We start from the raw sequence: 72,089 nt of genomic DNA, 5'->3' as shown, positions 1-72,089 counted from the left end.
AAATATCATTTTCCATTTATCAGACTGACTAAAACGATTGAAGAGGGAAGTGACAAGTATTGGAGAGAATATTGAAAAATCAGGACACAATTTCATTGTTAGTGGAATTGTGAACTGACCCAATCATTTTGCAGAGCAATTTGGAATTATGCCCAAAAAGTTGTTAAACTACCTATTTATCCCCTTTGACCCCACAATACCTTTACTAGGTCACTTTTCAAAGATGATTAGGGCTAAAGGAAAAGAAGCTATATGTTCTAAAATATTTATACAAGCTCTCTTTGTGGTGGCAAAGCAGTGAAAATTGTAGGGATGCTTGTCAATTGCAGAATGGATAAAGAAGTTGTGGTATATGATTGTGAAGGAATACTACTGTCTATAAGAGATGATGAGCTCTTAGAAAACACAGATATACTTGAACAAAATAATAAAGAGTGAAATGAGCAGAACCAAAAGAATATTGTACACAGTAACAATAATATTGTTTTAAGAACAACTTTTAGTGACTAAATAATTTTGACTGTTATAAATACCCAAATTAATTACAAAGGAAATATGAAACAAGATACTATTTGTATCCAGAGAAAGAACTGATAATTATAAGTATGTATAAAATAATTTCGCGTACACACACATATTTGTATCTAGTTTTGGGGAGAGGAAAGAAAACAAAAAGAAATTTACATGATAGCTTTATTATATACTTAAAAGGAATTGGAAGATATACATAATATATCTGCAGTTTCATGTGTGATCATCTTTTTTTAAATTATATTTTGTTACAGAAATGCATTGCATAAATTAAAAATAAAATAAATTTTAAAAAGAAAGGATATTACTTTATTACTTCCTATCATTCCACTAGCTTGGCTCTATATACACAAACCAATTCATAAGAGATAGTAGGATTTAGCTACATGTAGGAGAAGAAAGGATGATTTAGCTGGATAAAATATTATGAGCAAAGTTAGTAAGTGCAATATTGTATTTTCTTGGGATAATGAAGACGCTTCACATAAACTAGAGATTTTTGTCTTAGGAAATATTATATTCACTGTGATTTATGTTTACCTATGTGTGGGCAAATATACATATATATGTATATACATATATACAAATACAAATATAAATATATTATTACACCTATATACACATACGCAGAAACATACAGATGACATTTACAACTATTTTTCTTTGGCTGTACATATATTCATTTATTTAATCATATTAAATCTTTTCTATTACAAACTTAATTATCAACAAGCATAAATATTTCAATACACAAAGAATAAATAAGATAATCTAATAGGATAGTTTTTTTAAAGAAATATCTAGTAAATTTAACCAAGCAGTACAAATTTGTAAGTATCCTTTTATCTACTTTTTGTTTTCTTCTATGTATATTAAAATGTTTCATTTTATAAAGATATTCTTTTTGTATGCATATTTATGAATACCCATTAACCTACTATCACCACCTCAAAATAGAAGCCCTTTTTTATGTAGCATTCCCTTTGAACTCCTTCCCAGTTTTCAGTGGAATAGTAGGCTAAATTGCCAGAGAGCTGCTAATTATTTACCACTTTGTTGTTCTGTGGGTAATCATGAAGGGTTGTTACTTTTAATACTCACAAGCCTACTTGTAACCTACAGAACATCCCTCTGCTATTTGGAACACCCTTCATGACAATGATGAGCACCTTTTGGCACATGTACCTATCCCTGTCTTAAACCTTGATAATTGTGATGGAAGGAAAATTGAATAGTTATTTCCACGGTTTCATTTATCAAGGAATCTCGAGTGATCTTAATATATACATGAAAGACTTCTTGTTGGAGGAAAGCTTTTATGAGTGCAACTTTTCCATTCCAAACCAGATGCTTTAAAAAAAAAAGCAAAGAACAAACATATAAAAATCATATATTTTAGCACCTTTCTATCAATTGTGCAACTATAATGATGGAATTTGCTGAGGAAAATCCTGTGTGAAAGCCTCTTATCAATTTCCTTTTTAAATATAAATTTATTTATTTTTAGTTTTCATATTCACTTCCACAAGTTTTTCAGTTTCAAATTTCTCACCCTTCCTCCCACCCCAAGATGGCATGCATTCTGAATACCCCTTCCCCTGGTCTGCCTTCTCTTCTATCTCTCCCCTCTCCCTTCTCTTATCCCCTTCCCCTTCTATTTTCCTGTAGAGCAGGATAGACTTCTGTACCCCCATTTCCTGTATTTCTTATTTCCCAGTTGCATGTGAAAACATTTTTTTAAAACATGTGTTTTTAAACGTTGAGTTCCTAATTTTCTCCCTTCCTCCCTCCCCACCCACCCTCATTGAAAAAGCAAGCAACTCAATATAGGTTGTACACGTGCAGTTATTCAAAACACTTCCTTAGTAGACATGTGAAAAACTAACTCTATTTCCCTTAATCCTGTCCTGCCCTCCCATTTATTCTATTCTTTCTTTTGACCCTGTCCCTCCTCAGAAGCATTTGCATCTGATTACCCTCTTTCCCAATCTGCCCTCCTCTCTATCACCCCCTGCTCTCTTGTCCCTTCTCCCCCTATTTTCCTGTAGGGTAAGACAGATTTCCATACCCAATTGAATGTGTATGTTATTCTCTCCTTAACCCAAATCCTATGAGAATAAGATTCCTTCATTCCCTCTTACCTTCCCCTGTTTCCCCTCCACTGTGAGAGACTTTTCTTTTCCGTTTTTTTTTGTGAGATAATTTACCCCATTCTACCTCTCCCTTTCTTCTCCAAGTATCATCCTATCTCATCCCTTAATTTTATTCTCCAGATATGACCCCTTAATCTTCAACTCACCCTGTGCCTCTATCTATCTATCTATATATACATACATATAATTTTTTTCCTTCAACTACCCTAATACTGACAAAGGTGTTATGAGTTATAAATATCATCTTTCCATGCAGGAATGTAAACAGTTCAATCTTAGTAAGTCTCTTATGATTTCTCTTTCCTGTTTACCTCTTCATGTTCCACTGGAGTCGTGTATTTGAAAGTCAAATTTTCTATTCAGCTCTGGTCTTTTCATCAAGAATGCTTGAAAGCCCTCTATTTCACTGAGTGACCATTTTTTCCCCTGAAGGATTATACTCAGTTTTGCTGAGTAGGTGATTCTTGGTTGTAATCCTATGTCCTTTGCCCTCTGGAATATTATATTCCATGCCCTGCGGTCCTTTAATGTAGAAGCTGCTAAATCTTGTGTTATCCTGATTGTGTTTCCACAGTACTTGAATTGTTTCCTTCTGGTAGCTTGTAATATTTTCTCCTTGACCTGTGAACTCTGGAATTTGACTATAATATTCCTAGGAGTTTTCCTTTGAGGATCTCTTTCAGGAGGAGATCTGTGGATTCTTTCAATTTCTATTTTGCCCTCTGGTTCTACTTTATCAGGGCAGTTTTCTTGATAATTTCTTGAAAGATAATGTCTAGGCTCTTTTTTTATCATGGCTTTCAGATAGTTCAATAATTTTTAAATTCTCTCTCTTGGATCTATTTTCCAGGTCAGTTGTTTTTCCAATGAGATATTTCACATTGTTTTCTAATTTTTCATTCTTTTGGATTTGTTTTACAATGTCTTGATTTCTCATAAAGTCACTGTCTTCCAATTGCTCTATTCTAATTTTTAAGGAAGTATTTTCTTCAGTAATCTTTTGGACTTCCTTTTCCATTTGGCCAATTTTTCTTTTTAGGGCATTTTTCTCCTCATTGGCTTTTTGGACCTCTTTTGCCATTTGGTTAGGCTATTTTTTAAGGTGTTTTTTCTTCAGTATTTTTTTGGGTCTCCTTTAGCAAGCTGTTGACTTGTTTTTCATGATTTTCTTGCATCACTCTCATTTCTCTTCCCAGTTTTTCCTCTACTTCTCTTACTTGCTTCTCAACATCCCTTTTGAGCTCTTCCAAGGCCTGGGACTGATTCATATTTTTCTTGGAGTCTTTGGATGTAGGAGCTTTGATTTTGTTGTCTTCTGGTTGTATGTTTTGATCTTCTTTGTCACCAAAGTAAGATAATATAGTCTGACTATGCACTGCTTGCTCATGATCCTGGCTAATTAGTTTTAAACTCTTTGTTAAGGTAAAAGTCTGCTTCCAATGTGGAGAGTGTACTGTCTCAAGCTTCAGGGGTTTGTGTAGCTGTTTTCAGAGATACTTGTAGGGACCTGTAAATTTTCAGTTCTTCCAAGGTGGTATGATAAAGGGGCGAGGTGTTTACTCCTTTCCTGGCCTGTGACCACAAGTATTCCTTTCTGTCCCATAACTGTGAGAAGGGTTCCTCTTCACAGCCACTACAAGCTCCACTGTGCCAGCACTCCTCCTCACCCCAGCACCACCGCCCAGAACTGTGACCCAGATCCACACACAGGCAAAGCAAGAGATTCCTGCCTCAGCACTGGCAAGGAGATCCCTGCAGTTCCTTTTCTGCTCAGCCACTGGATTCCCCCTCAGTCTGTGGGCCAGAAGGTTGGGAAGCAGCTGCCCCCCCCCCCAGGGCCACACTCCTGGGGAATGGACCTGAAACCCCGCCTTCCTCTCTGACCACCGACAGAAACAGACTTTTCCCACTGACCTTCTAAGTTGTCTTTGGCATTCATGGATTGAGGAGTCTGGAAACCTCCACAGCTGCCCGAGATTCAGTCATCTGAGGCCTGCTCCAGTTTTGCTGAGGCCTGCGGGCCCACGCCGCGCTGCGCTGCGCTCCCAGTCCAGCGCGATACACCTTTCTGATCAATCATCCAGGTTGTCTTGTGCTGGAAATTTGTTTCACTCTGTCTTTTTATGGGTTCTGCTGCTTCAGAATTTGTTTAGAGCCATTTTTAAGAGTGTTTGGAGGGGTTTCGAGGAGAGCTCAAGCAAGTCACTGCTTTCACTCTGCCATCTTGGCTCCACCAGCCTCTCATCAATTAACCAAGAACACTTTCTATACTTATGTAGGTCACATCTACAACATTTTATGCAGTTGAGTAGGCTTACAGGTCAGTAGTTAACGGGTTTTTTCCTATGGGTCCATTGTCAATTGTTTTTCCTGACTTCATTGTCTTAAATATCATATCTACTTGTTCATATAGTACAAAACTAATTTAGATACTGGAGCCCAAATGTGGTGGGTCCGTTATAGTTGGTGATGAGAATAGCTCAATAAGGAAACCCTAACAAATCCATTTCATAGAGTATTACACCTATTCCTGCCTGTTCCATTCATGAATGATCTTGCAATAATTTGTTTTATATGATGTGCAAGTGCAATTTTTCATATACTTATTTTCACCTCAACTATTCAAAAATTTGTTCTTAATAAAAGAGTTCTTCTTGTTATCTTCCTCAACAGAGATTCATAAATGAGTTTTTATTCTAAATACATTAAGCCCTTAAGATGTAATTTGGAGCATGTCTCCGTAGAAAACTAAGAATCATCCTTAGGAGAGATGTTGGATTAGCAAGCCTCTTCAGTTTGTCTCCCAAAAAGTCTCCCAAAAGTTATTTGGCCCCTTAATGTAGAAGGGATCTTCTTATACAAGGGTTATATCAGAGATGAATAAATGTCCCTAGTCCCTAAGTAACATGTTTCTTATCTCTAATATTTTGCCTACCTTTCTGTTTTGAGTTTACAAACTCACTAGTTTGTTTCTGTTAGTTCACTGAGTCACAGAAAATCAGTCAGAAAGGATCTCAGGGGCCATCTAGTCTACCCATCCCTGATCAAGTCACCCATGTATGCAGGCAGCTAGGTGGCACAGTGGACAGAGCACCTGCCCTGAAGTCAGGAGTACCTGAGTTCAAATCCGGTCTCACATCAAAACACCTGACACTAGCTGTGTGACCCTGGGCCAGTCACTTAACCCCAATTCCCTAAAAAAAACAAACATATATGTTATTATGAATAGTCGTTGGGTCTCTGCTTGAAAATCTCCTATGATGGAAGAACTTCTACTTCCCAAGGCAGTCTATTCCATTTTTGGACAGCTCTAATGAATAGGAAGTTCCCTAACTCTTGAAACAATCTATCATTTTGAATCTGCGAGTCATCAAGGTCTCCTCCTCCAATGAAATCAAAGTAAGGAACTTTGGTCTTCCATGTCAATATTGAATTTTATATATAAATTGTGTTATTTCTGTCATTTCAGATAGACTTTTAATATCACTTCTTTTCCATTGTTAAAAAAAACCCCTCATACAAGGCCCAGCAGCAGTCACCAAGTTGTTGCAGGGAATGAAATACAGGTCAAGTGAGTTCTGTTTAGAGGAAAAGAAATTGAATAGCTCAAGTATATGGGACTCTGACCTTGACATGCTTTTGAGGTATTAGAAGATAATGTAAAACATACTACTTCTAGGTGTGTACGGATGGCTCCATCAGAATTCTGCTCAGTGTTGCCCTAATAAAGCCTCTTAGGTAAAATAAACAAAAACTCATGGTCTCACCTGAGACTATGCTACACAAATTCTGAGCAATTAGGTTCTACAGGCATCTTAAATTCAGCATATCCAAAACAAAATTCATTACCGCCTCCCAAACCCTCTTTTCTTTCTAAATTCTATATTATTCTCTATACTCTTGAGCGTATCATCCTTCTCCCAGTGACCCAGGCAACCTAGATATCATTCTCAATCCTCACTCCTTCTCAGCCCCTGTAACCAATCAGTGGCCAACTCTCGTCATTTCTACCTTTGTAACGTCTCTTGTATTTACCGCTTTCTCTCCTCAAACATTGTAACCACTCTAGTACAATGTCACCTTATTCCTGGATTATTAAAAAAGCCTGCTATTTGTTCCCTCTGCCTTAAGACTCTACTCACTCACTATCTATTCTCTACTCAGCTGTCAAATTAATATTCCTTAAAAATTTAGTATGTGACCATATCACACATACCCCAATCAGCCATAGGATCAAATATAAAATCTTCTGTTTATCTTTTAATATCTTTCATGAGGTGTATGTGTTGTTCAGGGAGGACTAGCACCTTTGGTGTGAGGAGTTGCCAAAGCCTTTTCAGGGCTGTTCATCTACTTTTGGTGTCCACCTTTCACCCAACTCTTTCACCTGTGACTCCAAAAAGCTGTGGCGTGCACTGTGGCCACACCCCAGTAAAACCATCTCAGTAGACAGACTAAATCAGATTGAGTATAACTGACAATCCTTAAACTCATCAGTAAGTCTACCCCGAGGATGTGTAGACTTCCCCTGAGAACAATTTGTTCCAACAACCATGAAGGCAGCTGAAGCAAGCTCTGCAGAGCACAGAAAGCCTGGTCAGACACTGAAAACACCTAGATCATCCACTGCATCCAGGGCTATCACCAGTCATCCTGACTTTTGTCTTACCTTGATGACTCTGGTGGAGACTGAGGCTGACAATTTTGTGCAACTTTGCCTCACTTAAATCCACTTCACACACAAGTCTAGACATTACTCATGATGGCATTGTTCTTCTTTGAGCCCCTTCTAGTCCTATTATAACTTACTCTCTTCCATATACATTGTGATACAGTGACATTGGACTCCTTCACAAAGATATTTCATCTCCCAAACCAAAGAGTTTTCAGGGACTATCTTCATCTCTGTTTCCTACCTTTCCTGGCTTCTTTCAACTAAACTCCCAACTAAAGTCCCACCATCTGCAAGAAGCATTTCCTAGTCCTACTTAATCTTAGTGCCTTCCCTTTGAGATCACCCCAGTTTATTCTAAAAATAGCATTTTTTTTCTAGGCAATGGGGTTAAGTAACTTGCTCATGCTCACACAGCTAGTAAGTGTTATATGTCTGAGTCCGAATTTGAACTCAGGTCCTTGTAAATCCAGGGCTGGTGCTCTATCCACTATAAATAGCATTTTTGCACATAGTTGTTGGCATATTGTGTTCCACAGTAGATTCTGAGGAGCTTGATATCAGAGACTAACTTTGTGTGCCCAATGCACAGCATAGTTCTTGGCATGTAGATGCTTAATAAGTACCAACTGACTAACTGACTGGATGGGGGGGGCGGCGGGAAATAGGGCAAAAAACAGCTTAGAAGAGAAGGTAGAAAACTTTAACCAAGTCAATATCAAAATAAAGTGGAGCCAACAGGACTCAGTCCATGAAACAGCTAAAAAATTAGATCATGTGAGCTATCTTTTATAAAAAAAAAATGACCTGGGAGATGATGTGAAGAAAAATAATTTTAAAATCATTGAATTCCAAATTTCTGCAACATGTAAAATTGAGGTCTCTTCACCATGAGGAAAAATTATGTTAAATTGTATCCTAGAAAGTTAGCAAAATTCACTGGCTACCCATATTCCCCATCAGCTTATACTCTGCCAACACCTTTGCTACTGCCTTCTGGGGAAAAGCAGAAAAGAATGTTTGGCTCTTATGTAGCGAAGACTTTGGTAATTTAAGCTCCACAAAAGGATTTAAACCACATTAGTTGCAATGCGTCATTAAGAATCATAATGATGTAATGAACCTGAGATTTCTGAAAGAGGAAAAAGCTATTGCTTTTCCATCAGCAGGATATATAACACTTTTTGTTCATCATTAGAATAATCAGACTCTCTCAGTCAACCAGAAATGGGCAACATTTAGCCCTTCCTAGGAATGTACTATATACATAGGTATTGTTACAATTATCCAGAAATTGTCATTGTAGGAGATATTGGTGGAATAAATCTCTTCAGAGTTGATAACAAGAAAGCTATAAAGACTACAGACAATGCTGACTGAAGCACAATCCATACAGTGGATTTCTGAGATTTTCACAGTAAATTCAATTTGACAGTGAGATTTCAGACAGCGAGGAAACATGCCCCATCAGTCATTGTGAGTGGAAATAGAGGTTCACTTCACTTTTTGAAAGACATCCCAACCAGCAATACATTGTAGCTACTTGGGGTCAGGATGGGATGTTTAGGATTTGGGATACTAGACAAGATAGCATGATAATATTTCTTCTGAAGGCTCATGAATCTGAGAGGACTAAAGTTCACTTCCTTCCATCTGACCCAGATCATCTGTTTGCTTGTTTAGAAGATGAATTCCTTTCATAGTAAGAATTCTCCATAGACCTTTCAGAAAAATTAGTATTTTTTTTACCAAGTAGGAAGAAGCACATTATTGTCTCATATTGAAAGTAACTAGCTTCATGTCAACTAATCCCTATTAAGTTCTTGGCTTAGCAACTACCCTGTGAAAAACCATATTAATATCACTAGCTTACTTCCAAAATAGGACACTGACTATGAATAGTGTGTACATTTTTAGATGTTCCTTTTTTAGTGGAACTGATAAAGAAGCAATTTAAGTTATAAACAACCTTTCTAATGTCCTGAATAAAAATCTTACCTCAGAATTTGATTCACCTCTTTTTAAAACAGCATTGGTCTTTTGAATCCCAATTTGTAAATAAATTTTTCCTTTGGAATGTTTACTTTTACAGCAGAACCAGAAATCAATGAATAATCAGTTTTTAGTTTGGAGAGCTGGGCACACCTATGGCTTAGTTGTAAGACTTAGTTTCTGATATCACAAAAAAGAAAACACGTAAAAAAGTATTAGATTGATAGATATAGATACATACATATGTGTGTATATATATATATGTGTGTGTGTGTGTATACTCACACACATGCACACATATTTATGTATATATGTATATATGCATAAATATCTATATATTCACACACATACAAACATATGGTTCATGACAGGTAAGAGCAGAATGCAACACATTACAAAAGTGTTATTGTTCAGAAGAACAATTAAAAAATTGTGACTAAAGAAAAAATCTGAACTGGTTACAATAGTAAGATACCTGATGGATGGGGATTATTACATCAAGAGATCAGTAGGGAGATATATTGGAAAGTATACATGCTGCAGTGAGTTAACAGGTGGATAACAGGATTTGCAGACATGGATGATATGATCTGCATCATTGGAGAGAGTGTCCATGTTCAATTAGGTCACGGATAAATTGAAATATTGAAGTATCTCCAGATGGAAATTAGAGTGTTATTGTCTAGACAGGAGTGGGGAACCCTGAGGGCCTCGAGACTACATGTGGCTCTCTAGGTCCTCAAGTGCAGCCCTTTGACTAAATTTCAAGTTTGAATTCAGTCAGAAAGCTGCACTTGATGACCTAAAGGTACACATGTGGCCTCGAGGCCCTCAGGATTCCCCATCCCTGGCTGAGGAAGCACATACAGATTTGCTATGCAGTAAGAAGCTATATGGTGACCTAAACATCAATACAAAGTATAGTATGAACAGCATCCTAACTCCTGTTCATATGTAGTTCTTATGTTTTTGTATTTGTTTTCCTTAAAGAGTATTAAGACTGTCACCAAGACTTTGTTGACTGCAAAACAGCCAAACAGAGTCCAGGATATTTCTCTGATGCTTGGCTGATGGATCGCAATGGGCAACTCAGTGAAGTGAGCTTCACACAGCTGAAACAACTCAAGGGGTTCTCGATGCCTATGCTTGTTGAATAAGCTTCTGCTATGGCAAAGGAAATCTTGTTTTCTTAACTGTTTAATGACCTATGATTGTCTCATTTTGTTCCTAACTTTAAAACTAAACCAGCAGAAGACTATGTGAGTCAGGCCCAGCCTAGAAAATCAAGATACCATGTATTTTCTTATGCCAAAGACAAGGCATAAAGGAACATATGACTGGAAAAGCAGCTGGGCTGGCCATATAGTCATGGTAAAAAAATTACTTATTGGCAGGCTGACAGCTGCCCTAAAAATGTAAAAACACAAAGAGCAAGCTAGTGTTTAATACAGTGTGGGCAGATACTTTTTGCAGAATCTATGGGAAAAACATGGACAAGGATAATTGAAGTGTACAATATCATGCACCATTTGCATTTTGAAAATTATGATTAACTAAGCAGGGGAAAATATGGATTGCAACGTTAAATTTTCTAGCAAATAAGCCACCTTATGTTTTTTAGACAATTTAGCCCTGACTACATTCTACAGTTTCCCTGCTTTGTTAGGTTAGTTAAAAAATATTTTCATTTAAAAGTATGTTTTTTTCTTAAAATGTACTGTTGATCCCTCAAAGATTTTGTCAACTGGAGTAATACTAAACATGTTTACTGATTATGTCCTCCTGTAAGTTCTACACAGGGAGTCCACCCAAGTGATGAAGGCCTTTCTCACTTTTTTTTAATAGCAGTAAAATATCTGGCTATCCAGAGGTTACCACAGTGACTGACACATAGTAAATACTTAATAAATGCTAGCTAAATTATTGATAGCAAAGTGTAAATAGCATTTGCACACAACAAATCAGTTTCTTCAAACATTCTTTAATACTTTAGGCAGAGAAACACAATAAGTAGCAATTTACAACATTAGAAATAATTCTCACATTACTCTAGGATAAGGCGGAGGATGATGGACACTTCCATTGATTGTGATCCATTTGAGATTCATTACAATCAAAAGCACAATCAGACTGGATGACAATGAGGATTAAAAATGGGACAATGTTAATTTACTACAGCTTTTATTTAGTACCAACTTACTAGTGACAAAGAGTGAGGAAAAAGTAGATAAAGAGCTGGTTTTCAAGTCAGGCAGTCTTGAGTTCTAGTACTACCTCTGACATATAATTGTTGTGTGGCCCCAGAGAAAGTTATTTAACTTCTCATTGTCCTAAGCTAACTAGTAGAAGGAATTCCCTAAACTAATGAAATGAAACATCTAAGGAACTGTCTCTATTAATTTCCTAACCTCTAGAACTCACTTACTTAGATATTTAATGAGGACTTAAAGGGGTAGAAACATGGCACAGAACTTCTGATGCTGCTTTCCACTTGGAGAAGCCAAGAGACCCTATTTCTGGGAGAGCTGTAATGATGTGTAATGGAAGTGCCTCACAGAGGCTTTTCAGCTTAAGTAGACATTTTATAACTGATACCAGGCTGCAGGCCTTTAATTGGCCTCTTTAATTGGCTACAGTTGTGGAACAGGAACCTGGGGCACCTTAAAAAAGTCTTGGTCAGCCTCCAACCTCTCTTTTTGGTGGATTTCTGCTAATAGTTTGACTCCTTCCCTGAAGGCATCCAACAAGAGATTATGTTGTAACAGGAGGATCTCTCTTTCCAATGCTCACATGTGACTTCGTGAAAAGTCCCGATCCTTTGCCACCAGAGAGCATTTTAAAAAGAGATAAATGAATATTTAAATAATTGAGAAATATCAGTTACACTCCTTCAGTTTTAAATGAAACAAAATATATTGGACACTCCAAACAAGTAAGTTTTTAAAAGGTTAGGAAAGTGAGTATTCTGAATTTCAGGAGCCCAGAAGCCAACAAAGGTAGAGTAATCTGGTAGTCTGAGGATTAATTTTGTAACTAGTCCAGCATCCATACCTCGAAATAACTAAGGGTAGGCTTTGGGACCCACCCAGTGGTAGCTAAGACAAAAACTTATCCAGTAGTGAAATAGTTTTGGAAAGTGAACATAATGGGAATGGTGCTATTTGGAAACTGAAAAAAGTCTGAGCTGACTTTCACCACAGACTAAAGTATTTTAGGGGAGAATGTGTCCCTCAGGTTTTTTGAGGAAAATATGCATATTTTTATCCTTATTATATCTTCAAAGAAAAATATCCATTCCTAAATGCTAATTGACACTGTCATTTAATGGAACTGGGCCATTATTCATTGGTGGTTAATGGTGTGTGTAGAAGAATATAAACAATGGGGGCTCAAGGTAATAGCATTATAGACACCCCAACCTCTCAAGAGCCCTCAAGCTCTAAGATTCTGAAAAAAAAAATGTAGTAGGCCTCATTCTGGAAAACTGAAGCTAGAACATACTAAATACAAATGCATTCAATGCCTCAACAAAACTAAATATGAAATACTGTGCTTGAACCTAGTGAGTATCTAGATAGGAAAAATATACTGAATATTAAATGTTTTATGAAGACTTGTTGCTAGAAAAGGCTGGCTTATTATAGTACCTGAACCAATTGTCTACTTCCATCAAAGACTAATCTTGGTGAAATAAAATTAGAAATACAAGAGTATTTTTGTAAATGCAGAACAGAGATTCAGTTAATTGTTCTTTGTGGACAACTTCCAGAACCCCCAGGAGAAAACCAGATAACGGTACATCGATTAAAAAGACAACAAAGAAATCTTAAGGAAAAGAAACAAGCTGCCATAACATAACTGATCATGTGGCTTTAAACCTGAGGAAACCAATATTACCATCAAAAGTTTGTGATTTCATTAGGATGTCTTTTAGATATTGAAAGAAAAAGAAAAGAAAAGAAATAAACCAAGGGATATATTTTTGTTTTTCTCCACTTTTCTCCAACTCCTCTAGAAAATTGAGAGAAATGGTAGGAGGGTGATGGTGGTGCTTAAAATTAAATAAAAATATGTGTTGCAATGGAAAAAGTGATGAACATAAGGAATCCATAGTGACTTTCATATTTTGAAAGTATTAAATTATAATTAGCTTTTCTTTCTGGATTTATCCATGGAGTTATATTGAGAACTTTCAGGTAAGAACAGTAAAAAAATGTGCAATTTGGAATTATTTACAAAATAAATGATAATATTTCATAGTTTATTTATGACTTGTCAGATTTTGGAACTTGCCATTTCTTGCTATAGACCATAATCTGATTCAGGGGAAATAGCATTGTCTGAAAGTACGGGAATCAAAAGGACCTAAAGGGATCAACTAAAAGCTACCCTGGTCAGCCTCAATCAATCAAAAGGACTTGGAGGGATCTACTAAATGCTACCTAGCACTTTCTAGCACCATATGTCTTCATCATTTCTCAATCTAGAACACTTTTTGTGCCCTTTGTTTGTAGTCTTCAGCCTTCAGGTACCAAGAACTTCAGGTTTTTTTCCCCTTCTCATACTAATCCCTAATTCCCTAATCTCCCAATGTAGTCATGTATTGGAGTGTATGGCTATCCCACTCAATCCTGCAAGCAGTCTCAAGCAAACCTGCATAATTCTATTCTGTTATTCTCAGAAATGCTTGCAGAGCTTTAGATTCAACTATGTAGAAATTGAGATGTTTCAATAAGCTGTTTCACCAGTGGAAAGTTGTAGATTCAGAGAGGAAGTTTATTGGAGAAGGGACTGGGGGTAAGGGGATATTGTCTTGAGGAGTTACCATGTCTCTGCCTGTTGTTGAAGATAGATATAAACTAAAAGATAGTGGTGTGGAAGCATTCTTCATCCCTGGAGAAATGTGTTGAAGGCAGAGGCTGGTAGGAACTGAAAAACATGGGAGAGACCTCAGAATGAAGTCCCTTATCTGATGCATAGACAAGCCAGAGTGCTTTTCTGGTGCCCTCACAAGAACATTAGATTCACCCCCTGGGAGAGATGGATAATGATGCATAATTAGATAGAATATTCACATTTGAAGAGATCAGAGATCCATTTGAGCATTTCAATTAAAGGAACCATGAATCTCTATCTTGGTATCAATAAAGAATAGAAGGGGAAAGAAGTGAGCCAAAAATGTCCTTTTTGCTTGAACTGTCTGGATAGTTCTCTCAATAATTCACTTCATTTTGCATGTGTAGATGTTGCAGGTGGATAATATTTCACAATGTTCTAGAGGGCAAATTACTGGACTTGAAGTAAGAAATACTTGAATTCAAATTCTACCACTCATACTTTTTGGCTGTCTCACCTAGAACAAGTCACTTAACTCCTCTGAAACTCAATTTCCTACGAATCACCAAAAATTATTTGCAGATGAAGTGAGATTTTATATGAAAACATTTCTCAATCTTAAAGCCTTATATAAAAGTTAGCTCTTTGTTATGTAAAATTCTCTTTAATTATGAGGAATTTTTTTTTCGTCTAGCAGAATAATGTCATGTGATTCTTGTCAGGTCATCTAATGAATACATCTTACATATATATGGGTGCATGGGCTGTTCAGAAGGACTAGCATTTCTGGTGTGAGGGCTTGCTGAGCCATATTCAGGACTGTTCATCCACCTTTCATGTCCTCCTGATTCACCAAACTCTCATCTGTGGCTCCAAGAAGCTGTAGCATGTGCATTGGCCATGCATTCCTTGGTAAACCTGTTTGGGAGACAGGCTAAACTAGCTTGAGGGTAACCAACAAACCTCATACCCATTTATAAGTTAGGGAGATGTCTACCCCAAGCATATGAGGACTTCTTCTGGTAGAATGGGTAGATGAGAACAATTTGTTCCAATGGCCAAGAAGGTAGCTGAAGCAGGCTGTATGGAGCACTTATGCTTGGTCAGACATTAAAGACAACAAGTTCATCCACTGTAGCCTGGGCCGTCACCAGTTGTCTTGACTCTTGTCTTGGACTTCAACGACTGTGAGACTGAGGCCAACTACTTTGTGCAACTCTGCCTCACTTAAATCCAATTCACAAGCCAGTCATCAAGACATCATCCAATGATGTCAGTACTCTCCAAAAACAAGGATGAATAACAATAGAAATAAGGCTTACAATATGCTTAATTCTAGATTCAAATTCAAAATAAACTATGTCAGATTCTTCTTCAGAAGAGGTTTTCTTAAAGAGGAGAGAGAGAAAACTTAAGGTCCTTGCTTCCTTGTGATCCCTTGTGATAACAGGGAATTATCACACAGAGGAAGAGAAAGACATTGACAAAAAATCATTCTGCATGGTGGCACTGCTAACCCAGGCCGAAGGAGACATCAGTGTCGACTTGGGCTTTTTGATTCCCCATAATGCTGAATAGTGCCTTTTACACTGCTCAGCTCCAAACTCTAAGGAAGGTAGTATTGATTTCCAACTCTTAACTAGATCATAGAAAAACAGTGAAATACTATCAATTTTGTGTATTGTTATATTGACAATTTTATCTTTATATCAAAAAATTTAAAGTAAGTTATGATACTTTAATGATTTCTACAGCAAGATCTATTTAACTTAGGCACATTCCCTAATAATATTACACATGACCACTTCCTCTTTCAAAAAAATAAAATAAAATAAGGAGCAAAATGAAAGTGGGCAATCAGAGGCATAGGAAAAAAATGTTATGGGGAATGCTGCCGATAGTCCCACTTATCTAATATATTTTGAAATGTATTCTTGGTTTGTTGAGTCTACCAGGAAATGCCATCATAGCTTTAGATCCCCAACCATAAATAGCAAAATCTGCAGCCAGAAAATATCATTCTAATATAATTCTATAATTATATAAGGGCATAGCAATCCACCAATCTGAGCTCGCTAAATTCTTCCTTCATGTTCCCCTCTGCTCCTTCTCTGAATTATTCTTACCTCAAATTATAGACACCAAGGTAGCTTTTCCCAGAAGGGAAATTAGTAGAATTTTTGTGTACCCAAAGGGATTAGTTGCCAAGCCAATTACAGGATTATTTATATATTTCCCTCGTAGTTAACTATCTGCATTAATTTTAATTATTTTAACACCAGTTAATTTTACCATATTAATATGATACAAGCTAATACAATGCAATTATTTTAACAATCAAATGATAGTTTCTCAGCTCCAGAAGGAGAGGTTGACTACAGACATCTCTCAAGCTTCATTTAACTTTTTAAGTATATCTAAGGCCCTTTTAGTGAAAATAAAGCAATTGGTGTATTTCTGATGATGACCTCATCAGATCAATGTGAAAAAGGAATTACTAGTGTGGAAGGCAAATAGAATTTGGGCCTAGAGTTCTTGGGCTTTTCTTTTCTTCAAGTTCCCAAAATGAAGAGCCCTCTTTAGGGTAACCCATTTGGGAATATTCTTCTTACTGACCATTAAGCAGACAAGTTTCTTATAGCTTTAGAAGGCAGGAAGAGTTAAACTGAAAAGTATATTGAACTAATGCACTAATCAAAGCCCTCTTCCTAGGTTGTACACAGAAATTATAACAGTAGTTATTTGGATTTTCTAACCTATTATATTAAAATATTAAATTAAATCACTTAATCTCAATGCAAATCAGTACAAACAAAATCTTTTAGGCATCAATTATATGTACATTTATGTGTATAGACAAACATATACACGACATATGGTATAGATAAAATAACTAAGTTCCAAGTCTGACTTATCACTAAAAGGTGATTGACCTTTGTACTGATGAAAGAAATAAAAAGATTATTCAGGGTCCAGAGACAAAAGCTGTCAGTCCTGCCTGGGTAGATGAAATTAAAAACTGAGCAAGAGGGTATCTTGTCCTTTGGAAAACTATCACCCAAGTTCCATAGAAATGGCAAGTCACTACAGGGCTAAGGTGTCTACCGCTGAATTATTATCAGTTGTTGCTAGACATTTTTTTCTCGAGTCAGTAAAAATCTTTCTAACATAGAATGGATCAAATATAAATTTTTCATGCTATTAAATATGAGTACATAAAATAACATCTAAATGAAAAATTGAATTAAACAACAAAAAAGGTTGTAAATTGATAGGAGCCTTTCAGAAAGATATATGTGTGTCCCTTGTCTTGTCAGTTAATGTTTTCTATCAAAATTAGCTGTCAAGTGGATTTCAGTGAGTTAGGCATTAACTTTCCCCATTAGATCAGAAATACACTTTCATGTTTCCCACAAAGTATGAAAAAAAAACTCTCTTGAAGTTTCTTTTTTTAGCTTTTTTAATTAGTTGGCTTTTTTTTCTTGCCATATGTGCTTCCTCATCCTTTCCTTCCAGTTACCAAGTAGTTTCTTTTTCTCTCTCTAAGAAGAAAGAATTTAGATGGTGGCTGTCTTTGAGGAATGATAGGAATTTAGTACTTCAGTCTTTCTGAAAATCATTGATTTCACTGGTGTGGGCACTACCTCGACCAATATAAATCTTTGTAGAAGTTGCAAATAAAACAATCAACTTGAGGTTTTCCCTGTGGTCATAAACCTTTCTACTCTGAAACAGATTTTACCTGAGAATAAACATTTTCTTCTACTAAACCTGCAGCTAAAGCCTCTTCAGTTTGGTAGGCTCTTCCAGGCCTCATGTTATGCTGGCATAGCTTTAAGAGGTTGCAGATATCTCTATCATGAGTAGGACTTTACTGGAGGATGTTAGTACAGCAACTTTAGGTCTGCTGAGAATAGTAATCTTTCATAAGTTTACTTTTTCTTTCTACAACTTTTAGCCAGCGGCCTACCCTAAAGTATTTCATTTGCAATTGGCCTCACAACAATTTCAAGAATAATAATTTCTCAGAGGAGTGAAGATCTCTAGACTCTAACCTTATAGTTTCCACAAGTTTACTCTTTTATTTCCTCCTTTGCCTGGCAGTTCAACAATTATGAAATCATTTAAAAAATTGAATGCAGTTAGATATTTTTTTAAAGATATAGAATACCATATTTTACTAGAAAATGTTATTAAAATACATGATATACTTTATTATGAATGTTCTAAAAAAAATAAAATTAATTAGTTCCACTCTGCAATTCATTAATTGATTAATTATATGACAAAGTTTTTGTTTTGTTTTGTTTTGTTTTTTTACACTGAGAACTCTCTGTACTCTCCTTAGCACCAGTTTGAAAAATATTGGAGGGAAATTACAAAATTTGATTAATAGCATAGTCTCAGAAACATTCAAAATTTAGAATTATAGAGTGTTGAGAATAGAGGAGACATTAGAAGTCTAGTGTATGGGGATATGTGAAGAATCTATTATTATTTATATCAGGATGAAGGAACTCTCAATGGTGGAATTCTCTCAACTTACACAGCTCCACCCATCTAGGAATTAGTTGATTTGTTCTAGGGAGTAGCTGGAGGCAGATAGAGGTTAAATCAGTTGCTCAAGTTCACTCAGCTAGTAAATGTCAGAAGCAGAATCCAAATCCAGATCTTCTTGCCTCTCTTTGCCTATTTAAATACATCAAAAATCAATACAACGGAATCTAATGCAATGCAATAAACATTGATAAAGCATTTACTATGTATGAGGCACTGTGCTAAGCACTGATGATTCAAATAAGAAAAAAAAAGTCCCTACCCTCATGGAGTATTCAATCCAAAGGGGAAGACAACACACAAAAAGGAAGTTGAAAAGGGAGAAGCTGCAGAAGTTACCCATCACAGGCATGATGAAGCTATGGTGGAAACCAAGCAATGCACCTGGTGGGAAATGAAGAGTTGGCTGGGCTTCTGGACCCTCTTTAAAGGGAGGTTTTAGGGGTAGTTTTTTGCTCTGCCTCCAGTCCTCCTATCAAAAGAACAGAGGTAACAGAGGATACTGATGAGGTATGATTACCAAAGCTGAAGCAATTATGATGAGTTTCCTGGAGATAAGCTTATTCTAGGAGGAAGAGGGAGGTGGATGATAGAAGAGTTGAAGTTCAAAAAATTAGAGGAATCATTCAGTGATTTAGTAGGTTCATTGGATTTAGATTTTTATAAAATAATCTCCTTTCATTTTTTGAATATAAGGGTAAATTACAAAATGAGGAATGGCTTAAGTTTTACAATTTGGTTTCCAGAAAGGAGAGAGAGAGAGGGAGAGAGAGATAGACAGACAGATTAATGGGCAAAGTTTTAAATAAGTGTTTCAGATTAAGATCATTAATATATGTAGTTGGTTAATCTAGACATCAAATTATCTACACTCTTATTGATCTTCAATGAAATGAAAAGTTTAATTTATTACATAAGGTAAGTATCCTCCTATTTGTTCTGTTCTTTGTAATTATATTGATGCCTTTGTTGGCAAGCTTGATGAAAATATTTAATTAAATGAAAACTTGCCAAGAATAAAAACACCATAGGAATGAAATGGAAACCAATGAATTTATTTCCTACATTTGAAGCATCCTAGGTTAAAATAATTTATATTTTATTAATTTTTTTTACATTTATCATTTGAAAATATATTTAAAGTTAAATGCTTGCAGGAGTTTCTGTATGCATATACATATAGATATATACACACACATATACACATACATACATATACATATACATACATATACATATACATACATACATACATACATACATATATACACAGAGAGAGATATTAGAGATGTGAATAGATGTTTAAGATCTCTCTTTGGCCCTGATTGGGGACCTCCTATCCCAGATGACTATTTAAGTGTCCCATCTCCTGTTGAAAATACATACCACTTCTCTCTTGGTAAAACTCTGCACTGGAACCTCCTTCCCATTCTTAAATTGAGGTCCCAACTCAATCCTCCAAATTCAAAACTTCCCTTATATCTGTTTCCAGCTAATCATGTCAGTCCTCTAGTTTGCCTTTCTGTTTTAAAGGCTCTTATTCTCTAATTTGATCCCACAAAATGCATTGATTCACCCCACAATGTATCATCAGGTATATTCCAATGTGCTTTTATTTTTTAAATTAATTATTTCATTTTATTTTTCAGCATTCACTTTCACAAGATTTTGAATTCCAAATTTTCTCCCCTTCTCTCTTCTTCCTCCATGTTAGGATGGTGTGCATTTTGAATACCCCTTCCTCCAATCTGTCCTCCCTTCTATCACTCCTCCACCTTTTTTATCTCCTTCACCTTCTATTTTTCCTATAGGGTAGGAAAGATTTGTAGACACCATTGCCTGTATATCTTATTTCTCAGTTGCATGTAAAACCAATTTTTAACATTTGTTTTTAGAACTTCGGGTTCCAAATTGAATCTTTTGTCATCGGTCATGAGTCTTTTGGAGTTGTCTTAGATTCTTGCATTGCTGTGAAGAGCCAACTCTATCAAAGTCACTCATCAGACAATGTGGCTGTGTACAATGTTTTCTGTTTCTGCCGATTTCACTCTGTATCGGTTCTTGTAAGTCTTTCCAAGTTTTTCTGAATTCTGCCTGCTCATCATCTCTTATAGCACAATATTATTCCATTACATTCATATACCACAACTTGTTCAGCCATTTCCCAATTGATGGACATCCCCTCATTGTCCAATTCTTTGCCACAAAAAAAGAGCTGCTATCAATACTTTTGTACATGTGGGTTCTTTTCCTGTTTTTATGATCTCTTTGGGATACAGACCTAGAAGTGGTATTGCTGGATCAAAGGGTGTGCACAACTTTATAGCCCCTTGGTCATAGTTCCAAATAGCTCTCCAAAATGGTTGGATCATTTCACAACTCCACCAACAATGCATTAGTGTTCCAATTTTCCCACATCTTCTCCAGCCTTTATGATTATCCTGTTTTGTCATGTTAGCCACTCTGATAAGCGTGATGTGGTACCTCAGAGTCATTTTGATTTGCATTTCACTGATCAATAGTGATTTAGAACATTTTTATATGACTATAGATAGCTTTAATTTCCTCCTCTGAAAACTGCCTGTTCATATCCTTTGACAAATTATCAATTAGGGAATGACTTGCATTCTTATAAATTTGACTGAGTTCTCTATATATTTTATAAATGAGACCTTTATCAGAGACACTGGTTGTAAAAATTAATTTTATTTCTTAGATATCATCCCTTCATATTCAATTCACCCTGTGTCTTCTGTATATATGTGTGTGTGTGTGTGTGTGTGTGTGTGTGTGTGTGTGTGTGTGTGTATTCCCTCCAATTACCCTAATACTGAGAAAGGTCTCATGAGTTAAAATATCACCTTTCCATGCAGGAATGTAAACAGTTCAACCTTAATAAGTCTCTTATGATTTCTCTTTCCTGTTTTACCTCTTCATGCTTCTTTTGAGTCTTGTATTTGAAAGTAAAATTTTCTATTCAGCTCTTGTCTTTTCATCAAGAATGCTTGAAAGTCTTCTATTTCATTGCATATCCATTTTTCCCATGAAGAATTACACTGTTTTGCTGAGTGAGTGATCCTTGGTTTTAATTCTAGCTTCTTTGACCTCCAGAATATTATATTCCAAACCCTTCTATCCCTTAAGGTAGAAGCTGCTAAATCTTGTGTTATCCTGATTGTGTTTCCACAATACTTGAATTGTTTCTTTCTGGCTGCTTGCAATATTTTCTCCTTGACCTGGGAACTCTGGAATTTGGTGACAATATTCCTAGCAGTTTTCTTTTTGGGATCTCTTTCAGAAGTTGATCAGTAGATTCTTTGAATTTCTATTTTACAGTATGATTTTAGAATGTCGGGCAGTTTTTCTTGATAATTTCTTAGAGAAAGATGATGTCTAGGCTCTTTTTTTGATCATGGCTTTTTTTTCTATTTCACCTATTTTCCCAGTCAGTTGTTTCTCCAATGAGATTTTTCACATTGCCTTCTATGTTTTCATTCTTTTGGTTTTGTTTTACAATTTCTTATTTTCTAATAGAGTCATCAGCTTCTATTCATGCCATTCTAACTTTTAAGGAATTATTTTCTTAAGTTAGCTTTTGGTCTTTTCCATTTGGCCAATTCTGCTTTTGAAGGCATTCTTCTCCTCATTGGTTTTTTGGACCTCTTTTGCCATTTTGGTTAGGCTATTTTTTAAAGTGTTATTTTCTTCAGTATTTTGGGGTCTCCTTAAGCAAGCTGTTGACTTGTTTTTCATAATTTTCTTGTATCACTTTCATTTCTCTTTCCAATTTTTCCTCTACATCTCTTACTTGCTTTTCAAAATCTTTTTTGAGCCTTTCCATGGCCTAAGACCAATTCGTATTTTTCTTGGAGGTTTTGGATGTAGGAGCTTTGCCTTTGTTGTCTTCTTCTGGTTGTACGTCTTGATCTTCTTCGTCACCAAGAAAAGATTCTACAGTCTGAGATTTTTCAGTTATTTGCTCGTGTTCCCAGCCAATTACTTGACTTTTTAACTCTTTGTTAAAGTAGAGCTCTGCTCCCAGTGCGGAGAATGTACTATCCTAAGCTTCAGGGGTTTTGTGCAGCTGTTTTCAGAGATACTTCTAGGGACCTGTAAATTTTCAGGTCTTCCAAGGTGGTATGATCAAAGGAGAGGTGTTTACTCCTTTTCTGGTTGGAGATCTGATCTATGAATGACCACATGCACTCTTTTCTGCCTTGGAGCTGTGAGGAGGATTCCCTTTCCACCTCTACCACTAGCTCCACCATGCTAGAGCTCCTTCTCACCCCAGGACTGCCACCTAGAACTATGACCCAGATCCAAGCATGGGAAAAGCAAGAGAATCCTGTCTCAGTGCCAGCAAAGACATTCCTGCAATCCCTTTCTGATCAGTTGTTAGGTGGGCCAAGAGCTCCAGAAGCCTCAGCCACCTCTGCTGCCCCAGGTCTGTGCCAGGGCTGTGGCCAGATCTTGCTCCTCTCTCACCCAATTCTGACAGACCTTTCGTACTGACCTTTTCAATTTTCTTTGGCATCTGGCGGTTGAGAAGTCTGGAAACCATCACAGCTGCCAGTTGTTCAGTCCCCTGAGGGCTGTTTTAGGTTCACTGGGGCCCAGTAAAGACTGAACACACTGAATTGCGCTCCTCTCCCAGCCCAGTGCAATAGACTTTTCTCATCAACCATCCAGGTTGTCTTGGGCTGGAACTTTGTTTCACTCTTTCTTTTTGTGTGTTCTGTTGCTCTAGGATTTGTTTAGAGTCATATTTTTACAGGTATTTGAAGGGATTTGTTGCTGAGCTCAAGCAAGTCAATGCTTTTACTCCGCCATATTGGCTCTGCCCACTTCCCAATGTGTTTTCAGTTCTGCATCTCTATCCTCAATTCTCTCTTGTCTCATTTATGCCTTTGTCTTCTTATATGCTTTTTGATTTCTTGACAACTTCCCTCTTTCTCCCTCCCTGTCTCCACTCTTCCCTTCACTTTCTTTTCCTTTTCTCTGTCTCTCTGTTTCTGTGTCTCTGCCTCTTTCTCTGTGTCTCTGTCTCTGTCTCTCTGTCTCTCTCTTTTCTCACAACTTCTAAACATAAAATAATTGATTTCATTATTTGGTCTTCCCTTGAAATTTGTACTTATTTGCCTCCTCTATATATATTTTATGTGGGATATTTGTAAGTCGAATATTCTGCTTCCCGATCTGTGTGTGTTTTTTCTTTTTAGGAATGCCTGAATTAGACCTTACAACAACCATATTCATTTAGTCTTCTGAACAGAGAGAATTAAATCAGAATATATATAGATTCTATTGTAGTGATATGCATCAAGTTAGTCAGTGACAAAACAAAGTAACAAACAAACAAACAAAAACCTACACAGCAAAATATTTAGAGCAGCACTTTCATAGGAGCAAAAAATCTGAAACAGAAGATCTGTCCATTGATTAAGCAATGACTAAACAAATTATGGTACATAAATGAAGTAACAGTGTGCTGAAAGAAATAGAGAATAGATGAATACAGGGAAGAAAGAAAGAAAGAAAGAAAGAAAGAAAGAAAGAAAGAAAGAAAGAAAGAAAGAAAGAAAGAAAGAAAGAAAGAAAGAAAGAAAGAAAGAAGGAAAGGAAGGAAGGAAGAAAGAAAGAAAGGAAGGAATTGCCCTTGCCCATGACAGTTTTCTGTTGATAGCATACGATATGAATATAGGTAAGCATGGCACAGGAAGCAGTGTGGGTGGGTAGGAAGAACTCTAACAAGATACTTCAGTTCAAATTCCAGCTGTACTACTTACTGCCTCTCTATTCATTATCTAGGCTTTGGTTTCCTTAGCTGCAGAAACACGCTAGACTGGCTCATTTCTAAATTCCTTTCCAACTGTGATCCTATAAATATTACATTAATTAAATGATAGGTTTATTTAAATTCAGATCAATTTTTAGCTTGCCATAAGTCAGAATTTTTTCTTATTGCTGTCTCAACAGAATTTTTTTCTTTCTACTTGAGCTAATATTCACAGCTAGGATACATAGATATGTGCTATCAGAGGACTTTGAGTTTATACATCAATGCCTGAATTACATTCATTTATGTATTCAGGTTTAATCTGTGACAAATGCATTATGAATAATTCTCTTCCTTTTAATATTTAATAACTTGTATAATTTTTCATTTAATAATAATTTATGTTACACTCTATGCAAGTTGCTAAATTCTTTTTTTAAAATTCTTCATTTTATTTTCACAAATGATCAAGTGGGAGTAAATGTAAAATGAAAACTACTTATTTAGGATAATTATGGATATCTATCGAACACAGCATTAATTGCTGCTCTGTGAACTGGGATTCTCCTTTTCATACCACACATTTGTCTCTCAATACAAGTCACAGAATAAATACTTTGAAAGGCTTTATTACAGTCTGTTACTTGTAATAGATCCCACTTCCTTTCACAGTATTTAAACATTTTTTAGATCTTTTTATTCATGTTTTTAGAAGGAAGGTGGAAGAAAACCATATATTCTAAGAGCTGGAAGAAACCTTAGAATTAATCTCATTCAACCCATACCTGAGCAATAATAATTACCAACTACATGGTCATTTGGAGCAGCTAGGTGGTACAGTGAAAAGAGAGCCAGGCCTGACTCCAGGAAGACCCATCTTCCTGGGTTCGAATTTGTAGGTGACCCTGGGCAAGTTACTTAACTCCATTTGCCTCAGTTTCCTCATCTGCAGAATGAGCAGCAGAAGAAAATCACAAACCACTCCAGTATCTTTGCCAAGAAAACCCTCAGATAGGATTGAAACAACTGAACAACACATGGTTAGTTAGAATTTGTTTTGAAGACCTCCAGTGGAGAGGAATCCCAAAGTAGCTAAGTGCACTTTTGTGTGATCCCAGTTTCAGGAAATTTTTCCTTACTTCAAGCCTAAATTTGTCTCTGCGTCTTCTATCTGCTATAGCAAGTCCTAAACTAATTAGAAGTCTGAACAATACCCCCTCAAATGCAGGAGATCTCCCTCTACCCTCGTTAAATTACAATCTTCTTCAGCTAAAATATCCCTAATTTCTTCATATGATCTTTATATGATATGATTTGATATCCTTACTGACTTCCTAGTTACCTTTCTTTTGACATTTTCTATCTAATCAATGTCTTTACTGAAGTGTGGTGCCCAAAACATAATAGTTATTCAGATATTATAGATATTACTATAGAATAAGTAGGTAGGAAGAAAAAAATAAATTAAAAATAATCACTCCCTAATTTTGGATTTAATGTAGTCAAATAATTCATTACCTTTTTTTTCACTGCCACATCACTGATGCTGCACTTATAATCCATTTAAAACTGTAGATCCTTTCCTTTTATCTATCTACATGTCTACCATTTTGTATTTATGAAGTTCTGAAATTCTATAGGACTTCATAATTATTTCTATTACATTTTATTTTATTTTATTTGGCCTATAGTATGAAAAGAACATAGAGCTGAAAGGGATCAATCTTATTATTTAATCTTCACTTTAATGATCAGGATAACTGAGGCCCAGAAGGGTAAAATAACTTAACCAATGTTACATGTTAAGTCACAGAGCTGGAATTTGATAATTTAAGTTTAGTACTATGCCTCATGTAATGTTTATATCCCTTCCTTCTCCTCAGTGTTTCCTGCAGTATTCTGTACCAAATAAGGCCTTATTTCAATGACTGGTTGATTTGTTACTTTAACACTTTTTTTCTTTTTTTTTAATTTACTTTTAGTTTTCAACATTCACTTCCACAAGATTTTGAGTTCCAAATTTTCTCCCCATCTTGTCTTACCCTACACCAAGATGTTATACATTCTGAATGTATAACATTCCCCTAATCTGCCCTCCTTTCTATCTCCATTGCCTTCTATTATCCCCTTCCCCTTCTATTTTCCTATAGGGCAGGATAGATTTCTATACCCCATTGCCTATATATCTTATTTCCCAGTTGTATGTGAAAACAATTTTTAACATTTGTTTTTAAAACTTTGGGTTCCAAATTTTCTCCCTTCCTCCCTCCCCACCACCCTCATTGAGAAGGCAAGCAACTCCATACAGGTTGTACATGTGTAGTCATGCAAAACACTTCCATAATAGTCATATTGTGAAAAACCAACTGTATTTCCCTTCATCCTATCCCAACCTCCCATTTATTCTATTCTCTCTTTTCACCCTGTTCCTCCTCAGAAGTGTTTGCTTCTGATTACCCCCTCCCCTAATCTGCCCTTCCCTCTATCATCACCCTGCTCTCTTATCCCCTTCCCCCCTATTTTCCTGTAGGGTAAGATAGATTTTTATACCCTATATGTACAAGCTGAGAGAGTCAGGGCTCATTTATTAGAATTTGTAAGTTAGCCTATTAAATGCTGCTGTTGTAGAGTTGATTATTTTTGAAGGAGGGATAATGAGGGAGCCATGTGAGATGTATTCATGTGTTCATCTATTCGACTGTGTTCTCCCCCACCATAGTCACAGACTTTTCCTACTGATCTTCTAAGTTTTCTTTGGTATTTGGGGGTTGAGAAGTCTGGAAACATCCACAGTTGCTTGTGATTCAGTCCTCTGAGGCCCACTGCAGGTTTGCTGAAACCTGGTCTTTTCCCGTGCACCCATGCTGAATTGTACACCTCTCCCAGCTCTGTGCAACAGCTGGGTTCCAATCAACCATCCAGGTTGTCTTGAAATGGAAATTTGTTTCACTCTGTCTTTTTGTGGGTTTTGCTGCTCTAGAATTTGTTTAGAGCCATTTTTATAGGTGTTTGGAGGGGTTTGGGGGAGAGCTCAAGCAAGGCATTGCTTTTATTCTGCCATCTTGTCTCTGCTTACTTTAACATGTTTGTGTGGCTTTATTTTTTCCTTTCATCATGGGGAAAGATTTTATAATTTCCTTACAAAAATAGTTTATTAAAAGCTTAACATTGTATTACATTTATATACCATAATTTGTTTAGTTATTATTGAACCATTTTCAGATTTGTCTCCAGTGTTATGGTACCACAAAAATAAACAAACAAACAAACAGCTTACAAGAAAACAATATATACGGAATGACCAAAACAATGTAAGCATGCAACAATTGAATCTGAAAAATTATAAAGAACAAGATTGTCTCCAAGGAAGCAACATAAGAAGATGCAGACTCCATTTCTCCCATCACCACTCCTTTATAGATATCAGAGACCACCAATGTAGAAAATTACATGTAATGTCAGAATTTTTTCTTTGTGTTTAATTATATATGATACACACACACACACACACACACACACACGTTTGTGAAAATGTGAGCGGCTCTAGCCATTCCGGAAAACAATTTATCCCCAAAGTTCTCAAAATGTTATTAAATGTCCCCAAAGTAACGCAGCATATTCTTTGCCCCTATGATACAACTACTTGTTCTATATCAAAAGAAAGATCAAAGGAAGAGGAAAAAGGCCCACATGTACAAATATCTATATCTATGTACCTATGTATCTATCTGTCTATGTATGTATGTATGTATGTATGTATGTATGTATGTATCTATCTATCTATCTATCTATATGTAGGTATGTGTGTGTATATATGTGTTTGTCTATGTGTATTTATGTATACATATATATATGTATGTATATATATATATATATATATATATATATATATATATATATATATATATATATATATATATATATATATATATACACACACACAGACACACACATATGGTGGCTCTTTTGTGATAAAGAATTCATAATTAATGGGGATACCCAACAATAAGAAAATGGATAAACAAGTACACGATTTAAAGGAATATTATTTTGCTTTAAAAATGATGAAAGGGTGGTTTCAGAGAAACCTAGAGAGAATTATATGAACTAATGAGGCAAGAAAACAACATGTATCACTTTAAGAATATCAATGGAAAGAACAAAATTAAACTCTGTATAGAGATAACGAGCAAGTTTGGTACTAGAGAGTATTTAGTAAAATGCATCTCCTCCTATTTCTGCAATGTCTTCTATTTTGTCAACCAGTTATTTTTTTTTACTCTGTTAAGATATCCTCAATTTATTTAGTTATAATATGTTTTGTGCTTGCCATGTCTAAAACCTATCTTTGAGGGGGGAAAAATCATAATCTATAGTCATGGGGATTCTGAATAGTTTATAAGATATTGGCCTCTGTCATGTATTGATCTTGAACCATATTTTACAGCCTGGTTTTCACCATTTTCCCTGTATTTTAACCCTCACGTTGTTGTCATAACTCAATCTATCAATTGACAAACATTTATTAAGCACCTACTAAGGACTGGGGATATAAGAGAGAGAAAGGGAGAGAGAGAGTGAGAGAGAGAGAGAGAGAGAGAGAGAGAGAGAGAGAGAGAGAGAGAGAGAGAGAGAAAGAGAGAGAAATCCCTGCACATAAGGAGGTCATAATCTAATGGAGAAAACGGTAAGCAAACAAATTTATACAAAGCAAGTCGTATATAGGATAATTAGGAAATAACTTTAAAAAAGAAACAACTGGGATTAAGAGAGGTTAGAAAAAGTGTCATATGGAAGGTGGGATTTTAGTTAGGACTTAAAGTTAACAAGGGAGTTCAGTAGTCTTAACATAGGAAAGACAGCATTCTCCAAAATATCATGATATGTGCTACCTTAGGTTGGAGAATCTTGTTAAGGTCTTTGATTTTTTTTTTACTTAAGTTACTTAAATAGATCTAAAATGAGTCTTGGATAATACTTAGTTCAATTCTCTCCTTTAATATATAAAGGAATGGCCAGGAGGCTTAAGTGATTTGTCCAAGTCTAGATAGATGTGTCTCAAGTCTTAGATCTAGGATTCAACATCAGGCCTTCTAACTTTCAAAGTCCAATTTTCTTTCTGCCACACTGCACCATCTCAGTCGCAGATTTATTGTAGAAAGACTTTTTTGGTTGTTGTTGTTCAAGAGCTCTTACAGTGTAACAAGTTGTGGTTCAAATACTGCACAAATGTTCATGACAGGGCCTATGAGAAATTAATTGGGATAATTTCTTCATCCTTCCTTATGAAGGTCACAGAAATGCTCCCATGAACAATTTATATACATGGCCATTTGGTAAGTTCATCTTCTGAAAAAAAAAAACTTTAGCACATAAGTTATAATTACTCTCATGGAAACCTGCTTGCTATCATCACTGTGAGCATTACAAAGTTTTCTATTGCCTTTCCAATACATACAATGCACAATGAATTCAATATCATGCATTTCTTTATTCACTTCTGCAAGGTGAATCTCAAACTATGCCTCCTATTTACATTCTTTTTTTAGTATTTTCTCAGTTCTTTAATTGAGAGAACAGCACTGCAGATATGGTTCCATTTTCCAGTCATTTGTTAGCTTATCTTTGTATGACATCATAATTTTGATAATGCCATCACTTGATACTTGTAAAAAAAAAACCTTAAAAATTGACAAAGTGCTTGAAACATCATTTTTTTTTGAGTCTCACAAAAATCTATGTGAGAAACAAGAAAGATTTCAGCTTCACATTCTTATGGAGGAAGAACCCAACAAAGCCAAGAATAAAAATTCTCCAATTAATCATTAAGGCCCTACAATGTGCAAGAATTTTGGAAATATACATTAAAGAATCCTGCACAAAAACATAGAACAGGACAATTATCTGCTGCTGTTCTCTATGAAAGCTAAACCCGTGAGCCCTCCATCCTATTGCCAACAATTATTAATGATGATTGCTAAATTCAATGGCAGTAGTAATTACAATGAATTTCTGAAATTCTCCTAGAACCTCTTTTTTTTCAGTTTGAAGCAGAATTTTCAGCTGAGAGAAATGACATTTCATTTTGCCGAGACACTTGAGAAAGATCCAGACATTTACTATCCAGACATTGGTGTTCTTAAAATCAGTGCCTTTGGAAGCAGATTTATTATTTCTGGGAGATACCTTCCTTTCCTCTTAAATCTAGAAGCTGTCATCTTAGGTAAGTTGAGGTTAGCTTTAAACTTGGGATTGCTAAAACTATTTTTCATTTCTGCTAGAAAACCTGGCTTTTATGTTAATATCTTTTGGACCTAACCAATAGAATACTTTTGGAGTAGTTGTACATTTTTGTATCTGTTTCTTTAAAATCAAGCACTATTTGTTTTGGTTCTCATTTAAGAAGTTTCCATGTTTGGTTCCAATATGAAACTAGATGTTATGAAATTTTAACATGGTAGATGTTGGGCATATATTTCATTCAATTTCTTAGCAACTTCTGTAAGGAAATGTTTCCTCTTTATTATCATTTCCAATAAGGGATGAGTGCAACCTGAATATCACCACTATTTAGAGCGGATGGGGGAAGGTCTCACTGTTTTTTGTTAAGGACCCTGAATTATGATATCCAAGTCAACTTTTAGTATTACCATCTTCTTTCTGGGAGGAAAAGAGACTTCAATTAGCCCTGATGACTTTCAAGTTAAAATTCTAGAAAAGAACAAATATCTTCAGAAAAAAGAGCATTATTTAGGCCTTTACTAAGAATCATAAAAGGACATAAGAATCAAGAATACAAGATGAAAAATGAGACTCAATAGCATCTACAGTCACATGGGTTCCACTAATTTCTTTCTGTACCTAACAGGGTCATCTGAGGTCTGAACAACAGCAGTTCATGTAAATGGTGAGAGTCTCACCAGTTCAAAGGAGCAATGACTCTCTTTCCTGTAACTACTTATATCTCCAAATTCTGGATGCCAAAACAGTACAATGGTAGCTTATGTAATTGTCAAACCAGGGTTATGATTTTGGGAAATTCTCTGAAATTTCTTCCTCCTTTATTTATTTCTCTGAAATTTTCTCACTAACAGTTTCATTTTCCTTCCCCAACGTAATTACATTCTTAATACGTCCACAGCGTAGGAGGCAGAGCCAAGATGATGGAGAAAAGACAGGAAATTGCCTGAGCTCTCCCCAGTTTCCCTCAGAAACAATATTAAATCAAGTCTCTAAATGTATTCCAGAGCAACAGAACCTATCAAAATATAGAGGGGAACAATTTTCCAGCTTAAGATAACTTTGAAGGCCTCAGTAAGGGTTTGTCTCACTTGGGTAAAAGGGGAGTATAGCCTAGCACAGAGAGCATCCAGGCAAGCCAGCAGGAGGCTTTTATCCACAGCACAGATCAGTAACCAAAGCTCAGTGGTCCTGGATCAGCAGGCCAGTGGCACAGCAGGTTAACTGTGATGCCTCCAGCCCCAACACAAAAGGCAAACTGACAGTCCTAGGACCTATGGTATAGAAGGCACAACAAGGTAAGGCCAACCCATCATAATGCAAGAAGCCAGCTTATAAGGCCACAGTGCAGAAACACTTGTGATCAGGCTTCTGGCCCCCAGAGCAAGAAATTTGGTACAGTGGCCCCTATATTCCAGGAGCAGAGATCAACTTTAAAAGTAATGAAATAGGGTAAAAAACAAGCAAAAAACATACAAAAAAAGAAGAAAAGAATCCTGGCCATAGAAAGGTACTCTGGTGACAGGGAAGATCAAAACACAAACTCAGAAAAGAACAACGATGTCAAAATGCCTACATGCCAAGCCCCAAAGGGAAATTAGAATTAATTTCAAGCCCAAAAAGCCTCCTTAGAAGAGCTCAAAAAAGGATTTTTAAAATCAAATAAGAGAGGTAGAAGAATAATTGGGGAAAGAAATGAGAGTTGAGCAAGAGAGAGACAACAACTTGGAAAAAGGAGGACAAAAATTGATTAAAGAAAGCAATTCCATAAAAAATACAATTGCAAGGTTCAGAACATCAAAGGAATTAATGAAAAGAAATGCAAGAGAAGGTGGCCTAGACATACCATATCTTAAGTTGTATTATAAAGCAGCAATCATCAAAACTACTTGGTACTGGTTAAGATATAGAGTGGCCAATCAGTGGAGTAGGTTAGATACACAAAACACAGTAGTCAATGACTATACTAATCTACTGTTTGATAAACCCAAAGACACCAGTTTCCACAATAAGAACTCACTATTTGACAAAAAAACTGCTGGGAAAACTGTCAAATAATATGGTAGAAACTAGACATAGACCAACATCTTACACTGTATGCCAAAATAAAGTCAAAATGGGTACACAATTTAAATATAAAAGATGATACCATAAAACAAACTGGGAGAGCAAGGAATAGTTTACCTGTCAGACATATGGAGAACAGAAGAATTAATGATCAAACAAAAGATAGAGAACATTATGAAATACAAAATGGATCATTTTGATTACATTAATTTGAAAAGATTTTGCACAAATAAAGCCAATGAAACCAGGACTAGGAGGGAACCAGAAAACTGGGAAAGATTTTTTACATTTGTTATTCTTCTTCTTTACAACATGACTAATGTTAAAATAGGTTTAATGTGAATGTATATGTTGAGTGTATATTAATTTACATGCTATCTTGGGGTGGGGATAGATGAAGAGAAAATTTGGAACTCAAAATCTTGTGGAAGTGAATGTCGAAAACTAAAAACAGAAAAAAATGTAAAAATAACACAATTGGCCAAATGAGGGAAAAATCCACTGAAGAAAATAATGCCTTGGGGCAGCTAGGTGGCACAGTGGATGGAACTCTGACCTTGGAGTCAGGAGGACCTGAGTTCAAATCCAGCCTCAGACACTTCATACTTGCTAGCTGCGTGACTGTGGGTGAGTCATTTAACCCCCATTGCCTTGCAAAAAACAAAAACAAAAACAAAAACCAACACCTTAAAAAGTAGGTTTAGCTAAATGGAAAAGGATGTACACAAGCTAACTGAAGAAAATATTTTGTTAAAAATCAGAATTGAGCAAGTGAAAGTTAGTGACTCTATGAGACATCAGAACCAGCCAAACAAAATCAAAAGAATGAAACAAAACAGAAGAAAATGTAAAATATCTCACTGGAATAACAACTGACCTCCAAAATAGATCCAGAAGAGATAATTTAAGAATTATTGAACTACCTGAAAGCCATGATCAATAAAAGATCTTGAAAAGAATCTTTCAAAGAATTATCAAGGAAAACTGTCCTGATATCCTAGAGCCAGAGGGTAAAACAGTCATTGAGAAAATCCACCTAACACCTCCTGAAAGATATCTCCACATTAAATTTAAAGCCAACTTATACCCAAATTTATAGCCAAATTCCATAGCTATCAGATCAAGGAGAAAATATTTCAAGCATCCAGAAAAAAGAAATTCAAATATCAAGGAGCCATAGTCAGGACTACATGGGACTCAGCAACTTCTACATTAAAGGATATGAGGGCTTGCAATATAATATTCTGGTAGGCAAAGGAGCTTGGATTACAAACAAGAATCAACTACCCAACAAAATTGGGCATAATCTTTCAGGGGAAAAGATGGACAGTCAATGAAATAGGGGACTTTGAATCATTCCTGATGAAAAGATCAGAGCTGGACAGAAAATTTGATCTTCAAATACAAGACTCAAGAGAAGCATAAAAAGGTAAACCAGAAAGAAAAATAATAACAACCTGTTATTCAATAAGATTAAGCTGCTTACATAACTACATGGGAAGATGGTACTTGTAACTCTTGAGAACCGCGTCTTTATTAGGGCAGTTAGAAAGAGTATACATAGACAGAGGGTATAAGTTGGCTTTCATGATTTTATATACAATGTGTGTGTGTGTGTGTGTGTGTATGCGTGTGTATTAAAATTAATTAAGGTGTGAGAAAAAAGATTGTACTGGGAGAAGAGGAAAGGAGGCAGAATAGGATAAATTACATCATATGAAAAGTCACAAAGGACCTATTATAGTAGAGGGAAAGAAGAGAGGGAGTTGAGCAGTATTTGAAACTTACTCTCATCAGATTTGCTCAAAGAGGAAATAACACACATTCAGTTGGGAATAGAAATTTGTCTTAATCTATTAAGAAGTAGGAGGGGAAAGGGAAAACAAAAGGGAGGGGAGTTGATAGAAGAGAGGGCAGATTGAAGGAGGTGGTAGTCAGAAGCAAAACACTAGTGAGGAAAGACAGAGTGAAAAGAGAGAGAAAAGTATAAACAAAGGGAAAAATAGGATGCAGGGAAATACACAGTAATCATAACTGTGAATGTGAATGGGAAGAACTCTCCCATAAAATGGAAGCAAATAGCAAAGTGGATTAAAAAACATAATCCTACAAAATATATTTGAAGCAATGAGATATGCACAGAGCAAAGGTAATAGGCTGAAGCAGAATCTGTTCTACTTCAGCTGAAGGGAAAAAAAAAGAAAAGCAGAGATGGCAATCCTGATCTCAGATAAGGCAAAAGCAATCAAATTAAAAGAGATGTGGAAGGAAACTATTTCTTGCTAAAAGGTACTATAGACAATGAAGTAAAATCAATACTAAACATACATGCACCAAATAGTATAGCATCCAAATTCTTAGAGGAGAAGTTAGGTGAGTTACAGGAAGAAATAAACAGCAAAACTATACTAGTGGGGGACCTCAACCTCCTTCTCTCAGAACTAGATCAATCAAACCACAAAATAAACAAAAAAAGAGGTTAAAGAGGTGAATAGAATTTTAGAAAAGTTACATATGATAGATGTCTGGAGAAAATTAAATGAGCACAGAAAGAATATACCTTTTTCTCAATGGTATATGGCACCTGCAAAAACATTTACTATGTATGAGGGCATAACAACCTCATTATCAAATGCAGAAAGGCAAAAGGATTAAATGCATCCTTTTCAAATTACGATACAGTAAAAATTACATATGATAAAGGACCATGGAAAGCTAGATTAAAATTATTTGGAAACTAATCTAATTCTAAAGGAGGAGTGGGTCAAACAACAAATCATAGAAACAATCAATAATTTCATAAAAGACAAAGACAATAATGAGACAACATATCAAAATTTACAGGATGTAGTCAAAGTAGTATTTATGGGAAATTTTATAACTCTAAATCATTATATAAACAAAATAGAGAAAAATCAAATCAGTGAATTGGGCATGCAACTAAAAAAGCTAGAAAAAGAACAAATTAAAAATCTACAATTAAATGCCAAATTAAAAATTCTGAAAACCAAAGGAGAGATTAATAAAATTGAAATTAAGAAAACTATTGAACAAATAAATAAAACCGAGAGCTGGTTCTATGAAAAAGGTAACAAATTATATATAAACCTTTGGCTAATTTGATTAAAAAAAGAAAGAAGAGGCAGAGCCAAGATGGCAGAATGAAAGCAGCAACTTACTTGAGCTCTCCCCCAAATCCCTCCAAATACCTATAAAAATGGCTCTAAAAAAATTCTAAGGCAGCAGAACCCACAAAAAGACAGAGCGAAACAAATTTCCAGCCTAAGACAACTTGGATGATTGATCAGAAAGTTATATCGCGACGGGCGAGGAGCGCAGCGCAGCACAGCGGGGGCGCACAGGATACAGCAAACCTGGAGCAGGCCTCAGAGGACTGTATCATGGGCAGCTGTGGCGGTTTCCAGACTCCTCAATCCAGAAATACCAAAGACAACTTCGAAGGTCAGTGGGAAAAGTCTGTTTCTGCGGTGCTGAGAGAGGAAGGCAGGGTCGCAGTTCCAGTTCACCCAGAATGTGGCCCTGTCGCCAGAATGTGGCAGCTGCTTCCTGAGCTTCCAGCCCACAGACTGAGGGGGAATCCAGTGACTAATCAAAGGGGGATTGCAAGGATCTCTCTGCTGGTGCTGAGGCAGGAATCTCTTGCTTTGTCTGTGCTTGGATCTAAGCCACAGTTCTGGACAGGGGTGCTGGGGTGAGGAGGAGCACTGGCACAGTGGAGCTTGTAATGGCTGTGAACAGGAAACCTTCTTCATACTTCCAGGACAGAGAGGAGTGCTTGTGGTCACTAATAGACCACAGCACAGGACAGGAAAGGAGAAAACACCTCACTCCTTATCATACCACCTTGGAAGAACTGAAAATTTCCAGGTCTCTACAAGTATCTCTGAAAACAGCTATATAATCCCCCAAAGCTTGGGACAGTACATTCTCCACATTGGAAGCAGACTCTTACCTTAACAAAGAGTTTAAAACTCAATTAATTGGCCAGGATCATGAGAAAGCAGCTCAAAAAGAGTCAGACTATATTATCTTACTTTGGCAACAAAGAAGATCAAAATATACATCCAGAAGAAGACAACAAAGTCAGAGCTCCTACATCAAAAGCCTCCAAGAAAAATATGAATCAGTTCCAGGCCTTGGAAGAGCTCAAAAGGGATTTTGAGAAGCAAGTAAGGGAAGTAGAGGAAAAACTGGGAAGAGAAATGAGAGTGATGCAAGAAAATCATGAAAAACAAGTCAACAGCTTGCTAAAGGAGACCCAAAAAAATACTGGAGAAAATAACACCTTAAAAAACAGCCTAACCCAAATGGCAAAAGAGGCCCAAAAAGCCAATGAGGAGAAAAATGCCCTAAAAAGAAAAATTGGCCAAATGGAAAAGGAAGTCCAAAAGATTACTGAAGAAAATACTTCCTTAAAAATTAGAATAGAGCAATTGGAAGACAGTGACTTTATGAGAAATCAAGACACTGTAAAACAAATCCAAAAGAATGAAAAAATAGAAGAAAATGTGAAATCTCTCATTGGAAAAAAAAACTGACTTACAAAATAGATCCAGGAGAGAGAATTTAAAAATTATTGAACTATCTGAAAGTCATGATGAAAAAAAGAGCCTAGACATCATCTTTCGAGAAATTATCAAGGAAAACTGCTGTGATATATTACAACCAGAGGGCAAAATAGAAATTGAAAGAATCCACCAATCTCCTCTTGAAAGAGATCCCCAAAGGAAAACTCCTAGGAATATTGTAGCCAAATTCCAGAGTTCCCAGGTCAAGGAGAAAAATATTACAAGCTGCCAGAAAGAAACAATTCAAGTACTGTGGAAACACAATCAGGATAACACAAGATTTAGCAGCTTCTACATTAAAGGACCACAGGGCATGGAATACAATATTCCAGAGGGCAAAGGAGATAGGATTACAACCAAGAATCACCTACCCAACAAACTGAGTATAATCCTTCTGGGGGGTAGGGGGGAAATGGTCATTCAGTGAGATAGAGGACTTTCAAGCATTCTTGATGAAAAGACCAGAGCAGAATAGAAAATGTGGCTTTCAAATACAAGACTCAAGTGGAACATGAAGAAGTAAACAGGAAAAAGAAATCATAAGAGACTTATTAAGGTTGAACTGTTTATATTCCTGCATGGAAAGATGATATTTATAACTCATGAGACCTTTGTCAGTATTAGTGTAGTTGGAGGGAAAAAAAAATATACGTATGTATAGGTAGATAGACAGACAGACAGATAGATAGATAGATAGATAGATAGATAGATAGATAGATAGGTAGATAAAGGGTACAGGATGAGTTGAAGATTAAGGTGTCGTATCTGGAGAATAAAATTTAGGGATGAAAGAGGATTATATTTGGAGAAGAACAAAAGGAGAGGTAGAATGGGGTAAATTATCTCACAAAAAAAAAAAACAGAAAAGAAAATGCTCTTACAGTAGAGGGGAAATGGAGGAATGTGAGAGAGAATGAGTCAATCTTATTCTCCTAGGATTTGGCTTAAGGAGGGAATAACATACACATTCAATTGGGTAAGGAAATCTGTCTTACCGTATGGGAAAATAGGGAGAGAAGGGGACAAAAGAGCACGGGGATGATAGAAAGGAGGGCAGATTGGGAAAGGGGGTAATCAGAAGCTAATAATTCTGAGGAGGGACAGGGTCAAAAGAAACAATAGAATAAATGGGAGGGCAGGATAGGATTAAAGGAAATAGAGTTAGTTTTTCACAACATGTCTACTAAGGAAGTGTTTTGCCTAACTGCACATGTATAACCTATATTGAGTTGCTTGCCTTTTCAATGAGGGTGGTTGGGGAGGAAGGGAGGGAGAAGAATTGAAACCTAAAGTTTTAAAAACATATGTTTAAAAAAAAACATTTTCACATGCAACTGGGAAATAAGAAATAGAGGAAATGGGGTACAGAAATCTGTCCTGCCCTGCAGGAAAATAGAAGGGGAGGGGGATAAGAGAAGGGGGGGAGAGATAGAAGAGAGGACAGACTGGGGGAAGGGATATTCAGAATGCATGCCATCTTGGGGTGGGGGAGGGGGAGATGGGGTGAAAACAGGAGTTCAAAATCTTGTGGAAGTAAATATTGAAAACTGAAAATAAATAAATTCATATTAAAAAAAAGAAAGAAGAAAACCAGATTACCAGCATCAAAAATGAAAAGAGTGAAGTCACCACCAGTGAAGGGGAAATTAAAGCAATAATTAGGAGCTCTTTTGCCCAACTATTGCAATAAATCTTACAATCTAAGTGAATTGGATGAACATATATACATATATATATATGTGTGTGTATATATCTGTGTGTATATATATACCTCCCAGATTAACAAAAGTAGAAGTAAAATGCTTAAATGACCCCATTTTAGAAAAAGAAATTGAACAAGTCATCAATGAACTCCCTAAGAAAAAATCTCCAGGGGCAGATGGATAAACAAGTGAATTCTATTAAACATTTGAACAACAATTAATTCCAGTACTGTATAAACTATTTAGGGAAATAGGTGAAGAAGGCATCCTACAAAATTCCTTTTATGACACAAATATAGTGCTGATACCTAAACTAGGAAGAGCCAAAAAATAGAAAGAAAATTATAGAGCAATTTCTTTGCAGATAATACAATAGTATACATAGAGAATCCTAAAGAATCAACTAAGAAACTACTTGAAATAGTTAACAACTTTAGAAAAGTTGCAGGATATAAAATAAACCTACACAAATCATCAGCATTTCTATATTACCAACAAAGTCTGCAGCAAGAGATAGAAAGAGAAATTCCATTTAAAATAACTGGAGACAATAAAAAATATTTGGGAGTCTACCTGCCAAGACAAACTCAAAAACTATATGATCACAATTACAAAACACTTCTTACAGAAATAAAGTCATATCTAAACAACTGAAAAGTACTAATTGTTCATGGGTAGACCAACCTGATGTAATAAAAATGACAGTTCTACCTAAATTAATTTACTTATTCAGTGCCATATCAATTCAGTGCCAATCAAACTACCAAAAATCTCTTTATAGAGCTAGAAAAAATAAAAACAAAATTCATCTGGAAAAACAAAAGTTTAAAAGTATCAAGAGAGTTAGTGAAAAAATGGAAAGGAAGATTGTCTAGCCATACCAGATTTAAAACTATATTTTAAAGCATCAATCATCAGAACTATTTGTTATTGGTTAAGAAATAGAGTGATAGATCAGTTGAATACATTAGGTATACAAGACACAACAGTCAATGACTATAGTAATCTACTGTTTGATAAATCCAAAGACCCTAGCTTCTGGTATAAGAATTCACTATTTGACAAAAACTGCAGAGAAAACTGGAAAATAATATGGCAGAGACTAGGCATAGACCAACATCTCACGCCCGATATCAAGATAAGCTTGAAATGGATACATAATTTAGGTTAAGGGTGGTGGTATCATAAGCAAATTAAGAAAGCAAGGAATAGTTTGTCTGTCAGATCAACGGAGAAGGGAAGAATTTATGACCAAACCAAAGATGGAGAACATTATGAAATAAAATATATATGATTTTGATTACATTAAATTGAAAAAGGTTTTGCACAAAGAAAACCAATGCAACCAAGATTAGAAGGAAAACAGAAAGCTGGGAAATAATTTTTACAGCCAGTGTTTCTGATAAAGGCCTCATATTTAAAACATATAGAGAACTCAGTCAAATTTATAATAGTACAAGTCATTCCCCAATTAACAAATGGACAAGGGATATGAACAGGCAGTGTTCACATGAAGAAATTAAAGCTATCTGTAGTCATATGGGAAAATGCTTTAAATCACTGCTGATTAGAGAAATGCACATTAAAACAACCCTGAGGTAGCACATCACACCTATCAGATTAACTAATATGACAAAACAACAAAATGATAAATGTTGGAGAACATGTGGGAAAATTGGAACACTAATGCATTGTTGGTGGCATTAAGAACTGATCCAACAATTCTAGAGAGTGATTTAAAACTATGCCCAAAGGGCAACCAAATTCTGCATACCCTTTGATCCAGCAATACCACTACCAGTTCTGAATCCCAAAGACATAAAGAAAGGAAAAAAGGACCCACATGTACAAAAATATATACATGGTAGCTCCTCTGTGATGGAAAAGAATTGGAAATTGAGGGGATGTCCATCAATTGGGGAGTGGCTGAATAAGCTGTCATGTATGAATGTAATGGAATACTATTTGGCTGTAAGAAATGAACAGGAGAATTTCAGGAAAAAAAGCGAACTGGAAATACTTACATAAAATGTTGCTGAGCGAAGTGAGTAGAACCAAGAGGACATGGTACACAATAGCAGCAACACTGAGATGACCAACTTTGATAAACTTATCTCTTCTCAACAATGCAAGGATCTAAGACAATTCCAAAAGACTCATTATGAAAATTCTATCCACATCAAGAGAGAGAACTATGGAACCTGAATACAGATTGAAGCATATTTTTTCCCTTTTTTTGGGTTTTCTGTTCTTTTCTTTCTCCTGTTTTTTTCTTTTATTCTGATTCTTCTTTCACAACATAACTAATGTGGGAAAAGTGTATAATCTATATCAGATTGCTTGCTGTGTTGTGGATTGGGAGAGGCAAGGGAGAATGGAAGGGAGAAAAATTTGGAACTCAAAATCTTATAAATAATGAATGTTGAAAATTGTGTTTTAATATAATTTTAAAAAATGCTATTGGGGAGGGGGGGATGTCCAAAGCCTTTGGGACATTTCCTCATTTTAATATAGCGAGTTCTGTATATCACATCCAGGAGCTATGATAAGTACTGGGGAGACAAAAAAAGGCTAAAACAACCTCTAACCTCAAGGAATTCACATTCTAATGAAAATATAGCAGTTATATGCAAGATAAAGTGATGGTAATCCTCTTAGCTATATCTATATTTAAATAACAGATAAGAATTTATTGCTGTGGCTTAGACTCAAAGGCTTACCAGCTTCTTGGAAATTGCCCTAGTAGAAGCTCCATTGACATAGTACTCATGATCCTTGCCTTCTTATTACAAGATGAAGCACGAAAATAGTAGTTTTGTGTAGATACTTGTCCATATCAACTTGAATAAAGGATTCCCTGTTCACATCTTTCTTGTTCAGTCATTTCAGCCATAAGCAATTCTCTGTGACCCCATTTGGAGTTTTCTTGGAAAAGATACTTAGAGTGGTTTGCCATTTCTTTGTCCAGCTCATTTCACAGATGAGGAAACTGAGACAGAGTTAAGTGACTTACCCAGAGTCACAAAACTAATGTGTCTGATGCCAGATTTGAACTCCAGTATCCTTGACTCCAGACCCAGCACCCTATCCACTGTGCCAACCCAGCTGCCTGTTAATATCTACCTCTATAATTTTGCTCATTTGATTCTCCCTGGCTATATAGTTAATGACAAGCAAAAGTGAATGGACAGCTAGGTACCACAGTGGGTAGAGTGCAGGGCCTAGAGTCAGGAAGACTCAACTTCATGAGTTCAAATCTAGCCTCAGACACTTACTAGCTGTGCAACCATGGGCAAGTCACTTAACTCTGTTTCCTTCAGTTTCCTCATCTATACAATGAGCTGGACAAGGAAATGTCAAACCCCTCTGGTATCTTTGCCAAGAAAAACTCAAATCTGGTCATGAAGAGTCAGACACAACTTAAGAACAAATGAAACACACACATATACTCAATTCTTATGCATTTGCACCAGCTGTCTATCACTTGCACAACCTTTAAATCTGAAAATCTATAGAAAATACCTATTATTTGGCTCTGGTTTCCAACATGTTTTTAAAAATGGACTCAGGTGTGATTTCCTGAGCTATGAATGCTTGCACAGATCTGTTTGGAGCTAAATGACAAAATCTCTGTATGTGTGCCCAGAACTCTGGAAGCATAAATATCAGTGCCTGTCAGATGTACATAAAGCTATGCAGCTCTTTCTAGTTATTATGAAATCTATTTGCACATGTGTGTGATTGACTTCTTGTCAACAAAGGCAGCTTCACTGGAGCTAATATTCTTAGCAAGATATTCCAGTGTAGCAGAGGGCACAGATAGCATAGCACCAATACTAGAAAGACATCTATGCATTTTAAAGTGCTGGATTGAAGTGAGAAAATATAGTTTCCAGGCATAGTTCTGTCATTCAGTAATCATGTGAGAGTTATTTAGACTATTTGAACCTCAGTGTCTTCATTTGTAAAGATATACTTCACTACCTATCTCACAGGGTTGATGTGAAGTTCAAATGAAATAAGCAAGTTCTTTGTAAATGGCAAAGTGCATTTGTACTTCAAATTAAATTTCTAAATGAAATGTAGGAATCCACATTTTAACACTGCATGCAGCTTCTCTCTGGAGACATTAGAGAATTATCTTGGAGAGAAAAATTGGAAACTGTCCTAGAATTCTTCAGGATCAACATAAAAATTAAAGTGGTCACCACAGCAGCATCTGAAGTCAAGGCTATACACTAAATTCCCTTGTGATAATACCTGCTTTGAACACTTGTAATTTTCCAAAACACATTTTTCATGACTGGACAAGTTTATGTAAGAGCTGTCGCCAAACTCCACATTCTGGAGAGTTTGGAGAAAAACATATTAGATTTTTTCTTCACTGAACCATCGTAGCTCCAATTGAGTAATGACAATTGAGATAAATTTCCTTTACCTGGCATATTTCCAGGTAAATTAGTCATTTAAAGTACCTGGTACAGAGAAAAGAACAATTATGTCAGGTGTCAGTGGACCTGGCTTCAAAGTCTGAATCTGTCACTTTGTGGCATAAAGATTTGCTTAACCTCACTGCTTATTTAACCTCTGCTTTTGGAAAATGAGGAAGTTCTGAATGGTCCAAAAGATGTACTGGAGGTGTGCTGGAACGAGCTCTTAAAGTCTTACAAGAGCCTGCTTTTCAGTGTGAGCATTTACAATTTAGGAATCTGCAAATGCCACAAATCAAGGCTTTATTTATCGCTTCGTTGATTGCCTAAATTTAAGAAGGTGATGGAGAAAATGTCAGTAATGTAGATTAAATTTAAAAGTGTGTCCTAAGCATGTCCTCCCCTAGCTGGTTATTAAACATTTTCTAGCATACCCTTACTCCAGATCTAAATCACTTAAATACACACACACACAAAAATATATATTTATACATATATACATGTATATCCACACACATACATAGATACATATATACACACATATATATTTACCTAATAGATTGTTTTTCCATTATAAAAATCAGAGGTCATTTAAAAATGAAAATGTGAGGTAATCTGGCATAATGGATAGAAAATTGACCTCTGACATATACCAATTATGTAACTGTGGGTAAGTCACTCTCAGTACCTCCAGACAGCTCTTTAAAGCTAAAAAAAAAAAATTTCCAACTGCTTATTTTTATTTGCCATTGTTAAAGATAAGACTATTTAATTTTACAATTTTATTGTAGAAAAGGAAGTTTGTCTATGTAAATTTTTATTTGGTTTTATGTTTTTCATTGAAGAAATTAAAAGAAGGCTTTTAGTGCTAAAAAGAGAAAGAAATTCTACTAAATAATACCATGAAATACTTTCCTTCTTGTGTTGAATCAATGAACCACACTTTTGCTGTATCCTGTCTTATCTTCCTGCCCCAAAACACATCATAACTCTAAAAAACAGATGCAACAAAGTGGCTGAAATCTTCACCTGTAAAGGGGGCCCCTTGAGTCCTCGCATGACAACTAGGAAAGTCAGTTTGATCTTTCATACCAAATGGGAAAGGTAAGCTTTCTACTGAAGGAACTTCAGCCACAAAATGCTCAGTCATCTTCCTCTTCCTCTTCTTCCTTTCTTTCCTCTGCCTCACTTGTTTCATCTTCTTCCTTTGTTTCTTCCTTCTTCTCCTCTCCCTCCTCTGGCACAGGACGTGAGGGAGCAGGTGTTGGGAAATTGTCTTCCATCAAACCCTCAGAGCCCGAGTCCAGGTCTTTTATGATTTTCTCATAATGAAGTCTTCACCATCTGGGCTGGCTGCCATCGCACCAGAATTGTGGTCTGCCTCCAGGGGTGCAGCTTGGGCTGACTCGGACATGGATGGTGAGGCTGCCCTGCAAGGGCTCTGGTGGGACTCTTCTTCAGGCTCTTTGTGACTCAAGCTTGCATTGATCCTATTTGGTTCTTCCTCAGAATCTGTTTGTGGCTGGGGACAATCAAGGGGCCCATTGTTCAGCGGGGACCTCGAGGACTTCAGAGGCTCCCCCTATACATTGTGGCTGTCCTGGGCATCTTTCTCAGCACAGAGCCTGTAAACCATGACATCATCCTGAAAGTCAGATTCTTCAATGTAAGAGCCTTTGAACATCATGATGGCGTTCTTCTTCATCTCCTGGATGTGCTTGGGGGGATCAATGCAGACTGGACAAGCTGGGGTCCCCAAATCCTCACAGGGCCAACAGGCACTGCCTCCTGACTGGGCAGACATTCCCGTATCACAGCTGTTGCCCCATTCCAGCTCAGTCTGGCTCTTCTCCTTCTTGTGCATGAGCTGAGAGTGGGGTGGCCGGGTAACTGCGGGTGCGTCCTCAATACTGGGTAGGACACATTTTTATTGTTCTCCTCCTTCAGACTGTACACCTCCTTCAGAGAAGGTGTCAAGATCAGGGGATTCTCCATCATAAAAAGCAGACCAGACTTGGCAGTCCTTCATGCAGTGGCTGATGTTATTGTGGGCCTCCCAAAGGTACTGAAGGTAACTAATGTCCAAGGCTTTCCCATACTCCACAATGCAGGCCGACAGAGACACTTCCCCAGGAGCAGACTGCGCCCCAGGGCCTGAATCACTGTGCCCGAACTTGGACCAAAGGATATAGTCCCTTTCCTGGTTCCCAAGAGTCAAGGTGATCCCACTGGAGCAGTACACAGGGGTCAGAGCAAGGAGCTTAGCAGCAGAAACAGAATAGCAATCTCTTTCTTTCACAGCCCACCTTTGACTCTTCATCATGTGGTTGCATGGGATTAGGTACCTTAGAACCAGCTTCAGCATCACATCCTCACAATGTAAGTCAATAAGGGTTCTGAAGAGGGCCAGAGACACCACATACAGCTCTATCTTATAAAGGTTCAGCCTTTATCTATATGTACTTTTCAATTTAGAATGATCTGCTTATTTCTGACGTTTTCCTCCTGAGCTCTCTTCATATGCAGACAGTCAGGTTATTGTGAACCGAAACAGAATAAGGCAAGGCTAATATTTTTTTCTGTTTTTTTTGTTTTTTTGTTTGTTTGTATGCTTTCTTCAGCCAGAGGAAAAGTTTATTAGTGATAAATCACATAGGCCAGGTGACACCCGTAAAGATGGGCAGGCATGAGAAGATCTCAGCCTTTTGAGCTTGAGATTCTCAGACTAAAATTTTGTTAAAAATAGGTTTCCAATCTGTACCAGTAGAAAGAACTCATCATATGATAAAAATCATAGATTTAAAATTAAATCAATAAATGAACCTATGTTGAGATGTCACAGTTATGTTTGAATTATGCAATTCTCTCATTTTATATCAGAAAGAAAACCAGAGCCCTACCTGGCAAATCTAACAATAGTTGTCTTATCAAAACATGTCATTGATCCTATTGAATTTTGGGGAAAAAGTATGAATAGCTTAAGGTAAAATTCTTAATTTTGTGGTAAAAATAGGTCGGATGATTCAGGAGCATCATCTTCGTATAAAAATAATACTCAAATGGTGGAATTTAGAGTAATCCCTATGTCTTCCTAAATTTAAACAATTATTAGACGATGTTTGTGGAGGTTTTCCCAGTCTTAAGGGGTCCCGCTTAATCCCATGACTTCTTCTAAAGTGATAACTGCTAATTTACTGGAAGACATCAAACTAATAATAAAAATGCCCCAAGTCATCAAACCATTGGACTCAATTCCTTCTCACTGGAGATGAGAAAAATGCTGCTAATGTATTCTCCCCATTCCCCACATTTATTGAGCTCCCAATACTGCACACTATCCTGGAGTATGCAGTGTTGTGAGCTCAATTATTTTTTAATAAATTGTTTAGAAATGAGAAGAGAGCAAGACATTCTGTCCCCCACAGAATTCTTCCTCCTTTCTATTCATTAAGTTAAAGTAGGATGGAAGGGAAAAAATGGATCAGTTGTTGGTAAGATCATTGAACTTTGAGCAAAGAATTAAGATAACCCATTTCCCAAAAGGTCATATTTAACTCTTACCTTTTGAAGAAACAACAGAATAGAATACTAGTATTGAGAATTTTGCAGTTTCAGTAAAGGTTGGAAGTTACTCTGAGATAATAGGCTTAAAATGCATTCCAAATTCTCATTTAGAGTTAGACCTATATATTTGTATATGACTAATGTAGTTATTGGTTTTACTTGGTTATGCCTATTCATTATGAGGGTTTCCTTTTTCTTTTTCAATGGAGTGGAGAAAAGACAAAAATGCTTCTAATAAGAAAAAAAATTGTGATAAAAAGATTAATTAGCTGTAATTTTTCTTTCAGATGATACATTGGAAATTATTATTTAGGTGTCTGTTTTATTATTTGCTACACTGTCATGAATTGAATAACTAGTAACTGATGTTTATATAAGGCTGAAGGATTAGGGGTTAGTTAGATGTAAAAAGAGTGATGAGGAAAACAGGTTAAAAAGATGATGCTTCAGTTTACTTATTAAATAATAGTTAATAAACCATTGTGGAAATTCAGAGATAATTGATTAACTAATGAAAGTGATGTAATTTTAGTGATTTTTGAGGAAATATCAGAAAAGATCCTTTGATTGTCTCAAAATTTTGAATAAAAATTAATAAGGCTGCAATTAAATAACAAAGAGAGGGATGATGACCTCAACTAGGGAGCCATTAACTCTGAATGCCCTGTATATTTCTTTTTTTGTTGTTGTTCAGCATACATTTATTAAATGCTTTGCACAGAGCACCATGCCAGGTACTTGTTGAACACAAAGTTTAGATAAAACATGGTCACTATCTTCATGGAATGTACACTCTAGTAGGAGGATGATATTGGCAGATATATCTAATGCTAATGTTGGATAGTAAATGCATTGGAGAAGAGAAAAGCAAAGGATTATGGGAGTATTGAAAGGGAAGGCTGCTACTGAAGAAGTGGATGTTTCAAATATTTAAAACTTAGACATCAAATCCTGGCACTCAGTAATATGAGAACCCCCTAAATGTGCCCCCTCCAACAACCAATCTACTTCCCAATACAACATGGACTATTCTTTATGATGTGTTTGTCAACATCATGGGCAATTGCTCCAGGCCTCCTGATCTATCTTACAACTGGACCCAGGTAGCTCTGGAGGAGAGAGAAAGGCTAGTGACTTTACACAGCCCTCCCTCACTTAAGTACAATTCACTTGAAAGTCATGGCACATTTATTTTAAGTAACATGGGGGATCATAATATTTGCAGTGTTTCCTTCAAAGGCTAATTAAAACAATTAAATTAGAATGTATATAAAATACCATATAAATATGAGCTCTCCTTACTAAGTACAGTGTGTGTATGTGTGTGTGTGTGTGTGTGTGTGTGTGTGTGTGTGTGTGTGTGTAATCTCAAAAAATTCATAGTATTACTAGGGAGAGAACAAATAGATTAAAAAAATTATCTCTAATGTTTATTTGATCGATCTCTCTCTCTCTCTCTCTCTCTCTCTCTCTCTCTCTCTCTCTCTCTACCGAGATGTTGACTTCAGACTTCAAACAACCTCAGCAATCACCATCCTATAAAAAAAAAACTTTCAAGGGCCAGAGCCAAGATGACATAGTAAAAGCAGTGGCTTGCTTGAGCTCTGCCCCAAAACCCTCCAAATACCCATAAAAATGCCTCTAAACAAATTCTAAAGTAGCAAAACCCACAAAAAGACAGAGTGAAACAAATTTCCAGTCCAAGAAAATCTGGATGGTTGATTGGAAAGATCTATCACACCAAGCTGGAAGAGGAACACAGTTCAACCTGGCCACTTAGTCAAAACAGGCCTCAGCAAACCTGGAGCAGGCCTCAGAGGACTGTATCATGGGCAGCTGTGGCAGTTTCCAGCCTTCTCAACCCACAAACACCAAAGACAATTTAGTATGTCAGTATTAAAAGTCTATTGAAGTTGGTGAGAGAGGAGCTGGGTCCAACACGAGTCCTGGCTCAGCCCTGGGGTGGCTGCTGCTTCCTGAGCTCAGCCCACAGACAGGTGGAATGTAGTGGCTGATCAGAGGGGGACTACAGAGATCTCTTTGCTGGTTCTGAGTCAGGATTCTATTGCTTTGCCCATGTGTGGATCTGGGTTGCAGTTCTGGGTGGCAGTCCTGGAGTGAATAGGAGCTCTGCTGTGGTGGAGCTTATAGTGGAGATACAAAGAGAATCCTCCTCACAGTTGTAAGGCAGAAAAGAGTGCTTGTGGTCACTCATAGACCAGAGCACAGGCCAGGAAACGAGTAAACACCTCGCCTTTGATCATACCACCTTGGAAGAGCTGAAAATTTACAGGTCCCTAGAAATATCTTTAAAACAGTTGCACAAAAACCCCAAATCTTGAGACAATACATTCTCCACACTGAAAGCAGACTGCCTACCTTAACAAAGAGTTTATAACTCAAGTAATTGGCTGGGATCATGAGCAAACTATGCAAAAGAGGCAGACTAAAATCTTACTTTGGTGACAAAGAAGATCAAAATATAAAACCAGAAGAAGACAGAGAAGTCAAAGCTCCTACATCCAAAGCCTCCAAGAAAAATATTAATTGGTCCCAGGCTCAAAAAGGGCTCAGAAAGAATTTTGAGAAGTAAGAGAAGTAGAGGAAAAACTGAGAGTGATGCAAGAAAATCATGAAAAACAAGTCAACGGCTAAAGGAGATCCAAAAAATACTGAAGAAAATAACACCTTAAAAAATAGATTAACCCAAATGGCAAATGAAATATTTCATTGGAAAAAAAAACTGACCTGGAAAATAGATCCAGGAGAGAGAATTTAAAAATTATTGGACTATCTGAAAGCCATGATCAAAAGAAAAGCCTAGACAGCATCTTTCAAGAAATTATCACGAAAACTGCCCTGATATTCTAGAACCAGACGGTAAAATAGAAATGGAAAGAATCCACCAATCACCTCCTGAAAAAGATCCCTAAAGGAAAACTCCTAGGAATATTGTAGCCAGATTCCAGAGTTCCCAGTTCAAGGAGAAAATATTGCAAGCGGCCAAAAAGAAACAATTCAAGTATTGTGGAAACACAATCAGGATAACAAAATTTAACAGCTTCTACATTAAGGGCCTGGAGGGCTTGAGATATAATATTCTGGAGGTGAAAGGAGATAGAATTACAACCAGCAATCACCTACCCAGCAAAACTGCATATAATCCTTTAGGGGGAAAAATGGATATTCAGTGAAATAGAGGACTTTCAGGCATTCTTGATGAAAAGACCAGGGCTGAATAGAAAATTTGACTTTCAAATACAAGACTCAAGAGAAGCATGAAAAGGTAAACAGGAAAAAGATATCATAAGGGACTTACTAAGGTTAAACTGTTTACATTCTTGCTTGGAAATATGATATTTGTAACTCATGAGACCTTTGTCAGTATTAGCGTAGTTGGAGGAAAAAAATATATATGTATATAGAGATAGATAGATAGATAGATAGATAGATAGATAGATAGATAGATAGACAGGGTGAGTTGAAGGTAGGGATGATATCTGGAGAATAAAATTAAGGGGTAAGAGAAGATTTTACTAGGAGAAGGAGAAAGGGAGAGGTAGAATGGGGTGAATTATCTCACATAAAATAGACAAGAAAAGGCTTTTACAGTGGAAGGGAAATGGGGGAAGGTGAGAAGGAATGAGTGAATCATTCTCATTGGATTTGGCTTAAGGAGGTAATACCATACACACTCAATTGGGTATGGAAATCTATCCATAGATAGGGGAGAAAGGGATAAGAGAGCGGGGAGATGACAGAAGGGAGGACAGATTGGGGGAGGGGGCAATCAGAAGCAAACACTTTTGAGGAGGAACAGGGTCAAAAGGAGAATAGAATAAATGGGGGGTGGGATAGAATGAAGGGAAACACAGTTAGTTTTTCACAGCTTGACTACTATGGAAGTGTTTTGTATGACTATACATGTATAACCTGTATCAAGTTGCTTGCCTTCCTATTGGGAGTGGGTGAGGAGGGAGGAAGGAAGAAAATTTGGAACCCAAAGTTTTAAAAACAAATGCTAAAAATTGTTTTCTCGTGCAACTGGGAAATAAGATATACAGGCAATGGGGTATAGAAATCTATCCTGCCCTATAGGAAACTGGAAAGGGAAGGGGATAAGGGAAGGGCAAACATAGAAGGGAGGGCAGATTAGGGGAAGGGGTATTCAGAAAGCATGACATCTTGAGGTGGGGGTAGGGATGAGATAGGGAGAAAATTTGGAACTCAAAATGTCATGGAACTAAATGTTGAAAACTAAAAATACATAAATTATTTTTAAAAAAACCTTGTAACAAACAGGTGCAGTCAAATAAAACAGAATCCCCCCAAAAAATAAAACTTTCCTTTGACCTTGCTACCAAACAGACTATCATCCTTTCTCTCTCGTTGTCCATCACTGCCAAATTCTTCCTCCCCCCAAAAGAAGTAAGTATAATGACTACTGCCAGTCCAACATAATAGGAATTAATAGTAATAACAATAGCATTTATATAGCTCTTTATGGTTTGTAAAGCAAATGCTATTTCATTTTATCCTTACAACAACCCTATGAGGCAAGAGCAATTATTATCCCAGTTTTGTAGAGAGGAACATGAGGGGGACAGAGGTCAAGTGATTTGCCCAGTTTCACAGAGGTAGAAAGATATCAAGCATCTCAGACTCAGGAAAACTCCTCCAATGAAAAATGGTCAAAGGATATGACAGGCAGTTTTCTGATGAAGAAATCTAAAACTTTCATAATTATATGAAAAAAATACTCTAAATCATAACTGATTAGAGAAATTCAAATTGAAACTACTTTGAATATCGTTTCACACCTATCAGATTGGCTAAAATGTCACTAAAAGTAACAGGTGTGGAAAAATTGGGACACTAATTCACTGTTGGTGGAAAAACGAACTAATCCAACCATTGTGGAGAACAATTTGGAATTATGCCCAAACAGTTATAAAACTACTGATATCCTTTCACCCCACAATTCACTACTATGTTTGTTTCCAAAGATGATTAGTGAAAAAAGAAAAGAACCAATATGTTCTAAATATTTTTAGCAGCTCTCTTTGTGGTGGCTAAATACTGGAAATTGTAGGGATACACACCCATTGGAGAATGACTAAAAAATTGTGGCATATGATTGTGATGGAATTCTACTGTGAAATAAAAAATGAGCTCAATAATTCTAGAAAAACATGGAAAGTCTTGCGTGAAACAGTGAAGAGTGAAAAGAGCAGACCTAAGAGAACATTGTATACAGTAACAGCAACATTGTTTTAGAAAAACTTCGAGTGGCCAAGTTATTCTGACTATTATAAATACCCAAATTAACTATGAAGAACCTATGAAAGAAGATGCTATGTGCATCCAGAGAAATAATTGATAAATAGAAGCATGTAGAGTGTGGATTTATATACACACACATATATATACACATATGCATATAATATATATATACATATATATATATATGTATGTATGTATGTATATGCATATATATACATATTTGTGCCTAATGATAGTGGGGAGGGTTAGGAAGGGGGAAAAAGACATTTATAAAATAACTTTATTATATATTTAAAAGGAAAAGCAAGTTGTATGTAGTACATTTGCAGTTTCTTGTGTAATTCTCTCTTTTTCTATTCCACTGTTTTCAGTTGCCTGCTAGATGTCTACCTCTTAATTACCTGCCAGCTTTTCAAACTTGATATGTGTAAAACTGCCCTCCCCATATTGACCACTGATCTTTGTGCCTCCAGTTCCTGTGTCTGCTGATGTCTTCCAGTGTTATAAATTTGGAGTCATCCTTGACTATTTAGTAATCAAATCCTACTATTTCTAAGGCTTCAACATCACTCTCATCCATCCCCCTTTACAAACTCTCATTATAAAAATCTAGTTTAATTTCCCACCTTTTTTTTTTACCAAGAGCATTATAACAGCCTCCTAATGGGCCTTAATGCCCTCTCCAATCCATCTTCCACATCACTTTTTATGTAATCTTCTTCATAAACTGCTAAGTTATTATCATTTCAGTATTCCAAAACCCTTACTGGAGGTCTCAAAATGTGGAGGTGGTTTTGAAATCCTTGTAATCAGAGCTGTCCTGAACACAAGGAACAATATTCAGTGGAAAATACAAAATCCAGAAGCAGATGGTGACAAGAACAAAAGCTGTGTATAATGAGTTTTAGGAAGCTCAACAGATTCCTGGGCACTTTATCAGAGGTCCACCCCAATAGCATTCCCCTCCCCCACCTCCCACATATAACTACCATGATTCCCTCAGAGGTATTTTCATTTTAAAAGTTGTATGCTAACCCAAATGAATTTCTTAATTGTGCAATTTAAGTATAATCAAATGAAGAATTGCAGGCAATATTTAGATATTTTCTGGCTTGGGATCTTCTCTTAGCTTTTTAAATCATACATGAATGTGATAGCAATTATGACTATGTATATGGCTGATCCTCCCCTCCATTAATTACTAAGGGAACCTTGGAAGAGGTTAGAGGTGATATCTTTGATTATTAACAAGTTACACTTAAACTTGGAGATAAGAAAGGGCAAACTGAAGAAGCTAAATCTTTAAACTACTCTTAGAGCACTAGGCAAAGATCCTAGATAAGGAGAAATAAGTTTGTAGTCAAATCTCTTTTCTCCTTGGATTTAGGCATATGTTAGCCAACATGATTTTGTAAGCTAGTAATTTTCAATAAACAAAATTATCTAATTATGTCAATCTCAGCTAAGTAGCTTCACCATAAATTTCAGTTTTCTAGAAATTTTTCCCTTCAAAATAACTTTAATCATTTTAACTTCTTAAATATTAGATCAAATTAAGAGTATTTTCCAAAATCTCCAAGCAGTTCCAAAGTTTATTTTTTAATATTTTGCTCTCATGTGGAATTTTGATGGCTTTGCATGTCATTAAAGGATGGAATTTAGTCATAAGAAACTGCTTTAGTACTTTAAAGCAGATGATGGTCCATCTCATTGTCTATAATGACAACATTCAAAATATGATGTCTAGTTTACTGCAGTGTCTTTGCTCTATGAGAAACCAGGGCTGTCCCTGCTATGAAGCCTGAAGTTACATAGAAAATTTGTAATCATTCAACTTTTTTAGTGTTCAGGGAGATGAGGAAGAAATCATTCCATACTTTGGGAATTTTGGCTTTCTTTAGGTCCTTCTTCCCTCAAAGGAGTGACATTCCTTTCAACACAAGTCAAGTCAACAAGCATTTATTAAGTGCCTCCTATGTGCCAGATACTCTGTTAAGAAAAAAAAATAGTCTCTGTTCTCAGGGAATTCACATTTAACAGAGATAATATGTAAGAATAGCAGCCAGTGATTTGAAAAGGAAAATGAGTTTATCCACATGCTTACTCACAATTTCACAAATTGAATTTATTTAGTACCTACTATGTGCCAGGCATTGTGCTAAGCTCAGCATGTAAATACTGCCTTCAAGGAGTTTACAATATAATGGGAAACAATACATAAGAAGAAGCTGAAAAGGGAGAGGGAGTCATGAAGGGGTATCCAAGGAAGGAGAATGATGTTCCATGGAGCTAAAATCAGGCAGAGATGCTAGTTGAAAATTGAGTTACCTGGAGAGTTCTCAGTCCTCTAAAAAGGAAGACTTTGGGAGTTGCTCCAATCTCCAGTCTTCTAATCAGAGAAGAGAAGCAACTGAGCTCATTGAGAAAGTGTTGAGCATCAAAAGCAATCTGCATGGCAAAGAGATTTCAGCAGTCTGCCATTCTTATTATTTTGTAATTTATTTCAAGGGCTATCTGAATCCTGAAATCATTTGCCAGACATTGGTAAATACCTCTCTTCGATTATGTCCTAATAGTTCCAAGCTCCCATAACAGTTCCTGCTGATCATACCTTTCCAATAATGAATCTGTCTCCCTTATATTCTCCTTATTTATAAGCCTTAAATAAAATGTAGCAATTATAATTTCTTCATATTTTCCAACTCTTTAGATCTGACTTTATTTGTGCAAGAAGTGTTTTGTAATTGTATTCATATAGTTCCTGGGTTTATCTTGTCAGGTAGTCTCCCAAGTATTTTATATTGTCCACAGTTATTTTAAATGAAATTTCCATTTCTATCTCTTGCTGCTGGACTTTGTTAGTAACATAAAAATGTTAATGATTTACATGGGTTTTATTTTTTGTATCCTGCAACTTTACTAAAGTTGTTAATTATTTCAACTATTTTTAAAAATATTACCCAATTACATTTTAATCTGGTTCAGGCCTCACTTGGGAGGGTTGTGAGTCATATACAGCTCATTGTCTATGTGTTTGACATCTCTGGCCTGAAACATTCATTCTTGAGGAGGTTTTTCATAGAGCTAAGACAATCAGTGTTTGAGTGCTTCTTTCATGCCATAATAATGAATCAATGCTTTGGTCAAAAAAAAAATTCATGGGGTTTAAGTTCATTTTTTCCCCTAACAATTGCCATATTTCAGTCATAAATACTATCCCAGTAAATCTCAGAGATATCAATGCACTTGAATATACTTCTTTTTTATAAAAATTGCATTTCACAGAGTTACTTTCAAATACTTTGTGATTTTTTCAATAGATATCCAAGGTCACATTTTGTTACTTGACTTTTTTCTTTCCTGTTGATTCCTATGAATTACTAGGTCTCTCAAATGATATTCTCCTTTCTATATCATACCTGCTACTCTTTATGATATCCTGCTTTACATATAGATACATATGTATATAACTAGAGATATGCCAAATTACATGTGTGCACATTCACATAAATGTGTTATATGTAATTTTCTCCCTTTTTTAAGTTTTAAAGCTGGAGGAATGATCTTCAAGTGACAGAGGATTTTAACTCAGGAAATTGCTGGAGCAGAGAGGATGATCAGACCTTTACTTGACTTGATGCAAGAGTGCAGGTTTATGGATAGATTTCAGAAGATCCATAAAATTGGATGGGAAAAAAAATTACCTCTTTATTTTCACTAACTTCTAAATGAAATTTAGGATTTCTGTCAATTACAGATACACTCAACTAACATTATTATGTGAAGGGGTCCACTGGCTTCGCCAGATGGCCAAAGTGGTCAGTGACAAACAAAAAAAAAATTAGAAATTCCACCCTAATATTGGTTTTATTCTCCAAAATAGGGAACAAGTGAGAAGAGGAATAGTTATTCTTGACTTAATTCTGTCCAAAAAAATGTTACTGAAATAAAATTGTTGAGATCTTTGACAATCAATAATATAGTTTATGATAAAGTAAAATCAAGAATAGTTTAAGAATCTTTTTTGTTGTTTGTCCTTTGTTTTTGAAGAGAACTAATGACATCAGGAAGGTGATGTCATAATTTGCAAGTGAATTGGATTTCATTGTGGCAGAGCTATGCAAAGTCACCAGCCTCATTCTGTCTTCCAAAGCCATCTGGGTTCAATTGCAAGATATAGATCAGGATAACTGGAGATAGCCCCAGGATTCAGTGGGAGACCTTGTCCTTTTTAAGCTAAGGTTTTTTCCAGGTCTCAGTTGGTCTGAGGCAACCCCCACTTAGTGATTACAGCTAGGTAAGAAATGAGACAAAGAATGTCCTCTTTTACCAGGTAGTCAAAAAAAAAATCATACTAGAAGGGAACCTCAGGGTTTCTGGCCAAAAAAGAAACAGTTACTATTTACACTTACTCTGAGCCACCACAGTCCAAACAATGAATAAGTGAGGCTTGGGCTGGGACCTATTGTTGGCCAATCAATGAGATCCAGGGTGATTTGGGTTTAAAGCATGCTCTTTAAAAAAAAAAAACTATCCTGTTAACCCCAAGATATCTTGGGAGGTTTCAGCTATCAAATTTATATCCCTTTGGGCTGATCACTCACAGATAAAGGTATGATTCTCTATGTAGACAGAGGGAGAGGAGGGAAAGGAGGGAGAGAAGAAAGGAAGGAAGGAAGGAAGGAAGGAAGGAAGGAAGGAAGGAAGGAAGGAAGGAAGGAAGGAAGGAAGGAAGGAAGGAGGAAGGGAAGGAGGGAAGGAGGGAAGGAGGGAAGAAAGGAGGGAAGGAGGGAAGGAAGGAGGGAAGGAGGGAAGGAAGGAGGGAGGGAAGGAAGAAAGGAAGGAGGGAAGGAAGGAGGGAAGAAGGAGGGAGGGAAGGAAGGAGGGAGGGAAGGAAGGAAGGAAGGAAGGAAGGAAGGAAGGAAGGAAGGAAGGAAGGAAGGAAGGAGGGAAGGAAGGAAGGAAGGAAGGAAGATTGCCCACCTGGAACTGGCATATTGAATGCCATGGGAGAATGCTTGAAAGAGTTAAGAGTTAACAGGTAGGTCTCCTGGCTAAAATTCAACAGGTTATTTTTGTCTAAGAAGGAAGGGAAACTGACAAAAATGAAATGGTAACAAATGCAGGTAACTGAAAATACACAAAAAATGTCACAAGTCTTTAACAAAAAAAGATTAGATATATTTAACTTCAGTTTCATCTGAAACTATTAATGAACAGAACAACAAAAGGCCATTTTAAACTGTGGAGGTTAAGAGGAAGATCAAAGAAAAGAGAGGACAATATTTTAGAGTGGAAATAATGATAATACTCGTAAAAAGAAAGCAAAGGATAATAAAGGAAATTTTTTGTTTTCCTTTCCTTTTTTTCCTTCTTTTCCTCTTACAAGGACAATGATTTTAAAACTGGAAAACACATTGTAAACAGGTTTGGTAGCAAGCTGAAACTGAAAATAAGTGTAAAAATGGTTAGAAAGCCCCAAACAGTTTTAAATGAATTCGCAACACTGGGTCTGAACAAATTACCTACTCATTTAGCTGAAGAATAGGTGGATGTGATTCTTGAACTATTATCAATATTTTTTTGGGAGGAAGGTGATAAGGAGACTAGGACAGGTTCTTCAGGATTTCAAAAAGGTAAAATTTTAATGCCAATTTTCTTGTAAAATTTGGACAAAAGTAATAGTTTCTCAGTATTTAGAAAATGAAGCCTTGAACAGGAAGAGCCAAGTTTGCTTCAATAAGAACAAGTTGTCACATTATAATAATTTCCTTTTTTTTTGGCAAAGATATCAGATTGGTAGGTTAGCAGGAGTCTTTAGACACAGTGTTCCTGAATTTCTTTTCCAAAAAATTTAGCAAAGTCTCTATGCTATTTTTGTGACCAAGATTGAGAGATGTTGGCTAAACAATAGCATAGTTAGAAGGATTTATATGAATTGTATAATTCAGTGGATTTGGAATTGAATAACAATCTCAGGAATTGCTATTAATGGGCCAATATTAACTTCTAAGATTATTTATATTGGGGTGCGTCAAATATCATGTTCTAATCTTATTCTATTTAACATAAGATCCTATATTTAGAACCAGAAGTGAACTAATTTAGAAAGATTCATTAGCACATATTTTATCAGGTTCCAAAAAGTTCTTGACAAGTTGAACATAGCCTAACTCTAATTAGATGACATTTATTTATAGAGATAAGTATAAAATCCTACACACTTATTTTTTTAAATGAATGTAAAAATACAGATATGAGAAAAATGGCTAGACAACATTTCATGTAACTGAAGAATTACAAAAATGTGGTATTTTTCATTCACAACCTGGGGTTCAAGCCTAATGTATTTGGGTAAGACTCTTCATTGGTGAACAGAATTATTACTTTGAAACTATATGCCTAAGTGAAGGGGCAAAGTAAATGAGTTTTGGAGAGGTTAGGGTCCTCTTGGTTCCAGCTTTGAGAAAGGACAAATGAAGTTCTAGGCTGTCAGACTTTGGGAAAACTTTTGGAGCTGGTTCCTTGAAATGTCTCTGACTTCTGGTTTACCTTCCTAAATACTTTGAGCAATTTCTTCTTGGGTGAGATTGGGGTCTCCCTCTCTTAGTTGAGCTGAGACAGTTCTCGCCAAAAAAAAGAGTTCATTTACTCTGTGTATTGTCTGTTATTTTCTCATCTCTATAGCCTCTCATTTCTGTTGCCTATCTGCCAGGACAAATGACTTTATTCATCCTATTCATTACTTTTTATTATACTTATTTAATCATTTATGTATTTATTTTAGTAAAATTAACATTTGGTATAAAGGGAGTCAAAGCCTTCAAACACAGCTCAGGGTACTTCTTCCCCTTTAAGGGGCCAGAACTAAGAAAACAGCTTTAACCTAAAAATCATTTCTGCTAGTCTAACAATATTTAAGGAGGAGACATATAATTCTGGTGAGGTCCCCCCACCCACCCTGAGGAGAGGAGAACAAGCCAGTCTCTAGGCTCTAATCTCCTATTCCCCTCCAGGCAAGAATAAAGGCCTCCTTTGTAGAAGGGTGGGCAGGTTTCCTTAGAAATTTATTCGTGGTAAACCACATTTAGACAATCCATTGACCACTTGCATAATCTACATGAGCAAGATATAGCCTACACTTTCTTATGGTCAGTGTATACTTTCAGGTTCTTCTTCCTTTCACTTTGGTCTCATTTCTTTAGTCCCATACTTTAAGAGTGCTGTCCAGAGTTGCAGCAATAATGTATTTATGATTTTAAAAGAATTTCACCAAAAAAACCACAGATGGATTTTCATCATCAGTAATTCTTATTATATATCAGCCTTATGCTCTACCCCAAATTTGGGAGGTAATAAATACTTGACATTATTAAGACTCCATTGGTATTAAAATAAACAATGGAAACTGAGTCAGACTAATTAGTCTTAAAAGATTCTCCCCAAAAGATCCTGAAATTATGAAGTGGGACTGAAGATTAAAATTATAACAAAAAATGTAATTGTATTTGGTCATTTATTGTTTTTAACCTGTACTGGAAAGAACCTAACATTTTAGAAGTCTTATCATCCAAGGAAGATACAAGAAGGTTCCATCATGATGGAAAATTAGGGAAAATATCTGGCCAAAAACTATTTGACATTAGATAAAATAAAAGCTGTTATTTCTGATCAGATATTATTTCCTCAAATTTCACATCATACCTTTCCCAAATTTTAATTTTATTATCTGCGGAAGAACTTGCTAGCCTTTCTCCATTAAGATTAAATTTTCTTGAACATTCAGCTTTATTATATCCTGCTAGTATGAATTTGAATGCAGACTTTGGTTTTGTAGTTTCAGGTTTGTTCTACATAGTTGATGAAGAAGGTACAGATTGTTTTTTGGTAGCTGCCTATTTCTAATTTTTACTTATGTGTTACCATAGTTCTGAAACTAGCAAGTCAGATCCAGAATGCGTAAGGGAGATCGAAAACAAAGCTTTAACCAGAAGACTTCACAATGAAAAGAAAATATATGTCTGGCAAGTGAAACCTCTCCTCCTCTGGGCACCAAACCAGGACTAGAGCAAAGACTGTTCAGGTGTTGCTTCTCACAGGGAGTGCACAATGACTGGTTTGGGAAAGGAATCAGGGTGCAGAGCTGGCCCTAGATGAAGGAAGTAGTGATAGTAAAAGGACTTCTTCAGATCTTTTTGCCAGCATTTTCATAAGAAATTGAATTACTAAGTAATAGTTGAAAAATAAAATTCATGAGAACTGAATTATTTGACTTATGTTCTAATTGTGGATTTCAAGAGAGAAAAAAGTCATTACGGCAAAGAAAAATAAAAACAAGAAAAAGCATCACTTCTTCATAAAAGAATACCATGAAAGATAATATGACAAAAATTAGGTCAAAGTAAATTTCTACCCCATAAATCTTGTGTGCTACTCTTCAAAGCACTGATTATAAATTAGGCAAATAGAAACATAAAATTCAGTCATGAATACTTAAAAAGAAAAATAATTGTCATAGAAATTAGTGAATATAGGCAATATTTCTGGTATAAAGAAGCAGAGCATAGTCAATAACACACAGATGAAAGAGAATGTAGTGTATTTGACACTGTTAAATCACAGTGACCTATTGAAAAGAGATTATATCATAGGTTCAGCATTTGTTTGGTGCTCATGTTTAGCCAGTAGCATGTAGCAGAAAATCCCAACAATCAAAGATTTCTTTAAGAACCAATTTTTGAAGTTAAACACTGTTTGTATAAGAAAAAACGATTGGGAATGGGGAGGTAGTCAACAGTCCTCATATGCCCTTACATAAAAGATATATTAAAAGCAATTTTGGTGGAGCAGAAAAGACAATGAAATATTTTCATAGAAATTGATTCGAAGAGAATCATTTGATATATTTAAGAATTTCTTCTTTATTACAAACAAAATACTAACTTCTTTATTTTGAGCAGAGAAAATGGGGACTTCCTAATCAATAATGCAGAGCCAGTCTGAAAATATAAAACCAGGGGCAACTAGGTGGCACAGTGGATAGAGCGCTGGCCCTAAAGTCAGGAGGACCTGAGTTCAAATCTGGCCTCAGACCAAACACTTAACATTTACTAGCTATGTGACCCTGGACAAGTCACTTAACCCCAATTGCAGACACACACATATGTGTGTGTGTGTGTGTGTGTGTGTGTGTGTGCGTCTGTGTGTGTATATATGTGTATATGTGTATATGTGTATATATGTATGTGTGTGTGTGTATGTAACCAAACTATGCAGTAATATTCACAGTCAGAAGATATACTGTAGGTGTATCTTCAGTAAAATTTAAACCTAATACTGAATTATTAAGAAGATGTTGGAAAGATGAAATTTGTGAAGAACACCATGGAGCATTAGAGAAAATATCTGGCCAAAAGCTATTTGGCCATTAGATAAAATAAAAAAATGTCATATGTAAAAATTATGCTGCATATCTGAATAAAAAGGGACATATATTATTAGAAGAAAATAGGAAAAAAAGAGAGATTCCAATCTATGACTAAAGGTAGAATTCTTATCCAAAGGATTGATGTGATCATAAATGATAAAATAGATATTTTTTCATTGTGAATCTTTTCTTCATTTTGTAAAAGTTAGAAAAATGTTGCATGAAAAAAATTCAACACAGCTTTAGAGTGTGAAAAAATATTTGTGACAAATTTCATTGCTAAAAGTATGTGTGTGTGTGTGTGTGTGTGTGTGAGTGTGGCAGCTAGGTGGTGCAGTAGATAGAGGACCGTCCATGGAATCAGGATGACTTCAGTTCAAATTAGTTCTCAGGTACCTACTAGCCATGTGGCACTGAGTAAGTTACTTAATCCTGTTTGTCTCTGTTCCTCATCTGCAAAAATGAACTAGAGAAGGAAATTGCAAACCACTCCAGTGTCTTTAGGCCAAGAAAACCCCAAATGGATTCATAAAGTGTCAGAAATGACTGAAACAACTCAACAACAAATATATGTGTGGGTGTGTATACATATATACGTGTGTGTGTGTGTGTGTGTGTGTATATATATAACATATATATAACATATATATATGATATATATATACAATATAATTCCTTCTTTCTTTCCTTTCTTTCTCTTATCACTCTCTTCCCACACATATGTGTGTATTTTTGTATGTATGTATATATATATACACATATGTGTATATACATGGCTATATATACACCTATATATGGCTATATATCTATATTTGGCTATAATCTATGTATCTATATCTATCTATCTAGTCATTTCTCAATAGATAGTTGGTTGAGGGAGGGAAATAGTTTGGAACTTAAAACAAAAGTTAATTTTAAATAATCTCTTTTTTCCCCTTTCATTTAAATGTGACATAGAGTTTGAATTTGGGAGTCTTCCTTGATATGTAATTTAGAAGATAACAGGAGCAATTGAATTTGCTTACTGATAGACCCCTATATTTAAGGAATTTACCAAATTCTGTTCCTTTTTTAAAAAAGCAATATTCCTTCAATATTCCGTTTCCTTTCATTTCTGTATTATATTATCTGTGTAATATCTTAATTTATTAAAAATTGGGGAAAAAATCTCAATACCTACTATTTCTGCTTAGTACTTTTAAAATTACAGAGTATTTATTTCGATTTTTGTATTATTGATATTCAACGTAATTATAGTATATTCATAAATATATCATTTCTGTTAAGGAAACAGATTGACAACTTTCAAAATATCAAACTAGTATATATCTTAAAAATTGGTACTAAAAGAGATTATTGAAAAGTACAGCTTGCTGGTAACACAGTGAGGGCTAATCATTTGATTATGTTTTGTCTTACAACTAATATAAAGAAGAACTACAGCACATGTTCAGCATAGTAATATAAAGCTATCAGAGGAATAAATTAAACTACTGAATTCATAGAATTTGGACAGAGGAAGGTCTTTACAAATCATTGAGTCCAATACCTTTATTTTATAGCAGAAGGACCTGAATGAAGCAAACAGAGGTAAAATGTCTTGCACAAGATCACACAGTGGATCGTGGTGAAGCTGTGATTAGAACTCAGATCTACGGGCCCCTAAATCCAGTTCTCTTTCCCCTAAACTTTACTTCCTTCTTGTTACTAGGGAATTTTTATTTAGGTTTTCTGAGTCGCATTTAGGGGTGTGTTGTTTTTAGTAAAACTGTTTACACAGATGATCTTAAGATATTGTCTTCAAAAGCCAACAGGTTACAGAGCCCTTAATCAGGAGGAAAATTCACAAGGCCACTGATTAAATATGAAGTGCTATTATTGCAGTCTTGTAAATGAGCAAGGTGCCTTACTTTGAGGATATTAAAAACAAATCAGCTATGGTTTTTGTTAACATTGAATTTATTTCATCAGTATGTGATAAGTGGGAGGTATTGTGAAACTTCTGATTATATAAAAAATAATCATAGTCCAATCACCTCCACTAACTCTCCTAGAAAAGACATGTAGTGAAATTCTTTTTATCTCTTAAAATCCTCTTGAATAAATATGTTTTTGAAAAATACGGGTGAATAATGTGGGCTTGTGAATGATCATGTTTTGAAATATTGTTCAAGAGGCAGCTTGTACAGAGGCAAATAGGTCACAAAATGGATAGAACACTAGGTGTAGATCCAGGAAGACCTGAGTTCAAATCTGATTTCAGATACCTACTAGCTATGTGACCGTGGGTAAGTCATTTAACTTCTATTTGCCTCAGTTTCCTCAATTTAAAAATTGGAAAAATAATAACAACTGCTTCTACCTGGCCTATTGCAAGGATTAAATAAGATGATGTTGGTAAAGTGCTTAGCACAGTACCTAGTACATAGTAGGTGCTTATTTCTTTTCTTGTGATGTTAATTAATTTTCACTAAGAAATGTCCCTCTATTTGATGAGAGAAATAATTCATGAGAAAAAGCTGAATCTTTTTTTTCCTCCCAAAATGTATTTTCTCCCACTTCATTTTCTCACTCTAAGCTCTTTACTTTTCAAAGTGATGGCTAGTATGTCTGAGAAGCTAACTGTTAATGTATTTAGTGAGTTCTTCTGACATATGTTAGTGAATTTGCATTTTAATGGCCACTTTATAAAGAAACATTATGTCCATCCAAATGATTGATTCTGATATTGTGTACTTCAAGAGGAGGACGGAATAAGTACTAGTACTAGAGAAATGTGTGGCAGGCTAAGCCTTTCAGTGCCTCTTTAATTGTAACATACAGAGATATATACATACACAAACACACAATACATATACGTATAGACAGACATATGTGTAGGAGTATATGTATGTGTAGTACATACATATGTATACATGTACATACACATATATTTGTACACATGACAGATTGTCCAGCCTACCTAATTCACTAGACCATGTCTCAATGAAAAGAAGAAAAAGTCTGAGAGTCAGAAAAAATTTAGTACACTGTTTAGTGTATTCATGAGGAAAATCAGATTTTTTAAGTTTCCAACTAAAAAAAAATGCTTCATGATATTTTTGGCTTACAGCTACACGGAAATTTCTTAGAAGTGTTCTACATAGAGCCTACCATAAGTCAAGATATTCACAGGTAGATAATATTGCATTAAGAAATTATAAAGGTCATTGGGAACATGGAGATAGTTTGAGGGGAGGAGAAAGCATTAACATAACTATAAGGCAGATAAGTAAAATCCATCTGGAAAATCTACAAAAACTAGAAATCTTTTAATCAATTAAAGGCAGGGGGGAGATTTAAATACAGAAGAAGGGTATATAGTATAGAAAACTCTACAATGATGCTTTGGGGGGAATGGGAGAAAAACCTAATTCTTTCACTTCCAATCTTCAAATTTGGCTAGAGTATGCCAAATCATTTGCCTTACTGCTCTATCAATACTTTTGACCAAGGCGGGTCAGTCGTTGCAGTTATTAACCAAATAGGATTAAGTGACTTGCCCAGGGTACATAGGTAGTAAGTGTCTGAGACCAGATTTGAACTCCGGAAGATGAGTCTTCCTGATTCCAGGCCTGGAGTTCTATCCACTCTGCCACCTATCTGCCAAATTGGATACTATACTTTCATAAATAGAGTTTAAAAGTGATAACATTAGGAAATCCAAAAAAACTATATCTATGTATGCCTTGAATTTTAGTGCTAAGTAGTCTGTAGGGGAAAATGAATAAATATATATATATTTATATATACATATGTATATACATATATATAAATATATATAAATACACACACATATATATATGTACACCTTTTACCTGTTAACCTGTGTTTACCTATGAATTTTGAAGTAGAAGAAACCTTAGAAATTTTCTAGCCAAACTTTCTCACTTTACAGATGAAGAAACAGCCTCAGAAAAAAATAAGTAATTTGCTTGTCACACTGATTTTAAGTAGTAAAGTCAGGATTCAATCCCACATTTTTTTGCTTTTAAATCTAATTCTTTTTCCATGGCATCACGTGATTTTTATTTGATTTTACTTTTTTGTGATGCATTTGGATTTCATTTTTATTCACAAATTCAAATACAGATAAATCTCCATCAGTTTTGGCAGGCAAGGAGGGGGGGAATAGAAGGGGAAGGGGATAAGGGTGGTCACAGAAGGGAGGACAGATTAGCAGAAGGGGTATAACATCTTAGGGTGAGGGAGGGGTGAGATGGGGAGAAAAATTTGGGACTCAAAATCTTGTGGAAGTGAATGTTGAAAACTAAAAAATAAATTAATTAGTTAAAAAAGAAAGAAAGTATATTTGTCCAAATACCCCATAGTGTTACCTTCTGGTTTGGTGCCTGGATTTTCAAGAATATATATTAAGAGAAACTCCATAACTTTCCCTTTTAAGCCATTCTGTGCAAGAATTACGTGAGGGCTTTGTCAAGAATAATCTGAGTTGTTCCGAGATTATGAAATAACAAAACACTAAATCACTCAAGAAATTAGCAGCAAGACACAAGAGGACATAAGCTCATGCCATATGTTCCTTCCAGAAATGCTAAGCCCTCACATGAAGGCTGAAGACACAAAGTAGGCTGAAAGAATGAGCAAGCAAAACAAAGGATCCCATCATGCAGAGCTATTACAGTGAGAGGGATGCTTAAGAAACAAACCCAGACCCACGAAATGACTAAAATTTTATAAGCAAAGACAAAGTAAAACACAGTACAGATGTAAGTTCAATAATAATTTATGGAAATAAAGTAAGAGAAGAGTGGGGTTCTTTTTACAGTTACAATTACATTCAAAAAATCAACAGAAATTTTCATGAAGGTAATGGAAAAAAATTCTCCAAAAATAAATAAGTTGGTTGGTTGCTGTCCTTCATGCTTGAAGAGGACCAAAATGACATCATTATGTTGGGGTCAGGGTATAGTGTATCCTGCTGTGGCTGAATAGACCAATACGAGTTCAGAAGGCTCTACCAAAGGTGAGGCATAATAGTGCATATGAATATTTGGAGTGGACATGTCTAAATTTGCACATCAATGTTTCCATTGAGCTATTGCAATTCTGCTTTGCTGATAGAGCATAGCACATTCTTTGATGGAGGCACACCATGATGGGAAGTCCTGTGCCAGTCAGTGTTTCCCATGTCTCAATATCAATTCCAAAGTTCTTCAGAGAGACCTTGAAAGTATTCTTTTATTACTTCTTCTGACTTCCTTATGAGTACTTGCTTTGTATGAGTTCTCCACAATATAGTTTTTTAGACAAATGTACATTTGGCATTCAAACAACATGACCAGACCAGTGGAATTGTGCTCTCCATATTAGAGTATGAATGCTTGACAGTTCAGCTTAAGAGAGGAGCTTGGTGTCCAGTACCTTGTCTTGCCAGGTGATCTTCAGAATCTTTCTATGGCAATTCAAATGGAAGTGATTCAATTTTTTGGCATGGTGCTAGATTTTATAGTCATACAATAATGAGGTCAGCATAAGGGATCTCTAGACCTTCAATTTGGTAAGTAGTCTAATGCCTCTTCTCTCCCACACTTTCTTTCAGAGCCTCCAAAACACTGAGCTAGCTCTGTCAATCAAACTCAATCTATGTGGACATCCCTGGAAAGTATACTGCCAAGGAAGTGAACTTATCCACAGCATTCAAAATTGCTCCATTTGCTATAACCAATGGTTCTGCATATGGATGGTGTGATGCTGGCTGGTGAAGAAGCTCTGTTTCCTTGATGTTAATTGTTAGGTCAAAATTAACACAAGCAGCAGAGAATCAACCTATAGTTTGTTGCATGTCACCCTCAGAATCTGCATTGAACACACAATCAGCTGCAAACAAAAAGCCACTTGTCAACTCCCTCTTCGCTTTAGTCTTAGATGTAGCCTTTTCAAGTTAAATAATTTGTAATCAGAGCAGTAGATAACCTTGATGCCATCTTCATCTTTATGTTCATTAAAGGTGTCTGACAACATCACTGAAAACATCATGCTGTAAGCATGGGAGTAATCAAACAGCTCTTCTTCACTCCACTGGTGATTAGAAAAGCTTGAGAGCATCTCTCATTATCCAGGTCATGTATAAGCATTCTATCATGAAAGTGATGTATAATACTAATAAACTTCTCTGGGTAAGCAGACTTTTCCATGATCTTCCACAAGCCCTCATGATTGACAGTATCAAAAGTCTTGGACAGATCTACAAATATTGTGTGTAGACCTCTGCTCTGCTCCAGGTATTTCTCCTGGAGTTATCAAGCAGCAAACACCATATCAACCATTCCTTGGCCCTTTCTGAAGCCACATTGGTTCTCAGGTAGATGGCCATCTTCCAGGTAAAGGATCAATCTATTAAGGAGAACTCTGGCAAGAATCTTTCTTGTAGTAAGTAAGAGGGAGATTCCCCTCCACCCTATTTGCCTTTTTTATAGATACAGACAATACAGCAACCTTGAACTCATGGGGGATAACCTCCTTTTACCACATAATCCAGAAGATTTCAGTCAGCCTTTGTATGAGCAGTGGACACCCTGCCTTACAAATCTCAGCTGGAATGGAATCACTGACATATGCTTTGATAAATGAGAGGAGTTCAATAACGTTCAAAACCTCTTCTTCAGTTGGAAGTTCAGTGAAAGAGCACTTGACTTGAATCTGAGGTAAGTGGCCAATGGCTTCAGCACTGGTTAAGGATGCTATGGAAGTGTTTAGCCTATCTCTCCAAGATTATGTCTTTATCACTGATCAACGTGGTTCCATCAGTGCTGAGTAATTGAGATGCACTATAGGTCTTTGGCACATAAATAGCCTTCAGGGCATCACAAAAATACTTTGGGTTGTTACTGTCAGTGTAAAACTGAATTTCATCTGCTTCCTTACTGAGCCAAGTATCATGTATCTCCCTTAGTTTTGTTTACACTATTTTTGATGGAGTTACATGCTGTTTTTTTAGTCACATGAATTATCCTCTTGGTAATCCCTGCAGAGTTCTTGCTTTTCATTTAACAGCTTCTGAATTTCCCTATCATTTTTATCAAACCAATACTGATGTTTGTGAGTGTTCTGGCCCAGATTAGTAAATATGGCACTGTACACCAAATCTCTGAAAGTTGCCCACTCCTTTTCTGCTCCTCTGTTGCCAGTCATATGTTGGCTCAGCTTTCCCTCCAAATCAACAACAAACTGTTCACCTTCAAAGAAGTTCTCCAGTCTGTTGACATTAAGTTTTCTGGTAGTCATTCTGCCTTGGGGCCACTGCTTTTTTTTTTTTCAGATATGACTTTGCTTTCCCATGAAGTCATTAGCTTGTTTTATTTATTCATATATCTGTTTCACCTAACCCTGGCCTCCTTACGGTAGCAAGAATGGATTGATTCTGTAGTTGAAACACAAAAACATGTACAAAAATTTGTGTGAAGATGACTGCACTCACCCTTGGTATATAGAATGTGTGAATACTTATGGGCAAGAAATCCAGTAGACCTGAAAGACAAACAGCTCTTGTTGCAAGAGAACTCAGCAGGTATTATATCCAAATAGCAGCCCTGAGTGAAACAAGGTTGCCAAATTAAAGCCAACTCACAAAAGTAGGAGCTGGATATATATTTTCCTGGAGTGGTGGAAGTGATGGGGAGCAATGTGAAGCTGGTGTTGGTTTCAGAATAAAAACTAATCCAGTCAAAAACCTTGTATGCATCCAAAAAGGAGTGAATGACAGGATCATGACAATATAATGGCCACATGCAGAAAAGTATTATGCCACCATCATCAGTGCCTACATTCTGTCATGATGTATTTTGTTTTTTGGATTATTTTAGCTTTCCCTAGCATCACTCTCATCCCAATCTGAGAGAGACAACACATGAAACAAATAATATTTTAAGTCAAAAAGAAAAAGAAGAAAAAAACATAGCTAATCAATATGAAGAAAAGTCAGAAAACAGGTCAGACATTCACTTTTGATGTTTTTTGAGTACTTATTCTTTCTATTTGCAATGCTGTAGTCAAATGAAAAAGTATGGAAAGAATGGATTAGAAGGCAGAACAAAAAAACATGTGTTCTGGGTGAAATGTGTAAAACAGAAAGATGTATACAGAGTTAAAATAAGCTTGCTATAGCAAGAATATATTGTTTTTCTGCTGAATTTTTTTTAAAGTAGTAGCAGGAGTAGCAATAATCAACTCAGGCAAAGTAACAGTAAAAATAGACTTAATTTAAAGAGATAAACAGGGAAACCATACTTTGCTGAAAGGTACCTTTGAGAATGAATATTGTCAATATTAATCTTATATGCACCAAACTTGTCTAGAATATAAATTCATAAAGAAAAATTGTATAAGTTACATGAAGAAATAAAGAGTAAAACTATAATAGTGGGAGACTTCAATTTAACCTTCTCAGAACTAGATAAATCTAATTTTTTAAAAAGGGAAAAGAAGTGCAGGATCTGAATAGAATTTTAGAGAAGTGAGAAATGATAGACCTTGATATTATTGAATGGGAGTAGGACTATACATATTACTCATACATGTATGGCCCCTTTAAAAAAATTAACCAGGTATTAAGGTATATGAACCACATAATCAAATGCAGTTATATATTATATTAATTTTTACAAACTAAAATAAAATAAAAATTATATCCAGTAAAGGGCCATTGAAGAAACGACTAAAAATAATTACACATCAAATACAGCAAATCATATTTCATTTTTAAAATGATAACAGTGAGACACCATAACTAAATTGTTGGGATACAGACAAATCAATACTTATGGTAAAATTTATTTCTTTAAATAATTTATCAATAAAAAAGGGAAAGGGGAGATCACCAAAGTAGGCATGCAACTAAAAAAAAAAAACCCTAGAAAACACCTCCAATTAAACACCAAAGAAGAAATTCTAAAAATTAAAATTTGAACAAAAATGTAATTAAAATAGTAATTTTTCTAAATAGAAAGCAAAATAGGAAAATGAGAATCTCATTTGATTATAAAAATAAAGAAAAACCAAATCATGAGTATGAAAATTATTCCCTTCTGCATTTGATCTGGTGGTTTATTTAGAGAACTCTAGAAAGACAATTAGAAAACTAAATGAAACAATTAACAATTCACCAATGTTTAAGTCTTCAAAATAAATCTACATTAATCCTCCACATTTTTTATTACCAATAAATTCTAAGAAGAAGAGATAGAAAGTGAAATTTCCTCTAAAAAAAAATACAAAATACTTTGTGTTCATGTTGCAAAATATACCCAGTAACAATATGAACACCAAAGCTAAACACTTTATACAAATAAACACATATCTAAATAATTCCAAAAATATTAATTGCTCAAGAGTAAGTTGAGCCAATATAAGTGACATTTTACCTAAATTTCTTTATTCATTTGCTATACTTATCAAAGTAGCAAAGAAATATTTTATAAAGCTAGAAAAATATAAAAATAAAGTTCATCTGGTGGAACAAAAAGCCAAGAATCTCAAAAGAAATAATAAACAGAAGTTGGAAGGCTGATGTTTAGCAGTATGATAAGTGAAATCTGCAATTATTGAGGAAACAAGGGTATGAGCTTCCAAGCCTATCCATTTATTGGCAAGGTGCACAGTTGTACAATAAATTGGGACTAAGCCCCTCCGTAGGCACTGGATCTCAGGTAAGGATTTTTGCACATATTTTTATATCACATGTGAAAATAATATGTAAGATACAAACCAGGACATAAAATTTGGCAATGTGATTTCTTATTGGAGGAAAGATTCAGGGCTTTCCAAGTTGGAAGGGAAGAAGGGAGTTTTGAGACTTTCATAGATGTGAAACAGGATGCAACTTAATTCCCACAGTTGGGAAGGGGAGAGCAGAAAATGAAACCTAGCTCTCAAAATTGAGTCAATTTTACAAGACAGAGTCAGTTTGGTTCACATAATTCCTGCAGTAACACCAGATCTCAAACCATATTATTTAGCAGTAATCATCAAAGCAGGTTAATGAAACAGAAAATTGGTCAGTGGATGGGGTTAGGTAAAAAAAATACATACACACATACATAAAGAATTTCTAGAAAGAGCTTGAGGTACAGGGAAAGAAACAGACAACAAAACTATAAGAGTTGGGACTTCAACGTGTTCCTATCAGACTGAGGAAACTATTATATAACTGGAAGAAGTTGCTTATTAACTGAATAGAATTTTCCAAAAAAAAAAAAGTTATGCTTTTGT

General features: G+C 35.9%; 1 pseudogene; it reads right to left on the bottom strand.

Annotated features, from left to right (window-relative positions):
• Positions 1–44,537: 44,537 nt before the first annotated feature.
• On the bottom strand, positions 44,538–67,928 carry LOC110223850 (FHF complex subunit HOOK-interacting protein 1A pseudogene; annotated as a pseudogene).
• Between the last annotated feature and the right edge of the window lie 4,161 nt (positions 67,929–72,089).

The sequence above is a fragment of the Phascolarctos cinereus genome, unplaced genomic scaffold (genome assembly GCF_003287225.1).
Source record: "Phascolarctos cinereus isolate Bilbo 61053 unplaced genomic scaffold, phaCin_HiC Scaffold_4;HRSCAF=312, whole genome shotgun sequence".
Lineage (NCBI taxonomy): Eukaryota > Metazoa > Chordata > Mammalia > Diprotodontia > Phascolarctidae > Phascolarctos > Phascolarctos cinereus.
This window is presented reverse-complemented; position numbering and strand designations above follow the sequence as displayed.